The sequence below is a fragment of the Populus trichocarpa genome, chromosome 4 (genome assembly GCF_000002775.5).
Source record: "Populus trichocarpa isolate Nisqually-1 chromosome 4, P.trichocarpa_v4.1, whole genome shotgun sequence".
NCBI classification, from domain to species: domain Eukaryota; kingdom Viridiplantae; phylum Streptophyta; class Magnoliopsida; order Malpighiales; family Salicaceae; genus Populus; species Populus trichocarpa.
Window position 1 is genome coordinate 4104294 of NC_037288.2, and position 64684 is coordinate 4168977.

At 33.3% G+C, this 64684-nt stretch overlaps 5 protein-coding genes, 1 long non-coding RNA gene, 1 other non-coding gene and 1 pseudogene across 13 annotated transcripts; 6 read left to right on the forward strand and 2 right to left on the reverse strand.

Moving 5' to 3' along the window:
* The first annotated feature begins 5407 nt into the window (after nt 1-5407).
* LOC7476368 (syntaxin-61) lies at nt 5408-8396 on the forward strand. The gene is made up of 8 exons (XM_002305737.4): nt 5408-5566; nt 6008-6077; nt 6197-6310; nt 6634-6747; nt 7023-7213; nt 7572-7662; nt 7828-7893; nt 7985-8396. Exons 2-8 carry the CDS (start codon nt 6024-6026, stop codon nt 8093-8095), a joined length of 741 nt encoding a protein of 246 aa, XP_002305773.3. The 5' UTR covers nt 5408-5566; nt 6008-6023; the 3' UTR covers nt 8096-8396.
* An 8321-nt stretch (nt 8397-16717) lies between these two features.
* LOC7476367 (transcription factor VOZ1) lies at nt 16718-21458 on the forward strand. 5 transcript variants are annotated; one of them, XM_024599942.2, is made up of 5 exons: nt 16718-16843; nt 17710-17970; nt 18138-18287; nt 19727-20252; nt 20396-21458. In XM_024599942.2, exons 2-5 carry the CDS (start codon nt 17743-17745, stop codon nt 20965-20967), a joined length of 1476 nt encoding a protein of 491 aa, XP_024455710.1. In that variant the 5' UTR covers nt 16718-16843; nt 17710-17742; the 3' UTR covers nt 20968-21458. The 5 variants fall into 5 exon arrangements, with proteins under 5 accessions (XP_024455710.1, XP_024455709.1, XP_002305772.1 ...); XM_024599941.2 differs by lacking the exon at nt 16718-16843 and adding an exon at nt 16851-17010; XM_002305736.4 differs by lacking the exon at nt 16718-16843 and adding an exon at nt 16857-16983.
* A 3864-nt stretch (nt 21459-25322) lies between these two features.
* LOC7476365 (uncharacterized) lies at nt 25323-30003 on the forward strand. 2 transcript variants are annotated; one of them, XM_002305734.4, is made up of 8 exons: nt 25323-25960; nt 26181-26384; nt 26545-27036; nt 27405-27515; nt 27860-28048; nt 28318-28548; nt 29211-29331; nt 29424-30003. In XM_002305734.4, exons 1-8 carry the CDS (start codon nt 25526-25528, stop codon nt 29534-29536), a joined length of 1896 nt encoding a protein of 631 aa, XP_002305770.2. In that variant the 5' UTR covers nt 25323-25525; the 3' UTR covers nt 29537-30003. The 2 variants fall into 2 exon arrangements, with proteins under 2 accessions (XP_002305770.2, XP_024454493.1); XM_024598725.2 differs by having other exon boundaries at nt 25486-25960; nt 26542-27036.
* A 1628-nt stretch (nt 30004-31631) lies between these two features.
* On the forward strand, nt 31632-33940 carry LOC7470241 (uncharacterized). Its single transcript, XM_002305733.4, has 8 exons — nt 31632-31982; nt 32445-32482; nt 32582-32650; nt 32755-32841; nt 32925-32959; nt 33151-33236; nt 33485-33550; nt 33642-33940. The coding sequence occupies exons 1-8, from the start codon at nt 31916-31918 to the stop codon at nt 33674-33676; spliced, it is 483 nt and encodes a 160-aa protein (XP_002305769.1). The 5' UTR covers nt 31632-31915; the 3' UTR covers nt 33677-33940.
* A 1853-nt stretch (nt 33941-35793) lies between these two features.
* Nucleotides 35794-36893, reverse strand: LOC112327175 (uncharacterized). The gene is made up of 2 exons (XR_002981245.2): nt 36763-36893; nt 35794-36602 (listed from the first exon to the last, which is right to left on the reverse strand). It is a non-coding gene; the product is annotated as an uncharacterized LOC112327175 (long non-coding RNA).
* A 16-nt stretch (nt 36894-36909) lies between these two features.
* LOC7470213 (uncharacterized) lies at nt 36910-38654 on the forward strand. 2 transcript variants are annotated; one of them, XR_008058927.1, is made up of 3 exons: nt 36910-37416; nt 38360-38413; nt 38507-38654. XR_008058927.1 is itself a non-coding variant. In XM_024598861.2 (2 exons), the coding sequence occupies exon 1, from the start codon at nt 37051-37053 to the stop codon at nt 37411-37413; it is 363 nt and encodes a 120-aa protein (XP_024454629.1). In that variant the 5' UTR covers nt 36910-37050; the 3' UTR covers nt 37414-37416; nt 38360-38654. The 2 variants fall into 2 exon arrangements, 1 of the variants encoding a protein (XP_024454629.1); XM_024598861.2 differs by having other exon boundaries at nt 38360-38654.
* Nucleotides 38655-39174: 520 nt separating this feature from the next.
* LOC18097495 (ras-related protein RABA1f-like) lies at nt 39175-41705 on the reverse strand (annotated as a pseudogene).
* Nucleotides 41706-41849: 144 nt separating this feature from the next.
* Nucleotides 41850-42864, forward strand: LOC7470239 (uncharacterized). The gene is made up of 2 exons (XR_008058954.1): nt 41850-42120; nt 42291-42864. It is a non-coding gene; the product is annotated as an uncharacterized LOC7470239 (transcript).
* Nucleotides 42865-64684: the final 21820 nt, after the last annotated feature.

A 64684-nucleotide genomic window follows, 5' to 3' on the forward strand; every position in this document is an offset into this window, starting at 1 on the left:
CTTCCCCTTCTTCTTCGCCGTCTCTGTTCACTGAGTGAACAGTGGACGTGAATTATAATTCACGTCCTACTGTTCACGCATGAACAGTGGACGTGAATTATAATTCATGTCTACTGTTCATGCAGTGTATTATATCTTTTTCTTTATCTTTTTTTTTCAGAAAAAAAACAATTTCAAAAATATAAAAAAAAATCAAAAAAATTCAAAAAATCATTTAAAAAAAACTTGTGACTGTCTTAAATATTTTTCTGCCAAGTTTGCTTAATATTGGATTGTATACTTACATTGTAAGATACAAGTCCGGTATTAAAATACCCGGTTTTCTCCGAAATATTTAAAAAAAAATCAAAAAAAGAAAAAATATTTTATTGCATACGGCCAAGTCCTAAAGAATTTTCCAAGCATGTTTTCAGAAAAAATTGCATCTTTTTCACGTTTTAAAAATCCAAAAAATGGATATCATAACTAGTTTATGATCATTCGTTAGGGTTTGGCCAAAATATCAAAAACCTTTTTTTTAACTCTTTTTTTTCAGGATCCAGGTGTAGACTTTAATATTTGTGGGGTGTAAAATTACACGATAAAGTACACCCTCGGGTATTAAAGATACAAGGGGTAAATAAATGCAATCCTAAAATTTAGACTTTAGAACGGTTATGATTTAACCCAATAAGGTAGAGACTCCTTCACGAAGGGAGATCTGCCTTGAACCTTAGAAAAGACCAACGAATAGAAACTCGACCTAGAAAAAAATAATCAAACAACAATGCAGCTTACCTTAGGTAGGGTGCACTGGGGGTGATGCGTCTTCCCCTTGCACAACCAGTCCCTTACTCAGATTCTCGCAGACCATAGGTTCCTAGTGACCATAATACTAGGTGGCGACTCCAAAGAACCAAGCAAAACACAAATAATAAATAATCGCCAGCGGACGCCGCGCGGATTTTGACGTGCGACATATAAATTGATAAAATATCAATTTCCCCTTAAATAATATCCATATATTAATTTAGAATAATTTTAGAAATTAACTCAATCAAGTCCTTACTTGATTTTTCTAGGTTTAGAAATATAATCTCTGTATTAATTATATTATAGTCCTTAATTTCTAAAATATATTTTAATCAATTTATACTTAATTAAATCATCTCAGTTTAACTTCTGACTAATGGTTCTTGATGTATGTGACCCATTAGGTTCTTAAGATGTTGGCCCAAATATAAATTATAATTCTAATTAAATAGAATTAAATAAATTAAATAATTTAATTTATTATCAATTCAATATTTGATTAATTTATATTTGAAAATCAGGTGTATCGTCTAGTAACGTGTCATGATCACCTAAATATTACAAAAGTTATTAGTGGTTTGACTTAACCTTTCAATGATCGGTTTCTTAGTATAATTAATATCATTTCATCAATAATGTTCTGATTTAACATTAAAAAATAAAGTATGTTTGTCATGTTAAATCATGTTTGTTCTTTACATAATAGTCATTGATCGTTTGAATAAGATTTTAAACTTTTTTCAAATCTCATTCCACCTTGACCAAGGATTTTTCGGTCAATACTATTTGCGAACAAATTGAATATTTTATCTAATTCACCTAGGGTGATTAATCTCTCTTGATCACTCAAGTATCTTCGTATAATTCATGTTATACCCAATGTTTGCTCCTTTATTACCTCGATTAAGATAACATATAACATGATCAAAGCATAACATTCTCTATATAAAATAACTTAGTAATCTCATATCTAAAGATCACTTAAACAGCCGTCACAAGAGTTTTTCCATAGATATAGGTGATCTCTCCATATGGCATTGTCATGTGTATCCGTTTAGTATACATATCTTATGACAAACACCTACATATTAGTTTTAAGTATTCCTTATACCTCAACTTATAAGAACAATTGCTTCCTTTCATAAAAGAAAGAACATAATATGTATCAATCTCTAAAACTTTAATAAATGTCTAGTATTTAAGAAAGCATCGACCAAGAACATTTTAGGAACAATGTTTTGATGTAGTAGAATCTCATAATTATAACAACTTTATAATTTCATTTGCAAAACATTTTTATCCTATGAACTTTATCTTTACTCTAGATTCGTAAATCAAATATTAGATTCAATAATATAATATTATATAATTTAAAGATAAATTAAACCTTTATTAATATTAAATATGTATTTACATAAATATAATAATACCACGTGTAATCAACCGATTGATTATAGAACATATTAAACTAACAAATAATATACGGGTGTGTTTCCATCAATGAAACAAAGACACCCAGATGTGTATGTTTGTAATCATAATTCATGATAAAGCATCTTTTTTGCTCTTGAAGTTTGATATCTACTCTATAGTATCCTAATTGTAATAAATAACTATATGTGTATGTTATCATCATTGTTTATATGGTTTAAAATATTTTCCCATTTGATGGAAAACTCTTATGGAAACAAAAAAAAAAAAACATTTGTTTGTTTACTGAAAAATATTTTTTTTAAAACTTATTTTCATGGAAAGTAGGTTATTTTTTATATTTTATAATATCATGAAAAATGAGTTGGAAAATACTTTTCAGTATTTAGTTATGTCATGAAAAATGAGTTAGAAACTAACTTATTGATGTTTTACTTTTTAAAAAGTTTATTAAAAAAATGTAAACCAAAACTAACAAATGAAATAATTTTAATTTCATAAATTATGTTAAATAAAATAAATAGCAATCAAAAGAATGGGGATCAAATCTGATAGATGAAAAAGTTAGAGGATGAAATTAAAAAATAAATTATTTCAAATAAAACAAATAGTAATAAAAAAATAAAGACCAAATTTGATAAATAAATAAAAAACTTCAATTAAGAAAATGATAAGAGAAAAAAAATAACAATAAAAAAAATAAAAACTAAAATTGATAAAAAAAATCAAATAAAATCAAGTTCTAAAGGGTGAAATTGAAAACAAAATATATAGCAATATAAGATTGACGATCAAATTTGATATAATCAAAAAATAATAAAATATATTTTTTATTTTTTTGTAATTTGTAAAAAGTATATTCTATTTAAAATAAAGAAAAATACATTTTTTTAAAAAAAAATTTATTAATTAATATTTTTTAATAATAAACAAGCATAAAAAAATTTAGATGAAATAAATATGATAGAACTTTTTCTTTGTTCACTCATTAATGATGTGCTATGTCATGCTATCAATGAAATTTAAGAACTCAGAGCCCAACCCAAAACAAAGTACTTTTTTTTTTTTTTCATCACAACTAAACTCAAAAATCCATACAAAATCTGTGTATTCAGGATTGTGGTGTGGGTGAGATGAGATGATGTTAAATTAATTTCTTTAAAACAAAAATTATATTTTTTTAAATTTAAAAATATATGTTTTTTGTTATTTTTTATGGGTTCCAAGAAAAAAACTCAACCATGTCTCTTCATACCTTAAATCCCAAACGTACCTTAAAAAAAAAAAAAAAAGACCCAAAAGGACCAAAACCAATAAATGCAAACCAAAATGAAATTTAAAAATATAGAATTTTATATTTGATGAACTGTATATTTCAGGAATAAAGATATATTCATGTGATGACACGAGGAGAACTGTATTTTAAGGCAACAATAGCGTTCCAAGGAAACTTATTACCTGTCGCTTTGCTATTTTTATTTTACCATTTTTCTCCAAATAAAAAACAATATGAACATATCTTTCAGTTTTTTTTCTTGAGTTGTAAAAATATTCTGAAATTTTAAAAAATAATATGTATTTTGATTTTCTATTGAAAAAAAACTAGAAAAAAATATATTTATAAAAGAAAAAAAACTACATATAAAAATAATATGTATTTTGATTTTAAAATTACATTCTAGATGTTGGAATAACACACTACATCTTAAGTAAAAGAAAAAAAAACAACATATATATAAAAAAACTAAATTTATACCAGCGAAACCACTATCGTTTTGCTTTACGTTTCTTCCTTGAAAAAAAAAAAGGATTTCAATATTTTATCATAACTTTTTTTTTTTGTAAATTCGGGGTGTCCGGGTCAGTTTACGTGCACCACAACTAATCCCCGGACCCACTGAACACCCTGCAAGCCCAGTAAACAGATAAGACACCACGGGGATGACAGACATGCACGCTGAGACTCGAACCCAAATAACAGAGATAAAAAAACCTTGTCTTTACTGCTTGCCACAAGCCTCGGTGTCATAACTTTATGTTTTACTTGCTCATATCCTTGAGCCTTATTGCCGTTATTTTCACTCCTTTCAATGCAAGACATTCTTACCTTCTTTTTTTCATATTTCTTCACAAATCATTTAAATAAGTGTATCGTCTACTATAAATTTTATAGTGATTTAAAAAATAATTAATAAGATATTATTAATTATTTCATGAAAACCATAGAATTTCTTGGTAGCCAACACTCAAGTTCATTCATCATTTTAGTTATTATAAATTAAGCATAGTTACAAAACTTCAATGTCCTACAGCCTCATTTGAGTATGGTTTTTTTTTAAAACAAATTATTTTTATCAAAAAAATATTATTTTAATTTTTTTAGAAAAATTTTAAAAAACTAAAACTAAAATAATGTTGTTTGAATTTTAAAAAAATTAATATTTATTTTAAATTTTAAAAAAATTAATATTTATTTTAAATTTTAAAAAATAAAAATAATATTATTTTAATAAAAAATTAAATTGACTTGTCAACCCCACAGGTTGACCCAAAAAAACACACTATCTAGGTTTTAAGCTGGGGCTGGATCCCAAACCGAGTGACTTTAACTCCATGGGGTGTGTGTGTATGTGTGAATTTTACACCTAAAATAGTTGGAATAGTGTGTGAACGAACATGTTTGGGTCCTAAAAAATTTAATTTTTTTTATTCAAATTTAATATGATTTGTACGTTTTAGATCGTTTTGATGTGCTGATATCAAAAATAATTTTAAAAAAATAAAAAAAATATCATTGGCATGTATTTCGGCACAAAAAGTTATTTGAAAAGCAACCGCTATCACACTGTCAAGCACCTTCAACATCCAGATGGTTGTGTTTTGCTTTGAAATTGTAGGAGAAGTAAAATCACACAATCCATCAAAATCGTAGAATCGCAATCTCAACATCTATGTATATAAATAAAACTTTTACTTCGCAACATGAAAATTATTAATACTTGTAAATATATTAAAATAATATTTTTAGTTTTTAAAATGTATTTTTAATATTAACATATTAAAACATCAAAAATATTAATTTAAATAAAAAATAAAATTAATTGTTTTTTTATAAAAATACTTTCCAACCATGGGTGTTACACACAGTGTGAGAGAGAAATGGTAGTGAAACCAGGCCCATTGAGCCATTTTAACATGGGTCCTCAATCTTCACAGCTACAGCCCAAAAAATACAAAAACCAAAATAGAGAACTTTCCTTAATTAACGCCGGTACGTCCCTTACCTTCCATCGTCGAAACTCGCTCCAAACTCAGCTCCTGGGAAACCGCTTCGATCTCTCAGGTTGGATGTTAATTCCTTTGAATTATCTTTTAATTCAATTAAATCGAATCGTACGCTTGGTGGGTTTTTATTTTTTTGTTGGATTATTGTTTAAGTTTTTAGATTTCGCAGTTTTATAAATAAATATTTTTCTGGGTCTCAATTTTTTCTATTGTCGATTCCTTTCTTTGCTGACTATATTCGTTTGAAACGGTTAGAAGTACTTAGATCTGTATTTATCAATTCAAACTTATGAATTGGAGTGTGCCATTTGAGTCTGTTTAAGATTTAAATTTAAATTGCCTTCAATTTTTTTTAGTTCTAGGTTTTTACCGATTTATTCATTTATGCTGATCCTGGTTTTTGAAATTAATGACATAATTTGATCTGAAGCTCCTTGTAAAGAAAGTGAAGCTTAGTTTAGTATACCATTTGCTGATTTGAATTTGTTATATAATGCAGGTCGAGTTATTCTAAGATGTCGTCAGCACAAGACCCGTTTTATATTGTGAAAGAGGAGATTCAAGAATCTGTAAGCTCGCTCTTTTTTTTTCTTTTTTTTTCAGATGAGTGTATGAATTTGATCTTCTTTATGTTGTTGCAATTATTAATATGTAGTTGTAATGATTTTTGGGGCTCTCTGTTTGTTAGATTGACAAGTTGCAATCTTCATTTCACCAATGGGAACGGATTTCTTCTGACTCGGGAGAGCAAGTGCGTCTTACAAAGGAGCTGCTTGCTGCTTGTGAGAGCATTGAGTGGCAGGTATTAAAATTTATCATTATGTGCTTGGGGCTGTTTTTGTTGAAAATCAGTGTCCTTTTTTATGGTTTGATCTGTGGTGTAGAGACTTTGCAACTACATGAGTTTGGGTAGAATCATGAGCTGAGATGCTGATCTCTTTGATTGTTCCTTTTACCTGGTGAAGAACTTCATTAACAATAAAATAAATTCCCAATTAAAAAAATTGATAATTATTCTTCCAGGCAACTAAGCTAGCAACATGTGTTTTTTGCATGAGCTTTTGAATTTAATTGAACAATATGATTCCTGTGTGCAACTGCTGAAGCTTTCTTCTTGATAGGAAGGTGGATGAATTGGACAAAGCAATTTCTGTAGCAGCTAGAGACCCTTCTTGGTATGGCATTGATGAAGCAGAACTTGAAAAACGGAGGAGATGGACCAGCACTGCTCGCACTCAGGTACTATGTGAATGGCTGTTTTCCTTTTCAGGGTAATAACTGTATTATAATTGAAAGGTTTCTGCAATGTGAATGTATTCCCCATTTTTATTTGCAAGAAATGCTATGACAAACTTCCTCCAGTGCTGTGATTATCTAAACAACTGGATTGTTTATGTAATACACATGCTTTATGTTTTATAGTGAATATTTGGAAGTGTAATTGATAATAAGCTATAAGATGTAGTTTCCCTTTTCATTTATGAGTTCCCTAACAAATTGCATTGCTTTATTAGGTGGGCAATGTGAAGAAAGCAGTAGTAGCTGGAAAAGAGTTGAATCTCAGTGGAACTGCTAGTGTGAATGGGATGCGCAGAGAATTAATGAGGATGCCTGATGCACAACAGACTGACAAATCCAATCAGTACACTCAAGATAACGATGATTTTATACAATCAGAATCAGATAGACAAATGCTTCTTATAAAGTAAAGTGTTTGAACTCCCCACCTCTTTCCATGTTCTTATTCTTCAAGATGAATTTGTTATAAGTGCATTGAAGGCTTCAATAGATGTTTGCTTGTATGAGTTATTTTTTTATATTTGTGTATTCTGATATAATGGCAAGTAGTGTTAGTTTTCTTAATGTAATCCTTTACTTCATTAAGTCAGGGGGTGCTTCCACAGCTAGAGCCTAGAGTAGACAACTTATGTAGTTAGTTGAGCATGGTTGAAAACAGTAGGATTGGTTTGATGTAGATTGACATCAGGATAGGTCTTTGTGATTTTCATGTATTTCTTAATTACTTCATACCCAGTTTGCCTTTTGATTGCTGGTGGATGCAGGCAACAGGATGACGAGTTGGATGAGCTTAGTGCAAGTGTGGAGAGAATTGGAGGTGTTGGCCTAACCATACACGAAGAACTACTTGCACAGGTTAGGATTCTGTAGGTTGATGCTCTTTGTAGTTCATTTTCCCTAGCTCCTCTGCCAGAAGCTTGTACAAGGATTGTAACTTTGGAATCAACTATGAATCTCTCTAATCTAGTTGAGGCTGATATTTGCTTACTTTTGGGACTTAAATTGTTCTTGGTGCTTCAGGAAAGGATCATAGGTGATTTGGATACGGAAATGGACACTACATCAAATCGACTTGATTTTGTTCAGGTGATTTTCTTTCAGTGGCAATGTATCAAATAGCACTTTTCCACTCTTTTAGATGATAAACAGAACCTATTATTTATTTATTTGCTTGCAGAAAAAAGTGGCTATGGTCATGAAGAAGGCCAGCGCAAAGGGGCAACTTATGATGATAGTGTTCTTGGTAGTTTTGTTCATCATCCTATTTGTTCTGGTCTTCTTGACCTAATCCATAGAAAATCCGGTCTGAGATGTTCGTACATAAGAGATACAGATGTCATGGGAGGAAGCATACGGGTGCAAAAGGAAAAAGGAATACATAAGAATTGATGGTGGCTTGAAATGCTTTCTCAAAGTAAGAATCTGAAGTGCTGGGAGTTTTTAACAGCTTTTTACATGCTGGGATTTGCTTTTGAACAATTCTGAGTTATGAATACCATGTATGGCAGGTTTTTATAACTCTTTCCTTCATTACATGTGATTTTTGTTCTTATAGTCTATTTGTTACACGATGAACTTATATTGCTTTAGTATCTACTAGCCAACGTGCCCATGCTATGTCATGGGTAGGATTCAAGTTAATTTCTTACATAAGAGAAAAGGATGTCAGTATTGTGCACGAAAAAAAATTATTCGCATGCATTTCAGCATGAAAAGTTATTTGAAAAACAAATCCAATTATATTGCCAGAAATTTATTAACGGATGAATAGAAAGATGATGTGTAAGCACTGAATTAAAAAAATAATGCTAATTGAAGACGAAAACAAAAGTAATTTGATCTTCAAAACGAAAGGAGAGAGACAAATAAAAATTTAAATATTTTATTTCGGTTGTTATTTTTATTTTATATAATTTTCAATAGTTATCTCGTAGGTTAAGTATATATGATTCTTGGTGTTATGCATAATAAAACAACTATTCGAGTTTTAATTACTATTACCATGTAAAAAAGGGTGGATTACGCGGACAACGATTTTAATTATTATTGGTGGAGGCTGGAAAAGCAAAATTCAAGTTTAAAAACTCTAAAAATTCAATTTTTAACCTGTTATTACCTTAAAACACCCTAACAGTATCTTAGAAATTTAAATAAATTCATTTTCAATCTTAAAACTATCTTTAATCACTCAAACAATGAAAAACAATTTGTAATTAAAAAAACAAAAAAACCTTTACGGGTCTCAATTTACTCTCTACCTTTTCAAGTATGGTTGAGAAGCAACATAACCTTCATTGAACTCATATAGTTGGTGGAACATTTTCTCTTTTTTTCTTTTTTAAACGATGTTTTTTTTTTATATAATATTTAGAAACTGAAACATAATAAAAATAAAATTTCAGACTAAAACAAAAAGGAAAAACTAAAATAATTGAGACCAAATATGCATAAACCGAACCATTAAGGACTAGAATGAACTTTTCTGTTATTTATAAATAATGAAAATGAAAAAAACTACATGATTTTTTTGTGTTAATTTTGGCCATTATTCTTTGGAAAAAACTACATTATTCAATTGTATCCTAATTGAATCAATTTAGTCCTTTAGATTTAACAACATATTATAAATTTATTCTTAGTTCCCAAAATTATGCAATTTTGATCAATCTAACTCATAATTTTAATTTTCCTCTTTAAATAGATCCTTAAATTGACTTCTTAATTTAGTCAAGTGTGTCAAATCCATCCTTCGCTCTTCAATTTTTATAATCTTATCCAAATTAAGGTCAAAATAAGTTCCTTTTCTTCTATTTTTCTTCAATAGAATTCTCAATTGTGACCCAAAAATTCCTAAACTTCATTTTTTATCATAATACTTGATTATCGATCCAATTTCAACCCCGGTTATATTATTATATTTTTGTATTTTAAATTTTTAGTATTTTTGCATTTTGTATGGTTTTCAAGATTTTTTGACACAAAAATTAAATAAAAACGAAGGAAATAACAAAATGGTTAAAATTAACTAAAATTATTGAAAAGATATATTTATCGAATTCCTTTTTAAAGGCAAGCTGATTTCCCTCGGTGAGTGTAAAATATACATGAAACACTTGTGCATCACTTAAATCTGGAGAGATTGGGAGGGTGATTGTATGTAAATGTGTATGTACTCAATTTTGCATGCGGAGAGGCCTTTGTTAGTCATCAGTAGTGGAAGAGCATCTTGGGCTTGATCTGCAATCTTCCAGAATATGGCCCTACACAGATCGGCTGTTCCAATCCAATTAGGAAGGCATTGTATGTCCCATGATAGGTTATTTTTGGTTGTTACTTGTGGTTTTGGTGCTATCATTTCCTTGAAGATAAGAGCCAGTGAGTACACATGGTGGCCAGATGACAGCAGGGGACACCTGTGAACCACTTTCCAGAGAAGAGCTGAAATGGTCTTTTGATCAATTAATATAAAAGTTGTGAAATAATAGTGTTTGAATAATCAAGAATGGAACTGTGCGACTCCTTCAATTTTTCTGGTTCCTGGCAGAATCGATTCCCATGATGCTCATTCTCTGATTCATTTTTTTATTACACAGGAAGGGCATGAGGATTGAAAATAGCAGAAGGTAATAAATATTTCCGCAGCTTCACATGCTCAAAACAATGATCTGTTGCATGAAAAACTGTATCGAACAACAGCCTGTAATGAGTAAATCCTAGATATCTCGATGAATGTCTGCTGATGATAACGTTTAGTTGAAAGCAGACTTTTCACTGGCTGATAAAAAGTTGAGGGACACTTGATGGCTTTAAGGGTTGTCTGTTTCTGTTGCGTCGCTGTGTTTTTTCAAAAAAAAAGAAAATTAAATATTTTATTTTTTTAAAATTAATTTTTTTAGATTGTTTTAATTTATTAATATTGAAAATAAATTTTAAAAAATAAAAAAAATATTATTTAAAAAAAAAACAGTTTAAAATACCTTGCCGTACTATAAACTGCATTAAAGTGTTTGCTTTTCACTTGTTATGATGACATTGACATTTTAATGATAACGCTTGGTAATCAGGAACGCACCATAGGATAGCTAATACTTTACAGCAGCCACATCTCATATAGCATCTTATGAAATTGATAGTTGGCATTTATTTTAATTATTCCCAATTCATGGACGCTGTTTTTCACGTTGTTTTATGCAATGAGGCAAAGAGATGGAAGACTTGGCAACACGAACTAGAAGAAATTGAGATTAAGCTTGCCAGGGGACGAGGATTTGGTGGCATTTTCCACTTCAAACATTCAACCATAGAAGATGGAAATGCAGCAAAATCATAGTAGTCTAATTGTCCAGTGGATTGAAATCTGTTTTAAAAACTTCTATTTCATTGAAGGTCTCCCTATCAGTGAGAAGCCTTCCTCTTGTTTTTTTCTTTTCACATTGCATCGTATTTTCAGATTGGTTCTGGCTTAGAATGCTTCACTTATAAACAATTTCCATATATTGAGGTTCTCTTTATAGGAATAAAATCAAATAGGGAGTGTGTATATTAAGGATGATTGATCTCTGTATCCAGAACCTGGAAGAGAAAGGTTTGCCAATTAACAATAATTGTTGAAGGTTTCATCATATTAGATGTACAAAATTTCAATTGCATTTTTAGCAGCCAACCAAGTCAAATTTTGCATGGCAAAAAAATCCTGCAAAAAATCACACGCAGTCACAGCAGGTTTAGGCACCCACGCATGCCCAGAGAGGAGAACGAGGATCTCATTGCTTCCCACTCCCTTTCTCTCTGCGACGTCATAACTCCTCTGATTGAAAAGGGGAGTTCGAAACCTTTGGCAGAAAATGGATGTTATCTTGTCTGGAGCTTTGAGAATAAATACCATGCCTTGTCGGTACAAGTTGGCTTATGTCATTGATCATTTTTCCATGATTTACTGTGAAAGGAAGAAATTTGTCCAGCTTCCTGAATCTGAAGAGGGCTGCCCCTTCCAGCAAACAAATCCAACAGCTTTTTATTGTCTGGAAAACTGTTTGCCCATCACTTCTCTTTTTCCTAGTGAAATGCACGTCCACTAGAATCTGTAAAGAAACACGGAGATATACTCATCTTAACCATGAAATATTATCAGAAGGCAATTTTCTTACGTTTCGTTTATCTGATGAATTACTGGGATCTGATGTATCGGGAGGCGTGCTAGAGAAAATCAAGAAACTCTCATCAACATAATCATTACAGATTATTTCCCTTTTGATCTTTTTTCCTAGTAAATTTTGAAATTACTAGTGTCTTATTTCAGATAGTGATCAGAGAGACCGACCAGAATAATTGACATAAGATGCTAATTTGTACTGTTTATCAGTGTTACTGTGATGAGGCACCTTTTAAAGTTTTATAGCCATGAAGATAAGAATATGGTGGATGGTAGTGGACGTGCCCTTTATGCCTTTCTTACCCTGCTCATCTCTCTCTTTATTACCCTCCTCGAAAAGAAACTTGGTTGGCCTTTATTTCCCCCCCTCCATGGCACAGTAAAGGGAGAGTCGTCGGTTGGTTTCTTCCATAATTGACCAATAAAGTGTCTTGTCAACGTTGAAATGTGCGCATGCATCCCAAGATATTGATAGTCATTTGTAAGAAATTGCCAGTACCCCTTCTTGCTCAAGGGGAGGTGTTCATGAGAAGAACAATCCAAATTGATTTTCTTTAGAAAGTTGTATACACGCATGCATACATACATGCATACATACATACATACATACATACATACATACATACATACATACATACATATATATATATATATATATATATATATATATATATAGAGAGAGAGAGAGAGAGAGAGAGAGAGACTCTAATTAATTAGAAAGACTTGGAGCTGCTAGACTAAAGAACAGTGAAAAAAATGAAACATGCAACTCAAACAAAACCATGATCATGTCACGCTAATTGAATGTAACTTGGGGTGGAGGGTTACTTAGATAGCATGATCTTATTGGTTTTCAGAAAATGGAACTCAAAACTTTTATTGCATAAAAAAGGGGACAGATTACAGAAAGAATATTAGCAACATTAACAGATTCCTGAAGGAGATTAGACGGTGACTTGTGATGAGAAATATTGTTTATTGGAAAAGTTTTCTTTTTCTTTTAGTTCTTTGGATTGTTTATGCTTTGGTTCTTTATTTTATTTTTATTTTTATTCGGTTCTTTAATTACATGGCCTTGATTTGTGATTAATTTTGGTGATTTATTTGGTTCGTGAGGAAATGTGTTTTCGCTCGAGTAATGCTTATTAATTTGATAAAAAAAAAATCAAGTTTTTTATTTTTAAAGTAGCATGTTATTTTTTTATTTAAAAATAAATTAAAGTCTATTTTCATACAAGAATAAGTGTTGTATTCTTATACAAACTCTGCAAGTAAAAAGAGTTATACTTTTGGTGTAAAATTAAAGGAGTTTGACATAAAATATTATTAAAACTGTTTTGAAATGAGAAAAAATTACATGTTTTTTTCATAATTAAGATAAAATCATATGTATCTATCTTTCTAATGAAAAAAGTATTTATCAATAATTAATAAAAATAGTTTTTATAATTAAAACCTGTAATTTTTTCTCCTTTCAAGATAGTTTTAATCATATCTTATGTTAAAACTCTTTTAATTTTACACCAAAAAACATAACTTTACAAGTGGAGTTTGTATAAAAATATAGACTTACTTTTTTATTGTAGAATTTGTATAAAAATAGAGTACTTATTCTTATATAAAAATAGAGTTTGACTTATTTTTAAATTCAGATTTTAAAATAAATTTTAAAATTATAATTTTTTAAAGAGAATTGGATATTTTATCTGCGGCTCACTAAACTGTACTATTTTCCTAAATAAATTTTGAGCTGTGTTATTCACCCCTTCTTCTTTTTTTCTGCTATGCTACTTTGAAAAACAAAATCTCAACAAAATTCAATTTCATTAGTTTGAAATAATTAGAGCTTTAGGGGTCAAATTTGAACATTAAATAAATGTTCGGTTCTTTTTTCCATAGCAACATCAAAGATTGATTTGCATGGTTAAGAGGAAGTTCATGTAACTTTTTTAATTTCAATCCCTCAACTTTTTTTTTTGTTCATTTTGATCCATTCACATTGATTTTATTTGGGATTTTACTTGCTAGTTTGTTTCGGTTGTGTTGTGTGGGGATCTCACAATATCAAGGAAATTTTGCGGTGCTTGTTTTACAAAATAAAACACAAATCAATTGATTTAGAACAATTAAGTGTTAAGGAAATAAAATTAAAGCTAAAACAAATATAAAAACTTAAAGTTACGAGAAAATCAAGATAGGTTGGTGTGTGTAGTGCATATCCCAGCAAGTAAGGGAAGCCATAGGGCTTTGACAACATGTGCAGCTTCCTCTAGTTTCCAAACACCATATTTCATCTTTGCATTAAAAGTACCACAACATCCTCTTTCATTTGAGACGGCACGTGTATCATAAAGAGTGACGGTGTGGCTTTAATGACTGTTTGTTTCTTCTTTCCTCTTTTCTCTCCTATCTTCTTGAAATTCATGTTAGTCTATCCAAAATTGTTAGTTGTCCTCTTATTTTGTTTTGATTTTAAATTTGGTTCTTATTCTTCTTTCTTTCTTTTTTGTTAATTTTTGTGTTGGATCTTTTTGTAGATTTTCTTTAATTTAATCTTACAATCCAAAATTGTAAGTTGTCCTCTCATGTTTTTTTTTAGATTTGTTCCTTGTTTTTTTCATCATTTTATATTTTTTTTTCAATTTCAACTTTTAATAAAAAAAAATTATAAGTCATCCTTTCAATTTTTTTAAATTATAAGTCATCCTTTCAATTTTTTTATTTCAAATTTACTCATCATTCTTTTAAATCCAATTTTTTGTATGTCCTTTTATCAAAAGGTTTTTTTTTTCAATTTCATAATTATTCATTGGGTTGTTTGGGAATTAGACGTCTTGGTTTTTTCAATGTTGTGATTTCAGTCTCATGACTCGAGTCATAAGTTTAAAAAGTTAACTCAGGTTGATATTGATTTTTTTTTTACGCTGATTTTGTTTTTGAAATCCGATCTCATTACTCCTTTTTTTTCAAAAAAAAAATTAGGCATCGTAATTTTCTCTAATTTAATTTCTATGGGGTTATCCTGATAACATAACTTTAATTACATGTTTGGTATGTCAGCTTGAGTTGACTCGAGTTTTTTTTTTGGAGTCGTTTCTTTTTAAATTTTTTTTTTTTTTATTTTGACCTTCAATATTTGATTGGTTTTACAGTTGAGTTTCGTTGTTTTTCTTATTTTTTCTTCTATTAAGTTATCTCATTCACATTGTTTAGGTTGTAACTTGTAAGGTGTGGTAGGCTTATCCAAGTTTGCTGGGTTTTTTTTTATCCTTTTTGTTAATGAATTTTGTTTTTATTTTCATCATTATACATTGAATTTGTTGGAGATTGTGCTTTGTTATTTTTTTTATTTGCTTTTTATTGAATTATCCCAACTTCCTGACCTAGGTTGAGGATTTAACATGCTAACTTGGATTGTCTCGAGTCATTTTTTTTTTTTCATTTTCTTCCTTCTATGTTGGGTTGGCTAGGAACTCAGCTCTATAGTTTTTTTTCTTTTGGAAAATATTCTTTTTTGTTCATGCTATATATCATGATAACTTTTTTGTTGTTGTTTAATTCAATCCATTTACTGTTGTTTTTTTTATCATCTAATTAAATAATATTAGCTCAATAAACTTAATGGAGTTTATAACCTAAGTCGTGACTTTTTTTTACTTTTTTTTAATATATTTACTGTGCTTCAAAATCTTGCTGATTGCCTTGTTTCATTGCAATCAATCATATAGTATATGGCAAAATTAACTTAATTAACAATATAATGGCTAAATTGACATATTGGATATATATAATATAAGGCTAACTTGCATAAAAAAAAAACCTTGTTGGTTTTCTTTTTCATTCCATGTAAGGGGTATTCTTGACTAACGTGCGTGTTGACCATGAATTAGTCTTTTTATCCATATAGAGATAGTGCATTTGGAGAAATTTCATAAATTCTCAGAGGCACTAACTTCAATACTTGAACTGAAAAGGCCAATAAAGGTAGTGTATTTCGTTAACCAATAAATATGAATAATGTAAATAAATTACAATTTGAAATAAATTCTCATAGACATTAACTTCAGCACTTCACTTTTTATTTAAATAAATAACAATTTGAACAACATTCATTGATCAATAAATATGAATGTAAGAATTCAATTGAGAAAAATCTGAAATATTAGAAACTTAAGTGGAAAAAAAGTTATTTAGAGAATCAAATGAATAATCTTCATACATTAAAAAGATTTTTTTAAGGTTTGCTATTAAAATAATAATGCTGAAAAAATCAGGTCGAGTTTATAATTTATGTTCTTAATCTTAAAACTTGTAATAGAATATTATTATATTGTGTTTAATTTTATAATTTAATTACATTAACTGAAGATGATTAGTTGTAATTATATATAGGATGAATAAAGATAACGGAGAATATCCAAATAAGAAAGTATTTATCAGTTGTAATTACTTTGAGTTCGTGAGATTAGTCGAAATGTGCGCAAACTAATTTAGATATCCATGATAATAATAAAAAAAAATTGTAATTTCTTCGAAGCAATAAGATAAACCAAAATATTCAAATTAGAGAGTGTTTATTATTGTGGTTTGCCGTGTTTTTAATTATTATTATTATTTTTTTATTATTATAATATATTATATTAAAAATAAATTTTAATAAAATATATTATTTTAATTTATTTATAAATAAAAAATACTTTTAAAATTAACTATTATTTGGATACCAAAAACAACCACCAAGTATAAACCGCCACCTAGTTAACTTTTTCCGCGTACACGTACATTCTAGAGTGAGACACCCACACACACTCTCTCTCTCTCTAGAAAAAGGAAAGAAAAGAAAGAAAATGGGAAAATAATAAATTTAGTACCAAAAACATTGAGGTAAAATAACAACAAGAATCTCAGCTACTTTTTGTTTATGGAATATATCTACTTATATAGAGCTTTCTCTTTCTTTATTTTTCATTTCTTTGACATCTAGCATAGCATAAGAGCACTTCTCTTTCTTTTCATCTCTCTTGGTGAGAACTGAAAGAAGATTTTTCTTAGTGAGTTTGTGATGATCAGTTTTTAAAGTTTAGGTGTTTTATTTCTCTCTTGGATTTAATGTTATCTTGATGCTAATATTTACAACTATATCGATTGTTATGGTTTTATGTCAGTGATTTTGTGTTACTTTTTCTGATTTGCTAATTTAATGTTAGTAGAAGTCTGCATGTTGTTTAGAATTGAAGTGCAAAAACTAATGATAAAAAAGATGTGGACATGTGGGATTTTCTTGAATCGCTGATTTAGTTGTGATTTTGTGCTACTTTTTCAGCTGCTTTGATTGGATAAAGAAAAATTGAAGTATATTACCGCTCATGCTTTTGAAAGTTTTTATGGACAATTGGGTTTTCTTTTTCAAGGTTTAATATTGACATTTGAAAAAAAAAATTAATTCTTTTTTGGTAGAGAACAATAATTTTTTGAAAAATTGATCAGTCATAAGTTTGTGAGTTTTTTGACCTAATATGTTTTGTCTTTCATACTTGTAGGGTTTTTTTGGGTGTCTTTTGATGTTGTAATGGTTGACCTTTAAACTGATTTTTTTTTATGGTGATTATTGTTATTATCTAATTGGGATTTTCTTGAATGGCTCTTATGGTATTCCTTTGGTTTAAGCTAAGTCTACTTGAGAATGTGCTTTATGTTCATTGTTTATTAGAAGCTATTGTGCCTAGTATTAAATGGAGTTTTGGTTGTAGGGTTTTGTGGAGAGTAAAGGGAGTGCTACTGTGATGGGGAAGGGTTCAAAGATCAATTGCAAGTCAGCATCTCATAAGCTTTTCAAGGACAAGGCAAAGAACCGTGTTGATGATCTTCAAGGGATGTTCTTGGATCTGCAGTTTGCTAGGAAAGAAAGCCGCACGGTTGATGTGGCTGTCCTCGAAGAGCAAGTTCATCAGATGCTTCGTGAATGGAAATCCGAGCTCAATGAGCCCTCTCCAGCATCTTCTTTGCAACAAGTTAGGATTGAAATTTTTATCCCGTTTTGAGTACATGTATATCTTTACATACCATGTATGTTTTTGAGAACTTGACATATATCAATACATGTAATGAGAATGCATAATACTTTGTTTGTAATGGGTGATTATCATAATTGTGAATTGCAATTTTTGTGGGATTATAGGGTGGTAGTCTTGGGTCATTCTCGACAGACATATGTAGGCTGCTGCAGCTCTGTGAGGAGGAAGATGATGCCACTAGTGCACTAGCAGCACCAAAGCTGGAACCTAATGATCAGAGCATGCAAGGTGGAGATAATGTGGTCTTTCAAGAGGTAGGGTTTTTTATTTATTATTATTATTTTGTGATTTTTATGTTGGCTTTGCTAACAAAAACTAGTTTTGAATTCTAGAATATGATTGCTGTTTGTTGTCACATGTTAATTGGAATAAGGACGTGCTAGAGACTCTCTTCTCTCTTTTATTGCATACAGTTGTTTGCATATATCTCTTCCATATTTGCAGCTTTGGTTTGTGTTCCATGGTTGTCAAGCAAATCACTAAACATGGTTGAAAGCCAGACTCGAGTGTGTGAGCAGCTTAATTGGGAATATGCAGAATTAAGATTTGACTCTTGCTTGTTAGGATGGATTTCATGGCAATTTCTGTTCAGTTATGTTATTAAGTTGCCACTCTTGTGGTGGAAGGCTTGATTTAGTAATGAACTTAATTTTATAGCTTGATTCCAAAAATATCATATCCGATCCAGATTTTGGGTTTTACGTAGAATTGGTCATTGCATGGTAGGATTCATGCAATGTTCACGTCATCTTTTTAACAGAGGATTTTGTTTTTCATATTTACCTGCATGTCCACCATGCCTACCACTAAATGATAAAAGGAAGAATAATTATAAGATTTACACTCTAGGGCTGGAATTCAATAGAATAGTATGGTCGAGAGTGGAGAATATTGTTGTTGGTGCTCTGCTTATTGTTTTGTGGTTACTGAGTCAAAGCTTGCCCATGCTGACAATGTTCAACACTTGAAATCTAAACAGAGTGCAAGTTAAAACAACAAATTGTTTAGGAAAGTGTTTAATGGGTGTTGGCGCTGGACAAGGTTGGGAGATGCAATAATGCTCCGTTATAGGTCATAATGCAAAATTTGGTTATTACTGGCTCCACTTGGGATATTGATGACGGCAGTTAATATCGTTCTAAATTCTTGGGTGTTGAATATTTGTGGTTCTTGCTGTCTTATTCTTTCTGCATTTCATCTCAATTTTTAGTCTGAGTCTACCAGATGCTTCTTCTCTCTGAATTAAACACATTTGTGCTATGTTCTTGAAATAAATCGTCATTTCAAGTAACTGCTCTATAGTTTATAAGTTGAAACCTTAGGACATTTATTATCTCAGCATTAAGTTGATATATTTCTGGTGTATTCAGATTATAAAATCCCTTTGCTTCTGTACATCCGTGCAGTTGTCTTGCTTAAGAGTAAACAAACATGAAAAGATGTAAAAACTGTGGTTTTTCTGTCAACTTATCCTCTTTGCTTGGTGACTGCATGGTGATTTAGTTCTTAATTGTTTGTAGTCCTTGTGTCTATTTGTGTTTGAGACTTGAAATACTTTTACTAGGAGCTTAAAATGGCTAAGTTTTATCTTATTGTTTGATAATGTTGCATGTTTAATAGCTTTATTTTCATAATTTCTTTCACTTTGATGTGTGGCTAAAACTGAAAGGATGCTTTGGTTACTTTGTTTCAGGAATATGCTGTGAATCATGGTCAGCAAGAGCATGCCTTTCCATTTGTTGATCAATGCAAAGACTCCCCTTCGGGAGTTCGTAGCCTGGCGATTAATAACATAGAAGGGGCTGCTCAGTTGGATTACCATCAGTTTGATTTGCCTCAGAGTTTTGAGCAAAACTTCTACACTAGTTTTAATGGCACAGATTTGGGTGAAGAGGATGGTATGCATCATGTTTCTAGCTATCTGCCAAGCATGTGTCCTCCGCCCTCTGCATTCTTGGGCCCAAAATGTGCCCTTTGGGATTGTCCAAGGCCTGCTCAAGGAGGGTTGGAATGGTGTCAGGACTATTGTAGCAGCTTTCATCATTCTCTAGCATTGAATGAAGGGCCACCTGGAATGAGCCCTGTTCTCAGACCTGGTGGAATTGGCCTGAAAGATGGTCTTCTATTTGCTGCCCTTAGTGCAAAGGCTGAAGGAAAAGATGTTGGTATCCCGGAATGTGAGGGAGCTGCAACTGCAAAGTCCCCATGGAATGCACCTGGTATGTTAATATGTGTTGCTTTATATCTTTGGCAAGCAGTAGCTATTTATTATGTCTATTTGAAGCAGAGCATATCTTCTAATCACTCAGAATATCCTTTGCAATTTTTTGCATATTCAATTAATTTTCTTCTGATATCACAGAGCTCTTTGATCTTTCTGTCCTTGAGGGTGAAACATTAAGGGAATGGCTCTTTTTTGATAAGCCTCGCAGAGCATTTGAAAGTGGGAACAGAAAGCAAAGGTCATTGCCTGATTACACTGGCCGTGGTTGGCATGAATCAAGGAAGCAAGTTATGAATGAATTTGGAGGGTTGAAGAGATCATATTACATGGATCCACAACCACTGAACAATTTTGAGTGGCATCTGTACGAATATGAAATCAATAAGTGTGATGCTTGTGCTTTATATAGATTGGAATTGAAGGCTGTTGATGGAAAGAAGACTGCCAAGGGGAAAATAGCAAATGAATCAGTTGCTGATCTGCAGAAGCAGATGGGAAGACTCACCGCCGAGTTCCCCCCTGACAACAAGCGTGCTGTTAAAGGAAGGACTAAAGTGAATGCCAAGGTCGGTGTTGGAAATGTTTATTCAGGCTCAACTCAGGTAGCACCAACCAATGAAGCATATGACTATGGGCCAGGTCCACATTATGATGATTATCTCGTTGAGAATCTAGAAGGCTACTATCTGACACAGTACAAGAAACCGTGATTGATGAGGAACAAGCACCATTTATCTTCTAGTTGCATTAGCTTAGGAATTTCGTCGTAGATTTTCATCCTAATAACATGAGTTGAAGCTCATTTTTCGACACAGAATTGTGCATAGTTCATTTCCACATGAGAGTTGCTTCCTGCACTGCTGTTGTGGAAGCTGGAGCATATTCTAACTTATGGAAGGTGAAACAAAATGGCTTTTTTCCCCCAGAACATTTCTATACAACTGATATGGTATGCTGATTCACTCTGGAGAGCAGAAGACCACTAGAATAGCAAGCGGTGGATGAAAACAATTGCTAATATGCTTTACAGACATTTTTTGGGGTTTTCAAGTCTTTATGTAACTATTTGCTGCTGGTATCTTGCTGTTGGAAAATATGTTTTTATTAAGACTGTCCTGTCCTCGAGGACCTCGACTATATGATATTTGTCTCTTTCGGGAATTTGTAAATATTATTTGAATACTACAAGCCTTGTTTGCAATTTCCTTTTTCCCAATGTGTTATTCATCCTCTGACAACCTAGTATGATAAGATATAATAGTGAATTTTCTGGAAGTATTCCAAGTCATTGTTCTTCGCATGGTGCAAATTGGTACAAGGTCTTCATGTGAAGAAATGATTTCGAGCACAATCATATCTTTTACATCGATCTATACATCATCCATGGAAATTCACTTTTTTACTTGTGAATGGTTAGGTCTGAGTAGTTGTTTCTAAAGATAGAATAAATTTGTCGGATTTATAGCAGTAATAAGTTTCTCACATTGTGATTAACCTGATGAAATTATATGTACATGCCAGGATGTCTTTGCTATTGGAAAGCATTTGTGGAGTTCATATATATATATATATATATATATATACACACACACACACTATTTTTTAATATTATTTTTAAAAAAATTATAATCATAAAAGTTACCATAATATCAAATACATACTTAAAAATAAAAGTAAAAAATCTAAATTTCTATACAATATTTGCATGGATTTCTTCTTATTGTTACTATCATGCACAAATTCTATGATAACATTTAGTTACTGTCTTGGAACAAAAAAGATAAAGCAATAAAAACAAGACAACAAAAAAATACAATGGAGATAAAATTGTATTTGGTAATAATGTATGAGACAGAGTGATTATCTCTGTATCATGTTTAGTTATGATGAATAATACATGATAAATTATAAAAAAAATTTATTTTATTTTTAATATTTATTATTGTCAAATTTACATATTTTTTTAAAAAATAATTAGATTTTTTTTCACTTTAGTTTATATCGAGTGTTGAAGTTAATAATATTATAATAATCCTAGTTATAAAACCCGGACTTGCCCGACAAGTTCATTTAGGGCCTAGACTAGTCTAAATTTAAAAACATTAGAAGAAGGATTGATATGACCTGACCTGATAAAAAACTTAAATTGACCCCAGATAAAACACAGTTTGACCCAAGATAAAAGAAAAGGGGGGGGGTCAAAAACTCATTGATTTTTTTTCTAAATTTGTTTTTGGCCAAATAAGGTTGCTTTGATTTTTTTTTTATATAAATAATTCAGTGAACTCAGGTTGATTTTCTCGACCAGTGACCTAGGTTTTGTTCCTGGTCAGCTCTTGAATTAGGTTTTAAAACTATAATAATAACTATTTTTATCCATACGTTGACCCTCTCAACTCGTTACCTAGACTTTTTTTCCTAATAGACTCTCGAGTTGGGTTTTAAAACTATAATAATAATAATTATTATTTTTATCCATACGTTGACCCGGATCAACTCGGATTGACCCTCCTGAACCATGACCCGGGCCTTGTATAGGGTTGACTCCTAAATTAAGTTTTAAAACTATGATAATATTTTTTTTTTATTTTTATATTGATTCAGGTCAATCCAAATTTACCCTTCTGATTTGTGACCTGAGCCTTGCACTGAATCAACCTCCAAGTTGTGTTTTAAAATTATAATAATAATTATTTTTATCCTTATTTATTTTAATTGGATAATTTTAAAATTTAGAGGTTTTTACAAAAACATTTTAGAAATAGAAAACAATAAATATTATCTATTTATTCTTTCTATACTTTCTATTTTAAAAGTGTATAAATTTACTCAAATACATTTATTTTTATATAAATCTTTTCAATTAAATATATTTTATCTCTACGGTTTCTTTTATTTTAGTACAGTATCTATCTATCTTTATATCCCTTTTATCTCAGGAACCAAACATTACAGCATTATTGGAATTTCATAACAGGTAAATAATGAGATAACACTGAACGGTGCCGGTTGATCATATTGTCAATCTTATATTGGCATCTGATTGTTTATTATATTGCAATGCTAAACTGAATAATATGGATCTCCGTCTACAATGGCCTCATTTCCATGCGCCCAATTATTGTCAAACTTCCATACAGACACTCTCTAGCAAGCTATTTATGGCTTCCCTGCAAATAAGATTACTAACTTCGATGCCTATACCCCAGCCCAGAGGGGGTATAGGAATGGTTACTGAAAATTGGACTTCCATGTCTACTGGTTCAGTTAAAGCTGTAAAACAAAAGAGAAAAGGAACTGAATTAGATTCTGTATATTTGTTAAAATCTCATTTCCGAATGCAAATTATTGTTTTAACATTGTGAAAATTGGGCCAGCGAACAGGAAGTACCATCTATCTCTATCTGGTTGCTATTAGAATTAGACAGTGTGGGATTGATTGTTGCATTGTTGTTTGGTTTATCATATTTGTTTTTTAGTTCTACCTTTATTTTTAATCCTTTTTCATCAAGTTATTTCTCTAGTCAATGTCTGATTTTGAGTCCGTCACCCATTGAATGCTTTTTATTTTTTATTTTTCGAATAGCTTGGTTAGGCTTCGTATTAATGGGTTCTTAATTTATATAGGACACATGTTTTTAAAGCCTCTTAAACTTAAAAAGCCTAATCAATCGATCATCTTCTTCCTTTTGTTGCATTCCTTGTACGTGTCCTCTCTCTTTTTTTTTCCAAAAAATCTATCTCTGATGAAAATCATCCGAAGCCAATGAAGAAGCAAAGGCAACGAGAACTTGTGTATTTTATAAAGAGAGCAGGAAAACCTTTACAATCGGTTGCTGAATCTTTAAATGAAGAACTGTTGATTTTAAATGATTCATACGACATACTTGGAGTGTCTGAATTAGGACAGAAGTTAAGCTAATGGAAAGATTTTTCCTGGTGGCAAGTTTTTTTTATCAGCATTGTTGTGCACATGTACGTTATAGACCTTATGGAACATAGTTGACGATATACGTGAAGGTGTTAGAGACATCTATGTTCATCAAAAGAACAATTCTTCGTAAGTTCAGCGAAATTGTCAAGCAATTGCAGTTGCCTTCAAGAAAATTGTTTCTAGATGTATACAGTCACAGAGCACAACATATTCCATGTTAACCTCTGCATGGAACTTTAAAGAAACAATCACAAGATACGGAAATCAAAACCATTGCTGGCTGCCTACTTCAGAGAAATGGGAAAGAGCAGGGGAGGTTTGTAAAAGCTCTTCATGGTGTCATGAGTGCATTTTCGGGACAAAGCATCCAACTGCAAACACATTCCTTACCAAGACTGTCGGGATATTGGACTTTCAGAATAAAAAGTGAAGGGATAATAATGCTTTTGTGCAAGCAATAGCTGTCAAAATGAAAGAAAAACTCGACAAGTATTGGGGTGAGTGTCACTTAGTGATGGCTGCAGCTGCAGTTTGGATCCCAGTTATAAAATGGATGTTCTGGAGTTTTCTTATCCAATGCAATATATCCGGAATCTGAAGTTATCAGTCATATTACCTCTGCTCGTGATGTCTTGTATGAGCTTTTCAGTTGCCATGTTGATATCAAGTATTCGAAGGATAGGGACAACAGTACACGCTGAGATGATCTAGTTTCTTCTGATGGCTATGATTCTGACGTATTAGAATAAGAGTTATATATAAAACTAGGCCCAGAAGATCTGAACTGTATGTGAGTCTGGAAGAATCAAAATAACCTTACAAGAGTGATGATATCCTATATGTAAGTATAGCCCTGTTCACAGCTCTATTTTGCAAACTTGCATAAGCTACCATTTTGGATCTGACCATCTTTTTTCTTGTACTTGTAGTTTGAAGAAGAAAGTGGAAAAGTGATATCGATCCCTTCCTTGGAGGCAATAATTGCCTGCCATTGTCAACCAGGTTTTATTACATGGATTTCCCTTTTTCCTTTCTGAACCTGTCATCATCAATAGCCTTTCTGATGTGCTAAATTATTTTCCATAATATGTATTTTTGATGCAAAAGAACCCATGTAGCCGACTCCAACTAGTTTGAGATTAAGGCTTTCTTCTTCTTCTTCTTCTTGGTAACTGGTACCTCTGTTTCTTTCGATCTTTACTTCAAGGCTAACAAACGACTAGTCTCTTAATGTTTTAAGAGTGACGAGTCGTTCGAGAGCATACCACCACTCAAAACAAAACCCTCTAAAAACCCAGAGGCAGAGGAGAGAAGCCATTCCGTTCATCAAAAAAATGCATCCTCCTCCACAAGCTCTCTCTCCCCGTTCCTTTCCTCTCCTCTCTCCGCTCCCTCCTTCCCTCTCCTCCAAGTCCAGACCAACTACAAAAATCCCTACGTTTTTCTTCCCCAAACTACCCCTAACCATTCCCAAATTTCCCCTCCACGTCCTCCATTGTACTCCAAAACCCACACAACAAGAACAACAAATACTCCAATTCGTAGCGGACTCTAATGACAATACTCTCCCTTGTGTCAGAACCTTCGAGAACGACTTGGCCCGGCTAAGCCTAGTCGGTTCCGTCCGTTTCGACCAAGCCCTTACCGCCGCCGCCGCCGATGGTGGCCGTGTCGCCTCTGAACACCTTGACTCCGGCGTCCCTGCAATGGTTGTTGAGACTGTCTTCCCTGGCCCCGCCGATGAGCACGCTACCGTCTCCACTCGATTGGTCAGGTTTTTTTAATAAAAAAATTCTAAAATGTTTTGAAGTCACTGCGTTTATGTTTATACTTGATTGCTGAATTTGAAGTAAAATTATGAAGTCTTAAACTATAATTACGGAATTGAGATGATACTACTTATTTTTTCAGTAACAAAATATTGGAACTTGAAGCTATACATACATGCATACAATAATGTCTAGTCTGATATGGGATTCTTTCTAACAGTTTTTGCCAGCAAAGAAAGTTAAGGAGAAAGCAATCAGACTGAAAAGGTCTTTCAAGGAAGATGTTCTGTCAGGCACTATGTCTCAGAACATTCTTTCAATGACATTTAGACAAGTAGTTTTGCAACAGATATGGAACTTTGAACTCGTTTTGTTCAGACCCGGAACAGAAAGAAACATGAAGGATCTTGAAAACCCGAGAGAGGTTGGAAATATAATTATTGTTCCCTTTTATTTTGTTTAAGGGTTTGAGTATTTTTGATATTTGTGTAACTTTGTTATGTGATGTGTTATTAATGGGTGTGTCGTGCAGGTGCCTCTTGATACTGATGGGTTCAGTTCTCTTATTCATTTCATATCAGCAGGTTCCTGCTTCCTTCTTTCTCGGTTCATCAGACGAACAAGTTATATCTCTGCTCGCAGAAACTGTTTGCATTGCTGCTCTTCAAAACACTGAAAGGGTTTTCCTTGATGATTTTATGGGGAAGGGTCCTGGTGGTTTTTTTAGCTGGCTCCGGAAGCCTCAAAGAATTGTATCAAGAGATTCCTCGGTTGTCATTTATAAGTTGTTTGAAGATGAGATCGTTGACAATGCTAAGAGTTTGCTTGAGAATTTTAATTCGAGTAAGGAAAGATTTCAGGGAATAAAAGTGAAGCGCAAGTATAAATGGTGGACTCCTTTAGCACACTCTAAGTTGGAAAAAATTGGTGGTCCTGAGTTCAGTGCTTGGACAAGCGAGCATGTACCTGCTTATAGGCTACAGATTGATGCTGATAAAGTGAAGGATGCAAAATTTGAAGGGTGGAGAGAATCTTCAGGGAATAGGTGGGAAGTACTTTTGACCCACTCCCAAATGGTATTCTATTCTCTCCTTCTGTCATGAGCCCTTGATTGTTAATGGTACCTTGTTCTTTCTTTTAGTCTTTGGCTTCTGGCTGTTGATGGAGCATATTCTGTTGTTGTTGAACCCTATCTGAAGATCCACTCTTAATGAAATTTCAAAAATAGGAGTCATTGCCTTCAAAGTGGATGATATGACGTCCATGTGATTTGCATTTTATCCAAGTTCTTTTCCCCTTCATGTTCTTGTCAATATGAATTTTGAGTGGCTTGAAGGATGCTGAGGGGTGGATGTGCTTTCTTATCATGTCTTGTTTATGTCATTGTTTGTTGAATTGAATTTATGTTATTTCTGTTCTGACACTAGTTTATGTAATTTTGTAGGTTGGTTTGGCTGAAATATTTGATATGTACTATGAAGATATATATACAATGCCCAAAGAAGAGTTATCATGTGGTGTTGTTTCAAATTTCACCAATTTGACCAGAAAAAAGGTGTGTAATGTAGACTGTTTGTCTTAGCGTTTTTTAATTCATTTTTTTGACAGTAATAAATCTTTTTCAAAGGTCGAGTCCTATTCTTTCTATTTGCAAACCAGACACATGAGAATATAGGTTCACAAGAGCAGAATCATCCATACCTAACAGAAAGCATATTTCACATTATCAAGAACACTTTTGTCCTGCTTTATCCATGTGCACAACTTAATACACTGTGGGGAGCTATGAAAGTGAATGACCTCCATTTCCAGCTTTCTATCAATTCATAATAGTGGAAGCCATTCTTAAATTGATTTTGAATCCATAGGCACCAGGCTAACAATTCTTTTTTCTTCCAGAGGAGCTCTTCTTTGATGAATGTCTTGTCAGTGACACTTGTAAGTGGAATTTTCCTCGTCAGCATCAGTGCTCTTAGTCAGTTTTGCCTTCCTCATCTCCGCAAAGGACGAATGTATGCTCAAGAAAATAGTTCTCTTCCATCATCAGAAATTCAGTTTGCAGTAAATGAATCTCTGGATGCTGCAAAGGTATGCATATGTTGGAAACATTATGCCGGTCTAGTGCTCCCATCAAATGTTCTTATGTCTGTGTGCCAAGTGTATGAGCACACTCACTCTTCCTGTCAAAAGTTTGTCACTGCTTGTGCCTATTACTGATGCCTTGAGATTGGCTGGGTGAAGTGGTTATTGTTTGGCTGGCTATTTGTCTTTTATAATTCTTAAATTTCGTTATGTTCTTTTTTTTATCTCCTGTCGATTTTTTTATATAAACTAATACTTAAACTTCATCTGGATAGTTACAAGAATTTTGCATCTTGATTTGCAAAAAGATGAAGGATTCTTTTGGCTGGCCTGGTGATATAGTGACAGATAAGAAGATTGGTGCCTGGATTGGTGAAATACCAGCTTACTTCAAATCGATGGATGAAGCTGATGCTGCTAGTGAAGAAAATTCAACCGATTCTACCCCCATACAGAAGATTGATGCAGATCTGAAATCATCTGCACAGGATATTGCTAGTTATCAGGTAATCCAATTTTTTCTATCTTCTTTGCTTTGTCTTCCATTTTCGGATGTATCTGGGTAGTGCTTTCTAATGTGAATCAGCTACGATGTTCTGCTTCTATTCCTTTATATTTAAGAAATGCAAAAGATAAAGTGACGGGGAAATGCATAAATTTTTGCCTTCTCTGGCCTAATTCGTATTCATGAATTTTGCCTTCTTTGTTGAATCAAATATGTGGTTTTTAAATGAAGAAACACACAAGTTATACTTTCATTCAAACAAGTACGAGCATAGGCATCAGGTTGGGATTTGTCATTCTAGAACCTGAGTTCATAATGTATGCTGGTCTTATCCCCATTTATCATTTCACACCTTGACTGATGGTTTCTCGTGGATGATGATTGAGTTGATCAAATGGATCAGACCACACTCTCCCTTGATTCTTACAATAAAATGAAAAGAAACGTGTTATCGTTGGCCCTTGAGGCTCCAGTGGCTTTAAATTCAATACAGTTTGATGGGGGGGGGGGGGGGGGGGGGTAAGTAATGGCAACTCTGAAATTATTTTTACTTTTGCGTTATTGGGTTAAAACATCATGGTTCATGTCTTCTTTCTTCATTGTCATGCTTGAACAACTATTCCACATTATTGATCTGCTGTTTTTGTGGTGGTTCAATTTTAGGTGGTTTTGTCAACTGATGGGAAAATTGTCGGTTTCCAACCTACAAGCGGGGTAGGTGTGAATCATTGGGCAGCCAATCCCCTAGCAAAGGAGCTTTATGGTGGACGAAATTTATCCCCTGGTAAGAATTCGTTATCTTTGTCTTCGTTTTTTTTTTATTTTTCTTTTTGGGGGGTGTTATTTGCTGCTTACATCCTGGTATTTTATGAGCAGGATTTATTGAACCTGGCCTCAAGATCCACTTCCCGAATGAGGTAATTTTGATAGAGCTGTTGGTGTCAGTTAATTCGGATGCCAATTTTGCGTTGGCTAGGCCAGTTCGATGAAGTATATTGCTCAATGGATGTATGATGTGTATAGTTCATGCAGCTTTTGGAAACAAATGTAGGCCTAGAGAGAAAAGGGAAGATAAGTAGATTAGATCATGCAAATTTTATTGCATATTTTGCACAGATGTGTGATCAACCTGACAGAATTATGCAAAATTTGGAGGGTTGTTCAAATTTTTGTTTTTTTATAACCCGGGATGTCCGGGTCAACTTACGCGCACTACGATTAATTCCTGGACCCATTGAACACCCTGCAAGCCCAGTAGGTAGGTAAGACACCGCGGTGATGATAGGCGTGCACGCTGAGGCTTGAACCCAGGATGCATAGGCAGGGAAATCCTGCCAAGACCGCTGGGCTACAAGCCTCAGTGCGGTGTTCAAACTTTTTAGTTTAGGTAATGGTGCTAAAATGAAATACATGAGAAAAACTTTTAATGAAGAACTTTGAATTGCAATTTCTTAGCATGTGTTTATTGTAAATTATTTTTATTTAAACTTGTATCATAATTTTTGATTTAAGATGTATTTTGAATATTTTCGGCACAATATAGAAACAAAAATAATAATAAGAAAACTATAATAATAATAATAATAATAATAATAATAATAGTATAGGAGTTAACATGCATTATTTGAATTTTTATTGCTTTTTTAATCAAGCATTTTTTTTAATAAAATTACAAAATCAAGTGATAGAATATTATTTCTTTCAAATCTATAGTAATTATGAATTCAAATAGGAAATGCATTATATATTATATAATTTCAAAATTTATATTATTTTTTAGTTTAGTTTTATGATAGAAATTTTTTAAATTCAATTTCAACGAATAAAATTTTTTTAAGTAACTACAATTACATTCTCAAACACACTTAAACTTAAGACACTCAAACACACTTACTAGTATATATTATTAGCTATAGACACCCAATACACTATAGGCTACACCTAGATTTTTTTTTGCACTGAAAAATATAGTTCAAGTAACAATAATGTTAATAGTCTCTTAGAATATTCTAAATAAAATAATTGTCAGAAAAAGAAATAAAAGATGGGTTAATCCTCATTAACCTCCAAAATAACAGCTTGCTTTAAGTTTACTATATCAAAGATCACAACTAACAAAACATATTTTTTAAAACAAAGAATATTTATTATTATTATTATTATTATTATTATTTTGGACGAAATGGGCACTAGACTCATGCAGATGATAAAATAAAAACAAATGGGCTTTGACCCAATAAAAAATCGAGAAAACGACAATAACATGATATATATATATAGATTTTTATGTTTTTGTTATTTTTTTATATGTAAAACACTCCTAAAATACATAAGTAAAATTCATCATGACAAAAATTAAGTGTACAATAAAAAAAAATGCATGCACACAAATTGTACAAAATATTCACACTAAAATTCCCAGTTTTAAAATAAAATAAAAAATCCACAATTTAAAAAATATCAACACATTAAAATTCAAAAATTAAAATATCTAACATATTAAAATTGACAGTTTAACAACAATGTTAACATATCAAAATATAAAAACCCAACATATTAAATCTCATAATTTAAAAACAATGTCAAGACATAAAATTCTCAATTTAACAAAACAACATCAACAAATTAAAATTCACAATTTATTGATATATAATAAAAACCTACACCGAGACCAAATCGTTATATCTATAATAAACCAAACAATCCTGATCCTCCCACCTCGTTGCAGGGTATTGAATTCCACCATTATTTCACCATAAACATAAAAACAAATCCCCGGAGGCTTCATACCACCGAGTTAGGTTTCTATATAGAAGAAGTGGATCAAGAATTGTTCAGTCTTTTTCTTTCTGTTGACTGTGATTTCAAGCTCCAACAGAAAATGGAACAAACAAATGACCTCTTGCAATCTTTCTTGAACATTTGGATAGCGGATTCCTCATAAATGGGTCGAGCTGTTTTGGGCTTGGCCCGACATTGTTGTTGTTGACATCTCTCTCCTCTCCCTGGCCTTGCCGTGCATCTATCATACATCTCTCCTCTACCGTCTGATCAATAAATCTACTACGTGTCCTCGGCGCAGTAATCGAAACCATTGTGGACAAAACAGACACAGAAGCTCCTTCAACACAACTACTACAAGCTGGTCCAAATTTGTTCCACTAGGGTTTTTGCTTTTGGAACCTATCCATTATTAAAGATATTCTTTTTTTCTAAAAAAAGAGAATATTCTTCCTTCCACTTTCAATCAAGCAGATCCGTCCTCCTGCTGATCATAATAAATAAAAAGGCCAACAATCCATCCCCCTTCTCTCAACTTTCCTTTCCTTTTCCTTTTTACTTAATATTTACTGTTTTGGTTTGTCAAGATGGGAAGAGGAAAGTTCAAGGGAAAGCCTACCGGTCACCGCCAGTTCTCTACCCCCGAACAGATGCGTAAGATTGGCCCTTTTTTTTTTAAAAAAAAAACGTTTAAATTGTGGGTTTCTTTTATTTTTTTCATTGGATCTATCTGGACTCACTTCACTGAGAACTTGATTATTCTGTTGCTTATTTCGATGTATTTATTATGCTTAAAAGATTTTTTTTTTTAAAAAAATTTGATTCCTGTTGTTTGAAAATACATCTTCTAATTATTTAGGTGTGTGTGTGTGTGTATACTTTTTATTTGAAAAACTAAGCATGTTGGCCTTCGATGATGGATTCTATTCTGCTTTTTTATATCAATGTCTGGTTTCAGCTACAATTATATATGGGTTTGGCTAATTTTTAGGTTGCAATAGTTTTTTCAATTTTCAGGAGAATTTTTTTTAGCATGTAATGTGATTGGTGAATTAAGAATTTCCTGACTTTTCTTTCTTTCTTTCTTTGTTTTTTTGGCTTTGTAATATATTGCAGTTGCTGGCACCTCAACACGTCCTCGAACGTTTAAACGAGTCTGTCTCTCAGCTCTGATTAGTAGTTATATTTTTAAATAATAGTCTTGTTAATTAAAGTCAGTACTGTGTGAGAGAGATTGTCTTTAAAATATATAGGAGGAAGCTGAGTATGAAGAGGAAAAACAGGAAGAGGAATCTGAAGAGGAATCCGAAGATGATTCTGATGTTAGTAAATAATCACGCGTCAATTGCATTTTATTTTAATTTATTATTTTGAATGGCTTGTTAATCAGAAACTACCTTTTGTTTTATTGTTGAATGATGTGTAGCAAAAGCGGAAAGGAACTCAAGGTATTATTCAGATTGAAAATCCTAATATGGTGAAAGCAAAGAATTTGAAAGCTAAAGATGTTGATGTAAGTTTCAGAAACATTGTTGTTTCTAAGTTTTCTGTGATCAAATTAAATTGAGAAGTAAAGTTGTTATTTGGTGTTTTCAGATGGGGAAAACAACAGAGCTTTCAAGGCGTGAAAGGTTAGTGAATGGGACTTTGCGTATCTTCTATTGAAGAAGGAACTCTTTAGTGAGATGTAGAAAAAACTATTACCCTGTTATGGCCCTGCCAAAACAGGATATAATATCTTGCTTTTAGGATTCGATCTTTGGAATCTAGATTGTACCTGAAGAAATTTTGTTTGACTCTGCTTGCTTCAATCTGTTTGCAGGGAGGAGATAGAGAAACAAAGGGCTCATGAGCGATATATGAGGCTGCAAGAACAAGGGAAAACAGATCAAGCTAGGAAAGACTTAGGTAAGATATTATATTTTCTTGGGGCTCTAATGTAGAATATTATGTTTTTGAACATGGGTTGAAGATAATTAAGGATACTTCAACCAATATTATTCTCTAACTATATTTACAGCTCAATCTCTTTAGATAGCAATACATGTTCGTGTGAGATGGGCATGGCATTGGTTGAAGGAAATTTCTTTCCTTCCCCTATTATTTCCAGCCGTCATTTTTCTCCATCTAAGTTTCACGATCCTTTCTTCATGCAGAACGTTTAAGTCTCATACGCCAGCAAAGGGTAGAAGCTGCTAGAAAGCGAGAAGAAGAAAAGGCTGGTAAGACTCAGTGACCCTTGGAGAAATTGCTTTTCCCTCCATTTTTTTTTTTTTTAATTTTCATGTAAATGATAAAAACTGTGTTTTTCAGCCAGGGAGCAGAAGAAAGCAGAAACTCGGAAATAACCTTTCGAGGAATTTATCAACAATTAGTGCCCCCCATAATATGGTAGAAAGAACTTGCTAGTCGGTTTATAATTTGTCCTTTGTGTGCCGACAAAAATTTCTTGTCTGAGTTTCTCAGTAGACCATGTTATAATGTCTTTGAGATGCTTTTTAGAAGGTTGAACTTAATTTGTACACGTAATATTTTGTATTGTATTTGAACACTTACGATGAGCATTCGATGCTATTCTATTTTGAACTCCAGTTTTTCAACCATAAATTAAACGATTTTGACTCCTAGTCTCTTAGTCGATCCTCTTTTTCAAACCTCCTAGTCAATCAGGATTCTTTTAACAAGGTTGATTTACAAGGTTATGAACAATCATTATTCTTATTACAATGTGAATATTTAATTTTTATGTAAATAATGCTCTTGAAAAAATAATGAAATATACCTCATTATTTAATACTGAAATTGATGGAACAAATCCATGTACATGGTTAATGAACATTATTACAAAAAAAGGTTGACGATGTCGAACCTGAAAGCCAATCAAATATTTCAAACAAGGTGTGTTTTGTCTTTTTTTCCGAACATCTTTCTGCACTACGTGTGCTTGTTCTTTAGTTATTTCTACAACAATGTTCAATTCTATAAACTAACTGTAAATAATAGCTTAAACTCATATTATAATAAGAGAAATATGAAATTGAAGCCAAAATAGGAAACAAAGCCTAACCATTCAGGCCAGATCATAATCAACTTAAATCTAGAGCAATTTTATGATTGTGATACCAATATTATGCTTCCAATTTTTTCAGGAGTGCCATCCTCTAGTATTTTCTTTATATAGGGATAATACTTCTTCAAATATTGACCGTTGATCGATAAAAAATGAAACTCTCCATTGGTCAATTGATCAAAAATGATAGGCACCTCATTTTGAGAACTTTGATAACAACACATGGACCTTATAGTTAGGAGACTATAAGCCATATTTTAAATTATGTAATTTTTTTGAGTGATTGTACTCTAAGCTCTATAGGTACATAACATCATAGCCATATGTTAGAATAAATGGTGAGGTTTATAAGGCAGTGTTCTATGAAGCCTTATATGCCTATAGAACTTCTAATAAAACATCAGGCCAAGGTTTATTATTGTTTCTAACCAATTTATATATGTTGAGGATTAGAGGCTTGTTAGTCAATTTACTTGCATATTGGCTTGGGCATATTAAATAATAGAGTAAAGTATTTTGAATCTATACTTCTATGCAAATCACTCATATTCTCTCTATTAAATACTGACCTTTAGTTAATAGTGATGATTTTTTACTGTCCAAATCTATAAATAATCTATTTTTTAATGGATTTTGATCATTATTTCTTGATTGATAGACCGACAAGAAATTACTTCAACTTACTTGGTAAAATAAATCTATAAATGCAAAAAGAATGGGGGTTTAAAAAGAAAGATTACAATAATCTAAATGTAATAGAAAACAATAAATAAAAAAAAACAACAAAAAAACAACAAAACCATCTAGGGGAAAATATTGATAAAAATATAGGAGTGAGTATAAAGGGTTACCACCATTTACAATAGTATCTAGTCTTATTTATTTTGTTATAGAAGTTTGAATACTACTTATATAAATAATTCTGGATATTGATAAAAATATTTATTAATTTATAATGTAAACTATTTTTTTTTTATTGATACACGTGAATCCTAGGTTAATCTAAGAATTTTAATTAGTTCTTATGTTGAAGAATACGACTTTGAATAGAAATTATATTTTCTAGTTATATATACTTGTTCAAACACTTTTGATTGATTGCTTTGTTTTGATCAATTATAACTTCTAGTTCATACCTACTATTTAATTAGAATTCTTTCATCGTGATTGATTCCATTGTACTCGATGAATTTTAACTCCCTTCCCCAACTTTGTTGTAAATAATTATTATTTTTATTTGGATGAGATATGAATGTTTATTTTTGGTGCAAATACAATGCTCCAAGTCATATTATCTAGAAAAAAAGTGGATTTAGATTTAGATTTAGATTTAGATTTAGATTTGACATGAATCATACCAACCACCGATCAAGATTGTAACCCAATCCAATGAACTAAAGAAACAGACAAGATTTTGATTGCGAAGTGTACGATCACATGCCCAGTAAACACAAACAAATCAGTAAATCATCAGTTCTAGCTATCGTAAAATTGAGAGACCTTGCCAAGCTTCTACTACATGGCTCCTCACTGCCTCAGAAGCATAAAAAATCAACCCTGATAAAATATCATCTACAAGCAAGGAATACAAAGAGAGAGAAGCAGGAAAGTCGAAAAACTTTCCTGCTCGGCAACATTCTTTAGGAACCAAACAAATCAAACCCAACAGCAGCAGCACTTTGAGTAATTAACTCTTTAACACAAAGCAATACTTCTCTGTAACTCAACCGTCGATCATCTTCCCAATCAGTACAAGAAAAAGAAATCTAAAATTTTGAAAATATACTTTTCATTTAGCAAACAAAAATTAACACAAAGCAGCATCGCCATGCTAACGACCCAGTAAAGAAAACTGCAAAAAGATTCTAACTTTCACTTCCTCTCACTTCTCCTTTCCTTTTCATCATTGAACCACCAATCCAAAACTGATATTAAAGCAACCCACATAGATATATGGTAGAGAGTCAAAAGAAAAGAAAACCAACCTCTGTTTATGAGGTACCAAGGGACACCAAAGACAAGAGTGATGAGGCCCATGCCAGCTATGACATGCTTTGTGTCCCCACTATGCAAGTACGATTTACTCTTGACTTGAATCCTTCGCTGTTGGCCTTGTTTTTTAGCCTCGCTTCCCATTTTCTTCACTTGCTAAAACGAAAAGACAAGCTTCCTCTGCCACACACCATGCCAAGCTTCTAATTTCTCTGCATTTTATCAACAAGTAGAAAGTGGGTATGCGTAAAATAATGATGGATTCTTGACAAGATTTTTTATTTCAAGGCGAAATAAGTTTTAATTATCATAAAAAGAAGAAATTGAAAGAGAACCAGGTAGGAAACGAGTGTACTAGATACTTCCTCTTACCTTCTCCACCCCTATTTGGTCTCCCAGGTACCCTGGAGCTAAGCCTTCTTTTTCCCGCGAACTGCGCTGTACAATCTTCTATCATGCGCCTAATGCCGAGTCCACCTCGTGTCCAATCATAGTTACAAGGCTACCTTACTAAAAAGAGTACATGGGCGGGAGTTCTCTATCTCCCACAAGGACAAGTGGCAAATCAATAAAGATAAGAACACCACCAGACAACCGACAAAAAGAGAAAGCACAAACATAAGTAGCCACTTGTTTGTAGCAGCCATCCATAGCTTTACCATGTCAGATCCCCAAAACCCTAATCCCCAAAACCTTCCTTCTTCTTCTGCTTCTTCTTCATCTAACAAAAACCCCACCGAAATTAAACCCGGCAACGGCAATTACTCGGGTCAAAAGGTCCATTTCTCGAACCCACCCGAGACAACAAATCCGGACCCTGCAACACTGAGGGAACAATGGAGGTTTGCTATTAGGCAGTACAGTAAATGGTATTCTCACGCTTGGGGCACTGCTATTCTGGCTGGTGTTTCGTTTTTCGCGCTTGGCTGGATCATCAAGGGATCCAATCCTTTACCCTCTTCCAGGACTGATGATTCCTCTTCTTCGCCTTCTAATGATGCTAAAGAAAAAGCAACTCGATAATTGGTGAGTTTTAATTTATTTTTAATATATTCATGTTTTATGGTTTGACTTTTGATGTGGGTTCTTGCTGGTTTTAATTTGTGAGCTAGGTTTTTGGTTTCAAGATTTTTTTTGGTGTTGGTGATGAATGTATCTTTAATGAATTCTGATTAATTCTAGGGAAATCAAGAATAATTAAGTAATCAATAGCTTCGAGTTATAGAAATGGAATGATCAATTTTGTGCTTAATCAAGATTTGATCGATTGTGATGAAATAATGTCTCTCATTGCTCAACAATTATATAGAGCAACAGCTGATTGCTTCAGAGAGTTATCTTAGAGGCTTGAATCATGGATGTGACCTGGTTTATAGGGTGGTGTTGAAAGCTGCTCTGTGAACTTTGATTAATTTGATGGAGTTTGGTTAGGGGATCAACTCCTGCCAAATAATTAATTACACTGTGTTCTATAGGCGTAATGTTATCATATATAGACTTCTTATTTATGTCTCTGTAACCTTTGGACTCAAATATGGCTTCAGTGGCGGATTGTGAAGCTTCCTATCCCATTTTTTTGGTTCTACAAGAGTTTTGTATTCCATGTGAACTGTGATTTGGTTTTTCCTTACAGACTACATTATGTTCCATTTTGAATTATCATTATGGAATCTTCTTTTCAAAGGTGGAATCATCATGTTATTGGTAACAATTGTGCTACCTGCTAAATATTTTTTATGCTGTTATGTGTAGTGGTAGTTCTTCACTCATAGAATTATATTCTTCCCATTGGTTTACATGGCACCTGGACTGTAATTGCTCCAGTCATCTATCGTTCATTCCTTCGTTATGTTTACTCTCAGATCTGGGTTTTACCAAAATCTGTAATAGGATAAAATTTATTCAAGTTATCTTGGTGTTCCTCCTCCCTCATTGGATTACTGATTCATGATTGAACTATGTTTTGCAGATGCACAAGAATAATGGAGATCAGCCTCTGTATTGGCAGGTTTTTACAACCGAGGTTCTAACTGGTTTTTATGTACAGTTCTTACAAGTTTTGTGACTTTTTGTGTTCAAGTATCAGCCATTGTATCGGCAGGTTCTTACAACCAAGGTTCTTACTGGTTTTTATGTACAGTTCTTATAAGTTTTGTGACTTACTTTGTGTTCAACTAACAATGGGATTTCCGGATTTGTAAGCTAATCATGTGGACGTCGCTGGGCTCTTTCATAATTTGGATCTTTGCCTACATTTTCTCTAATCCGTACAATTGACTTTGAATCCCCTTGTTGAATGTTTGATCAAGGAGAGAGAGAGAGGATCGAAGTTGAAAGTGTTCTCTCGGCTTCATTTGTTAATTTTTTTTTTATTTGCAAGGAAATTAAATGGAGTTCAGAGGATTATTGTGCTATGCTAGCATACAAGTGCCTGATATATAACTACATTCAATTTAATTATTTCATATACTAATATTTACAGAACAAAATCAACAGCTTGGAATGTACCGAAGTCTCGCATATTTTGTGTAGAATGCAGATACATATGACGCATCGAGTAGAGTCTCGAAACATGAAATTTCGGCTTTGGGCTTTATTATTTCCTGCTCCGTCCAAGCCAGTCTTCACTCGTTTAAGACCCAGACAACCGAACTTAGAATTCATAATTTAACTGATTAAGAGAACAACAAATAAACAACTGTTTGGTTTTGAAGATCCAAAATGGGCTAACAATTCATCTCTCGTTCTTGAGACATGGTAACATTTAAAGAGTTGAATATTTTTTGTCAACGTAGCACCTTGTCAAATGGTCAGCTAAACCTGTATGATATGAACAGGGCATGGAGTCCCAAAGACGATAATCTGTAGACCGGGTCTTCAATATTAATCTGAGAAAATCTTGAAACATTTCAAAACTTATCAATGCTCAAGAAGAGCAACATCCAGCCTTTTTCACAGCCGAGACATCATCTCTGCTGCCAACATTAATTGTCTGTCCTTTGGGCAAATATGTTTGGTCATCTCCAACGTCAAGAGCCTTCCTGCTTACAACACGGTAGATCTGGGTCAGCACCTCAGTGAAAGCATTTTCAACATTCATTTGATTCGAGAGCAGAAGTCTCAGTGAAAAATGTGCTCTCTCTTTCAGCAAAACCCTTTGCATCTTCAGTGGCAACTGCTCGGAGGTGACGCAGGTCTGCTTTGTTTCCTACGAGCATGATCACATTGTTGGCATCTGTGTGATCCCGAAGCTCCTTTAACCATCTCTCCACATTTTCAAATGTAACATGGCGGGTTACATCATAGACTAGTAAAGCTCCAACTGCCCCCCGATAGTATGCACCTGTGATAGCACGGTATCTTTTGACCAAAAAACAAAGAAAGAAAAGAAATAAGAGAGATGAATTTGAAGTGTCCTTTTGATTTCTAGCATAGTTAAAAAAAATATGATAAAATAATACAATGCAAAAAATATTTAAAAAAGTAATACATTTTAAAAAGTTATAAATAATATCTACGATTCACAAGTTGTGATTTGCAGGTGTTATTTGTGATTTTTTTAAATTGTTAAATTGCTTACACATGATTCAATAAAAAGCAATGGAAAAGAGGATAAAAAGGAAAAAAAATAAAGAAATAAAAAATATTTTAAAGGCTTATCAAAACAACGATGAAAACATTACTGGTACCATTCGAATGTAATAATGTCATAAAATTCCTATTTCCTTCGTTGCGATTATTTCAATCTTTATTATTATTATTATTATTATTATTATTATTAATTTTTTAAGCATATGAAAAGAATGCATAAATAAGTCCTAATTAATAATTAACTTAACATTCTTGACATTAACTGTCATTTCTCTCTTAATTTTTTTTTTGTCATTTTAACGATTTGTCTACTGTACTTAATGGATCTCTCTGTTTTTTTTTTTTCTTTTCTTTTTTCTACCTTTTCTGTTCCTTTCGGGTTGATCAGTCCAAGAATCTGATCATTTAAGATTAGGATTCTTTTTGCAATTCTGATGAGTTTTTTTGTACGGTAAAGAGTGTCTTTTTGTACAATTCTGCTCAACAAATGTGTCTCTTGTAAAAAAATGATGAAACCTAATTGATTTTTTTTTAAAAAAACTCTTAAAGATCAGATCAAAATATGGAACTTGTAGCATATTTTCTAACGAGTTGAATAGAATTCAATCTATTTCAGACGACAAAATAAGGATAGGATGTGTTTATGCCCAAGAACCAAAAAGTCAGTGATATTTGGAATTTTATGTCGTGTAGAAACATGAATGGATTCTTATTTTGAGCCCTTTTTTTTTTTTTTTTAAATAAAGTTTTGCGGTCCATTCCCACTATCAGCACCAGTTGTTTTATGTACAAAACATAAATATAGGAGACTAATATGTCCACTTTCAAAATTTATTTTCCATCGATATGGCAATGATCATATGATACACCTTGAAATTGAAGAATATTGTAATGATGATTTTATGTTTTTTTTTTTAGATTAACGTGGGTGTCCGGACCAGCTTGCGCGCACCACGACTAATCCCACGGGCCCTGAAGTTAACGACCATGTAAGCCTCCAGTGACCATTATATGAGCAACCAAGAGTTCGAACCTGAGACCACAGAGAGAATAAATTTCTTAGTCCAAAGTACTTATCAATGGCCACCTCCTAGATGGTTGATGATTTTATGTTTTGAACATTAACTAATGTTGATATTGCTTCAAATTAGGGTCCCAAATTAGGGTCCCAGATGATGAAGCAAAAGAAGTCCAAGAGTGGCACTCTGAAGGCAATAATAGAACATATTTATAATCACGTTAAAAAAAAAACATATTTATATTTATCTATGATGTTTAATTTGTAAGGATTTATGAGTTGTTTTTATTACATTAATTTTCTAACAATCTAATAAGATAATATCCTTAATTGTTATTTTAGATTAAATTAACAACATAACAATATACCAAAACAATTGATTAGTTTTTTTTTTTGAAAGACATCACAATTGCTCATCGATCGACAATTAATAAAACAATTAATTTAATATTTGGATTTTGAGAGTCTTCTTATATAGCTCCCTCGTTCTATTTTAACTATCATACATATCTTTCATCTTCATTCTTTTCACTTGACCTCAAATTTAATAACTCTGTGCAATCCTTAGGGAAGTCGATGGTGAGAAGGAAGAATCCAATTGAGCCACCATCCATGGTGCAAGTCTATTTCAATCTTATCATTAACTTGGAGGACCACCACAAGAATCTATCTATCGCATTTACCTGGCTGGCAAAAATAAGGCCATTATATTGCCAGACTAGATCGATATCACATCCAAATGAGAACCTGGAAATTAATCAATGAAGAATTTTTTATCCTTTTCGAGATATGTAGGTCCTACATTAGAGGCTAGGTGATTCTCTTCTGATCCTATATAACGCTAAGGCTTCCTCCACATTGCATCCATCCTCAGCTTCTGTACTTTGATTACAAGTCGTTAGTTTTCTTATAGCAAGCAAAAGATATGGCTCAAATTGGCAAGAAGGAGGTCAAGACACCAATTCAATGCTCTGCTGCTAAGTTTTATGAGGTCTACTGGAAAGAAGCGTACCTCTTGCCGACGATTTCTCCTCGTAATGTTAAGAAAATAGAACTCGTTGACGGTACTTCTAGTTGGGAGGATAAAGTAGGCTCCCGCAAGCGCGTTCACTTCGATGAAGGTTTGAACTCAGACTTCTTAAAGGAGGGGAGACTCTCATTGACATTTTCAATCTTTTTTCCTTAAGATAATTATCAATTAATTACTTTGTTCCACAATTTTTTGTATAGCATTTGTTTTCCTTAAGCATGCATATACTTTAACAAGCAGCGGCGTTGTTTTTTTAAATAGCTGGACTTGAGGATTTCAAGGATGAAGTGGTAGAGATTGACCCTAAAGCCAAGCAAATCACCTACAAGGTGTTGGAAGGAAACATGATGCTTTTCTATCACAGCTTCCAGGCAGCCCTTGAGGTCACTGAAGGCACCGCGAAATGGACTGTTGAATTTATAAAGAAACATGACTCATGCCCAAATCCTGATCATTACTTGCACCGTTTAGATTCCGTCAACAAGGATGTTAATGCTTCCCTTCCTCCTAAGGATGTTAATGCTTACCTTCTTCCTATTAACTAGGAACAGCACGACAGAACATGCCCTTTGTTTAAGTGAAGCTAGCTAGTACGTACGTGGTACTGTGAAACAAACGCTTCAAATTAAAGGTGCATGTAATTCCCAGGCCCTAATATATAGTATAGAGCACTTTAGACCTTTGGATTCCATCAGTTAGGCTGTTGATGCTTCCCTTCTACAAGGTGTGTGGCATGAAAAGATAAGCCTGGTACTTGTATAATAATTCAGGTGGCCATCCTCTGTGTAACTTTGTGTGATCTAGTAATTAATAATATGTGCTCAATTTCCTTAAATCCGTCGTTCGGAGTATTATTTTCGTTCTAAATCCATTTTTTAGTGAATCGTTTTCTATTTGTTGAAAGTTTTTTTCTTCCCCTTTTATCACAAATTTTCACAAACAAATTGAAAATTACAATATTTTTTACCTAATTAATTAATTTTCTCCATTGATAAGTAGAGAAAAAGAACCCAACTCGTGATTCCAAGATCAAATAACTTTGAATATTGTACGTCAACAGAACTTTTATCTCTAGCAATTAAATAAATCGCACGGATGTATTAACAACTTTATTATACTTATATTCGTACAAAGAAAAAAAAAACTTGATAGATTTTTTATGGTATCAACTTAATTACTTATGTGCGTGGTGGTTGTTATATAAATTTCTTAATTAATGTGAAATCATCCTGTTTAATTACTGCGCACGTAGAAACTAGCAGAATAATAGTTTTTTTAATAATTATATTGCAGGATGCTAATTTAATGAGTCAAATTGAACTGAATAAGTAGTTTTTTTAAAATAATTAACTTATATAAATAAATTATAAATATTATTAAATCTATCTCAAAACTTGATCTAAATCCAACCATATATACATACATTTGTATATAATAGAAAAGCAGATGACATGTGTTGCTAAGTAACTTCAAAATTATTATAAGAGAATATTATTCAATGCGGTGATTATTGCTTTGAGCGCATCTTTAAGAGAGAAAAGTTCCAATATAGAACTATCCTATTTAATTATGTTCTTTGTTATTTTTCATGATATTCTCAATAATCTCAACAGTCATAGTATCACGATATTTCAACTCTTTATTATAACATACAATTGTTAAACACCTTTATCATATGAGTGTTAATCCAAATTCTCTGCAGCCACATTATCCATATACCTAATTTTACAACATTAAAAAATTTTTATTGCATCTAAAATATTTATCTATTTTGGATTTGAGATCCCATTTTCATGACCCTCCAAAGGATTTTGATAAAATTATATGATGGTGGTGCATCTTAAAAGCTCCAGAGAGTTTTATGAATTTGTGTCGTTTGACATCATGTTTTTCAATATTGATAAAATTATACTTTATATTTTTACTTGACTCACTTGCAAGTTAAATATTTTTAACACCCATTGTCACAATTGTTTTAGGTGTAAGTTGTATTTTCTATATTGTACTCACATAATGCTTTATTTATTTCATTTGTCATTGTTGATTTTTTTTTTAACCTTTAAGATGAGAAGTCTTTGTGTTTAGTTTTATAGTTTGTGATATTATATATTCTTTTGATAGATGGTTTTGCTTGACTTAATGTTCATGAAATATATTAATTCACAAACATAGATTGTAATTTTAGTTTGTTACAAAAATAAATAGATACATGACTTCTATTTAATGCGACTAATTATGTTCATGAACTTGTTATGGTTAAACAAATATATATAAGAATTAATGACAATTCACAATTGTTTTATAACTCAATATTTTACCATCCTTTTTATATATTTTTTGAAAATTAAAAAATCCCAAAAAATATGTTTTTTTGTCATTTTTAATTAATTTTTATTTGTTAAAATAATAAAAAACATATATAAAAAATATAGTTGAGGTTGAAATTAGACCAATAATTTAGTATCCTAGACAAAGTTAAGTTTGGGGAATTTTTAGGCCATAATCGAGGTTTGAATTGAAGAGAATTAAGAAAAAAGCTTAATTTTATTTAATTTGGCTAAGATTGAAAGAAATTTAAAGTTCAAGGATGAGTTTGAAATAAATAGTAAAGTTAAAAATCAATTGAGAGCTTAATTAAAGAAGGAAATCAAAATTGGAAGTTAAATAGGTTATAATTGCATAATTTTGTGAACCAATGATGAATTTGCAACACATGATTAGATATAAAGGTCTAAATTGATTCAATTGAAAGAAAAAGATGATTTAGGGCAAACCGAATGAAATTGGAAAAATTCAAAAATCCAAAGACTACAAAGAAAATAAGGAAATGTTTGTCCAAATTTGTTTTTTTCAGTCCAATTCAATCCACATCATTTAATTTAGTCCAAATGATTCATTGATTTTAGTCATATTAGTTCCATTTGAGTTCAATTGAATTATTTTGATTCATTTAGGTTCCCAATTAATTATTCCAATTAAATCAGACATTTAATTCTTGAATCCAAAGATTTTAGTTGATTAAGCTGCAATTAAAAATCTAGAAATACACCCCAACTTTCGAGAACGGAATCCCAAAATTGCATGGTCATATTTCCCCATTTTGGAAAGATGTTTTGTCAATCTTGGATCCAAACAGTGTCATCGGCTTAGTATTGCGTGAAAACATTAAATTCAAGATTGGTGATGGATCCTCCATTCTCTTCTGGTCTGACGTGTGGATTGGATCAAATGCTTTACGTAGCATTTTCCCTAGGCTTTACCAAAATTCTACTTTTCGTAATGGTTTGGTTAATGAGATGGGTCAATGGGTGAATGATCAATGGCGATGGAATTTGGTTTGGCGTAGGAACCTCTTATCTTATGAAGAGCAACAATATCATCATTTGCTCTCAATGCTGGCGCCAACGAAAATTCAGCAAGGAAGAGATGACAAACTTATATGGCCATGCAATTCTGACGGAAGCTTCTCAGTTAAATCCTGTTGCACCCTAATTGATAATACATCCTCTGCGAATGATAGAGTTTCGAAGCCAATGTTTGGATTAAAGGGGCCCCTCCGAAAGTTCAGGTGTTTCTCTGGTTGGCAGTACAGGACAAAGTTAGTACAAGAGCTTTCCTTCATCAACGGACTGTTTTGTCTGCCACACAAGCTTCATGTGTCTTTTGCAGCTCAGATTTGGAAACCTCAGAGCATCTTTTCATACATTGTAACTTTTCTAGGAGTGTTTGGATGAAAGTTTTGGATTGGTGGGGTATCCAATGTTGTTTACCGAAAACACTTGACTCGTTGCTTCTGCAGTGGCCCGAAATGGTACATGGCAAATTCCAAAGATCAGCTTGGAGACTAATTTCAAGTAGTACTATTTGGGGTATTTGGTTGCTGAGGAACAAAATTGTTTTTGAGGAGGGAACTATAAACTTGTTTGATTGTTTCTCCATCATCCTTCATCGGGTTGCTATTTGGTTGCATACTCAGGATTCAAACTTCACTTATACAGGAAATGACCTCTTAAGATCTTCTGATGACATCAAATTGTGGTGTAATAAGAAATCTTAGGTAGTCTTTTTGTTGTTTGCTGTAGTAGATCGGTTTTTTTAGTTTTTTTTTCTCTCATATCCCTTGTATTTTTCTTTGGCTATTGGCTTTATGGCCTTCTTACTATACTCTCGATGATTATCAAAAAAAAAAAAAAATCTAGAAATTCAATCCAAAAACCTCAGCAAATCCAATCTTAAAATTCCTTAATCACATCCCAAATTTCAATTCAAATCTCTAGGAATCAAATCCCAAAAATCTTTCAAAACATCATTAATTTTAGATTTCTTTCTTAAAAAGAGACGAATAACATGCTTTGGAGGTGGGGAGGGGGTGCCGCTGTCTAAAAGAAAATCTCTCATTGTCAGCCTTTTTTCTCTGCTAAAAGAAACTATCTTCACCAAATAGCCAAGCCACATACTATAACACATACTATAACCCTTTCCTTTCACCACAATACAGAAACTCGGCCATTATGTTCTTTATTTCTCTCTCATAACTCCTTTACCAAATCAACTCCCTTCATCTCCAGCCCTCATTTTCTTCCCTAATTTCTTCGCCATAAAACAGATAGGAAACCAAAACAAGCACACGTAAAATATCTCTCTCCTCCACACCATTTGCACTTTCTCATGCTGCCCAAAACAAAGAGAACAAATCAACACTGCCCTCTAAAATAGTCTCTCATCTACCTTCTCATCCTTCAACAACATCCAACTAACATGGTCTCTTTCTGTTGCATGCCAAAGAATCACCATTCACGTTTGTCACTGGCTGAATAAACCATCCCCTCTCTCTCGGCCATCTACTCATTCCCCACCAACATAGTTGTCGTCATCAATAACAACCCACACATGCAATAACAATGATGATTGATACTTAGCAACATCATCATCCAACATAATCCAACCACACCACTAAATGACAACCAACAAAAAATAGAGAGAAAAAGACATAGAAACAAACCAATGGAGAGAGAATTAAGAGGAAGAAGGGAAAAGAGAACCAAAACTATTTTTTGTGTGATTTCTATTTTTATAGGTGAATTTGAATCTCACCACTAGCATAAACATGAAGAGCAAGAGAAGATCTACCTAATTCATCAGTCTCTTTATCCTTCAAGCGGTGGTAACATGTGCTCCCATACAATGGCAACGATGATAGGCATGGAACTCACGCGCTGCCACTGTCTAAGCAATTCCAGCAACTCCTTTAGACCATTTAGATCTTGCCCAACCTCTTCCAGAAGGTCCACTGTAAATTTTGAATGATTTAATATTTTGAGTTACATGTGATAATTGTATAAATATGCGTAATCGTAAGGTGTGTGCTAAATAGTGAAAGAGAATGTATGTAGGTGATACATGATTTTATTTTCTTTACATGTGTTAGAAAAAAATAAAAAAACAAAGAAGCAAAAAAAAAATACACATCTTTGTATATTTTGTTTTTTTTATACCATGTTTACATAAAAATTAAAAAAGAAACCATTTTTGCATGTTTTTAGCATTAAAAAAATGTGTTTTCGGTATTTGTTTAAAAAGAAACCCAAAGAGATTGGATTAGGGACTTCATTAAAGAAATTCAAAACCAAGGACCAAACTAGAAATGTGCGTAAATAAAGGGGCTGAAATTGACCAAATCAGGAGCTAAATTGAAAAAATTGAAAGTTTGTTGATCAATTGATGGTCAAAATGCACAAATTCAAAATCAAAGACCAAAGTGAAAAAAGCGGCCAACTTCATGTCTGGCATCTAAATTTGACAGGGATACAATTGAATTGATTCTTAAATCTCAATTGAGGACTGGATTAAACAAATTGAAAATTTAGGATGATTTGGATATTGAAACTTTTTAGCGCCCTTTTCTTTTAAATGAAACGACGCGTTTTGTTCAAAACAACATCGTTTCATTCACAATTTATTTTTTTAAAAAGAGAGAGAGCTGCAAATGGTGCCATTTTTATGGCACTGTTTTCCATCTTCTTCCCCTGGACGCGCAAAGGCGAGGGAAGAAGGTTTCCCCCCCTCATTTGCAATGCTTGTTTCTCCCTCTCTCTCCCTCCCACTTGCCCAAAAACCCTAACACAACCCACATCCTCTCATGGCCTACCACCATGATTAAAGGGGCAGAGGAGACAAGCCATGCGAGCGGCTACACAGAGGCACTCCAGCCACCCTACCCCTTCACGATAACTGGACAAGGGTAGGGTAGCCATCTCTTCCACCACCCCTTATAAGTATCCCGTCTCCAGAAGGTAAAGGGGATGAGAACAAGAGAACCAAATGAATGAAAAAAAAAAGAATAAGAGGGAAGGAAAAAAACAAAATAAAAAAAAGAAGAAAAACAGGGGAACACAAAGAAAGAAAGAAAAAAGGAAGGGAAGAAACAGAAGAGAAAGAGATAAGAAAGAAGAGAAAACAAAGAATGATAGGAAAGGGAAAGAAAAAGAACCACCGGCTAGCAAAGCCACCCTTCCCAGTGCACAACCTTCTCGGTGAGAAGAAGAACCAGCAGCTCCAGCTCCGACAAGGACCGATGCCGTCATGAGCCACCGCAAGTCAGCATCCACCTCATTTCTCCTTCTTCTCTTTCTTTGTGTGCCGCCTCCACTATTCTACAAGTGAACAATGGAGAGTGAATTAATTCACTCTCCACTGTTCGTTGTGTCAAACAGCGTCTGCCCCAACCAAAATGGCTGGGCCGGGTCCGGCCCAATACAAAAAAAACATTTACTGGACTGGTATTTTCCCAACACCTTTTTGGGCCGGTATCGACTTAACCCCTGTCTTGGGTTGATGTCGGCCTAGTCCCTTTTTGGTCGAACTCGAGCCAGTTTCCTTTTAGGTCGAACTCAGCCCAAATGTGGTAGGCTCAACCCACTTGATTAGGTTGGGCCCAACCTAATGTATTTAGTTATAATATAATAATATATAATATATGTTATATGTTAAAAAAAAAAAATTAAATCCTTTTAAAAAAATTTGAGGTTTTCTCGCTTATTTTTCTACCAATTTTGCTTAATATTGGTTTGTATTTTTAACCTTTAAAGATACAAATCCGGCATTAAAATACTTAGTGTTTTCCAAAATATTGCAAAAAAATTTTATATAAAAAAACAAAAAAAAAATATCTTATTTTCATGCATACGACCAAGTCTCTCAAGCTTATAAGAAATTTTCATATTGTATTTTCAAACAACAAAAAATCCAAAAACAATATGTAGTAGAATGCATTTTGAGCTTTAATAACCAGTTTATTAAAGTCATGAGAACTAGGTCAATATTTCAAAAATACTAAGAAAATTATTTTTTTTCTTTTAATATCTGGGATTACAAACTTATACTTAAGATGTATTCCTTATATTAAATAAGAGGTAGTTTTTTTGTTGTTGACATTAGAACGATTAAGTTTTACTTGATAAGATAAGGATCTTCTTGCTGAGGTTGACTTTTCTTTAACCTTAGACAGACTAATAATTAGAAAATACAACAATACCTTAGTTTATTATCAGATAATTAAACAATGCAGTTTACCTTAGGTAGAGCATATTAAGACTGATAATACCTTTCCTTTACACAATCAATCTCCGTGTCCGGTCTTTGAGACCAGTTAGGGTTTCTAGTGACTAAAATACTGGTTAACAACTCTCATTCCCTTTTTCAACTAATAAGACAAGAATTCTTTGTTTCTCTCATTTCCTGATACCATCCAAAAATGAATGATCGCCTCGATGTCGCACACGTGCGGCAACTGTAGAACTCATCATCATCATCATTAGAGTCTCTCATCACCTTATTAACAAATCTTTACCTTCTACAATCACTATAGTGACGTCTTAGTTTACCATATTTAAAACGAACTTACATATGGATTGGCTAGCTTAGCTACTTCATTATGCTTCCTCACCACTAACCTATCTAGCTTGACAACTTTTTGGCGAGCATTTAACTTGGTTACCATATTTAAAACGAACTTACATATGGATTGACTGCTCATATAGTAATATTTCTACTTTCAATGCTAGATTTCACGTGTTATTGAGTGCACATACGATCCATGTGCTTATTTTATATTTTGATAGTAAGTTTCAAACAATCCAAATACCTAGCAACTATCTAGCCTTCAATCTCTTACAACTAGTTATGCTTTGCTAGATTCATAAATTTAATGATGTATTAATGGATAGTCTTTTGATCCTGAGTACATTTATAATATTTATAAAACAAGCACTATTCAAGATCTAAAAATAAAAATTAATCTCTAAACAATTATCTTATTTAAAACCAGGATGTAATAGGTTGTATATCTTATGCGATCAGATCAATTTGAACCTTTCTCCACTAAGAGGAAGCTCCTCATTTCAACCTAATGACAATCATTTATGTCATCTCTTCTTCTAACAACTTGTCATACTCCATTACACTATCATAATTAGCAAGCTAGTTAATGAGATTCTTTATTCCCAAGTCTCTACTAAAGGTGACTATGTTAATGTCCAACCAAAACATGTTAGGGTCATGAATTAGCAAGCTAGTTAATGAGATTCTTTATTCCCAAGTCTCAACTAAAGGTGACTATGTTAATGTCCAACCAAAACATATTAGGGCCATGAATTTTCAACCAAAATATATTAGGGTTGTCGCGGGGGCGATGTCGTCTGGCGACGGCGGAGGCTCTCTGTCGTGCCTCCTGGTGTGAGGTGTGATGTGTTGGGAAGGTTTTCTGGATTTAATCATAAAATTATGATTAAGGTTCAAGAGTCGCCACCTAGTATTATGGTCACTAGGAACCTATGGTCTGCGAGAGTCTGAGTAAGGGACTGGTTGTGCAAGGGGAAGACGCATCACCCCCAGTGCACCTTACCTAAGGTAAGCTCCATTGTTGTTTGATTGTTTTTTTCTAAGTCGGGTTTTTATTCGTTGGTCTTTTCTAAGGATCAAGGCAGATCTCTCTTCATGAAAGAGTCTCTACCTTATCGGTTTAAATCCTAACCGTTCTAAAGTCTGAATTTTAGCATCACATTTTTACACCTTGTATCTTTAATACTTGAGGGTGTATTTTATCGTGTAATTTTACACCCCACAAACATTAAAGTCTACATCTGGATCCTAAAAAAAATATTGGAAAAAGATTTTTGACATGTTGGCCAAATCCTAATGGATAATCATAAACTGGTTATGATATCCATTTTTGGATTTTTTTAAAATGAAAAAGATGCAATTTTTGTTTTCGCTTTTTTTATATGAAAAATATGCTTGGAAAAATTTTAGGATTTGGCCGTATGCAAAAAAATATTTTTTCTTTTTGAGAATGTTTTAATTTTTTTTAAAAAAAATATTTCGGAGAAAACCGGGTATTTTAATACCGAAGTTGTATTTTACAGTGTAAATATATAACCTGATATAATGAAAAATTGGTAGAAAAATATTTGAGAAAACCACAATTTTTTGAAATGATTTTTTTTTGAAATTTTTTGATTTTTTTTTTAAATAGATATAGTCCATTGCATGAACAGTAGACGTGAATTATAATTCACGCCCACTGTTCACTCAATGAACAAAGACGGCGAAGAAGAAGAAGAAGAAGAGGAAGGGGAGAGAGGGCGGACAACCTGGCGCGGCGACCAAGGATGACAGTGTGCTGCCAGTGGTTGCAGCGGTGGAGCTGGTGGCTGGTGGCAGAGCAGGATGAAAGAAGGAGAAGAAAATCTGCAGGGGGAGAGGGGCCGGCGGTCGCGGTGGCTATTCTTCCACTGGTGTGGATTTGGGTTCGTAGGGAGGCTGCACCGCCGTCTGTTGGTGGAGGAGAAAGGTGTCTGCGGGGTCTTTAGAGGCTGAAGACACGGTGGAGAGAGAAGGAAGAAGGAACGTCTTGCAGAGGAGAGAAAGACATTCACGGTGGCTTATTACAGACGCAGTGGTGGCTGGCCGGTGGTCTTGGCAAAGCTTGGTGGTGTTGGTTGCTCAAGGCGGAGTTGGAGGAAGAAATGGTGACGGTGCTGGTTTCCTGTGGCGGAGGAAGAAAGAAGAAGAAACAGAAGAAGAAAATCTGCAGCGGGGAGAGGGAGGAAGGCTGGTTTTTTAGCTTCCTTTGGACCCAATTTTCTCCTCTATCAGGCCATAAACTCAGCCTCTATTTATAGGCGGTGTAAGAGGGTAATCTTGTCTGCACCGGGGTAAAATTTCAGCCTTTGATTCAGATGGGAAAGATCTCAACCGTTGGCTCAAAGTAGGCATGGTGCACTGTCAAATTGTCAAATCTGCAACTGTAGGCTGCCTGAGTTGGCCTCTTTGGGGTGGTGCCACGTCCGTTTATTTGCCAGTGAGCCGGCGAAGACCATACTCGGACGTAGAGGGATGTCTGGTGATCAGTTTCGTGCAAGTTTTGGCAAATTTGGTGGATGTTAGGTACATTAAATGCAGCTGCAAAATAGATAACCTGAACAGTTATTTAAGAGATTTAAAGAAGAATATGAATAGTACCAAAGTTCTGATTTTGGCTAAAGTTCATTTCAGTCCTCCCTCTTTAAATTTGATTTAATTGCACCTATAATTGACCCTAAAACTTCAATTTTCTTAAGCTTTTGCCCCTGATTTCAATATATTAACATGGTGAAAATTAAATTTGGTCTCTTAAAATTCCAATCTCCTCAATTAAGCCCAAATTAGGCTCCCAAACTTAATTTTTCATCAATTAAGTCCCAAATAAAATTAATTTGACCCATTTAAAGTATAATTAAGTCCTTGCACTTAATTAAATCCTTCAATTGGACCCAAATTAATTCTTAAACATAATTAAAATTCAATTTGGCCCATGATTAAATCAAATTGGCCTATTAAAAATTTAATTATATCATTGGACTTAATTTTTATTCAAATTCGTCCAATAATCATTTAATTTAATCGTGAATTTGCATTTTTTTTCTCCATTTTTGGGCGCAATGGGGTACAATTAGGCCTTGAATTTCCTTCAAAAATTACAGCTTAATTTTCCGGTCTGCTTTCTCCACGTTGCCAGCCTTTATTTTATTATTTTTATTTTTATTTTGAAAAAAAAAATTGATTTTTGAGAAATAACCTAGAATTGGGTTATGACAAAGGTCATGGCTAAATCTATCACGCTTCTCTTCATCTTCCCCATTATATCCAAGAACCTATCTCCCTCTTACTACTCCTTTATCTAAATTCTCTTTGGACCTAATAAACTTATGGATTTTGTTCTACAAGAATAGGTCTTGGGTGTATCACCAGGAAAATCTCAATCAAAACATTTTGATACCTCATTAAGTGTTCTGTTCATATGGATAAAAGTTTTCTGTAGACCTCTAATCATACCATCTAGGTTGTCTAAGCCTATTCAAGAGTCCTCACAATGTCCTTAATGATCTGCATACCTTGATCAACATCCCTAGGATGAGCGTTGTTACTATTCTTTAGTCAAGTCAATCCCACTCTGACGTAATTTAATATAGAATATAGCATAATGATACAAGGTTTTTTAATACTCAAAAACCCTAAAAGAAAACACAATAAACTATGAAACAAAACTTAAAGTCTGGTAAATCATGAATATTCAATAAACGATGGTTAAAAACCTATAAATAGCACAAATAATTTGTCCTAGTTGATCAATGGCTAAACTAGAAAAATAAAAATAAACTAGAAAACTGGAAATTAATTCTAGAAATATGAAAATTAGAAGAAAAAAAAAAAAAGGTCATTGGAGAGGGTTTTGACGTCGAGAATGGCCTCTGACAGCTTTTGTGGCCTTATGATTTGCATCAACTGGATACTCAGACCAAAAATTAACTATGAGTAGCATATGTTTTTACTCCAAAGTCTTTTCTTAGGCTTTTGTGTATCCGTGTGATCCATGAACTCATTAGCTAGATAGCCAACATCATTGTTTTTCATCTTCAAGAATAAACAGCACTTCAATTATCTATCCGAGAAAAATAAATATATTTTTCTTTCTTTTTTCTTTTTATTTTAAGAAAAGATTCATACATGATACACTTTGAAAAAGGGATATTAGTACATATAAATAGAAATTCAAATATTCAAAACTAAGATGCTATTTAGCTAAGATCGAAACAGTAATTGATAGGCTAAGTCACACACACATAACATAATCTTGAGATTAAAACTTTACTACCTAACATATTTTTTAGGTTGATAACCACTAGGCATCACGTGGGTCTGAACTACAAGCACAGTGTAAATTGTCCAATGCTTTCTAAAACCTCTAGATGGATTGACCACGGACATGTGGGTTTCTTGCTCAACACATGAATATGCACTAACTAGCTAGATAAGGTCACGGAACTTGGGCTAGAACAATCCCATCGAGCTATCTGTTCAGCTGTTCTCACACCTAATTCCCCCATCATGGAAGCATGTAGTGTTGACCATGAATCAAACCCCAACTTGCAACGCATGTAGCATCTAGTTTTCAAGAACCCAAAAGCACAGCCTATGAACATAAAACAGTCACCATGCTTTCCATGTCTTGTTTCTTTCTCCAATCACTTTAGATACCCAAACACCTGTAATCCACCGAAATATTCCAGCCTATGGACAGAAAGATTGGTTTTGTCATGCGCATTAGTAGTCATTGTCATCATACGTGATGGTTCATGAAAACCACAGTGTTTTATGTGTTGTAAATGACGTAGATGAAGAATTTTGTGACAGAAGAGTGTTAATTGATACATCCAAGCCGCTTAGTCAAATCGAAGTAGTGATCGTATTAACACTGTTATCACCAGTGTGCACGTAAATAATCTGCTCTCCTCAACAAAAATATTGACCTTCCCGTCAACAACTACTTCTATCTCTCTTCTCTATGTCCATATTTTCACGCTTCAAACGTTCAAATTCAACTGGATATTAATCATCGACGACAACGATAGCTTTCCGATTTCGGGTCAGTTTCCCTGACTCCTACAAGCAAGCTGTACTTCTAATCAGGGCTATATATAGGTATAGTCATATTTAAACCATTGGGATAAATGTGAATTGGGTACATGAACCCTAAAAACCTAGATTGGAGATGCAACATACATCTTGAACTTGAAAGAATGAATAAACAAATTTTATAAATAGTAATATAAAACCGCTTCAAATCCCAAGAGATTCCCTAATAGTTTAAGATTTTTCAGTGAATATTCTTTAAAATACCATCCTCAACAAAAGACGGATGCAATTATTAAAGAATCTATCTCTTATCAAATACATATAAGAAAATAAAGTAATATACAAGATAGTAAAATTATCGGTTTCTCAAAATATAGTGAAAATGATAAATTTAGATTTTTTCGAGAGTCACACGAATTCTATTAGATAGATTTAGGATTGTTTAAGGTTTATACAAAGATTACCTAAATATCAAATGTTATTTTCAGCTTTGAATATTTGCTTCAAGGTTAGGTTGTCGCAAACCACAAGTCGTCCAAGTATCCGACCTCTAACAGTAATTCAGATAAATCACCAGTGAGAAATCTCCTAGACCCTTTAGAAGAGAGGGATTGGTATACCTTAGAATGCTAGTTTTTTTTGTTTTGTGTTTTAGACATTTACATGTTGTACTTTTCTCACCCTTCTCTTTCTTAGAAAATAAGACGTATAACATTCTATTCATTGAAAAACCTAAAAACCCTATAAATAAAAAAAATATCAATTTGTCCTTTAAGTCCTTACTTGAGTATTTCTTGGTCTAGAATTATAATCTCTTATATTAATTACTTTCTAGTCCTCAATTTCTAAAATTTATTTACAATGAAGTCACACTTGATTAATCATCTCATTTTAATTTCTAACAAATGATTCTTATATGTGTGACCTTTTAGGTTCCCTAATAAGTTGGCTCAAATATAAATCATAGTTCTAAATAAATTAAGATTAAATAAATTAAATAATTTCATTTATTATCAATTTAATACCTAATTGATTTATATTTGAAGATCAAGTACAGTGTCTAGCAACCTGTCATGATCCCCCAAATATTAGAAAAGTCATACTTGATTTGACTTAACTTTTCAGTGACTAGTTTCTCAGGCTAATTATTATCACTTCATCAAGAATGTTCTGATTTAGACATTATAGCATGGAGTATGCATGCATTGTCAACATTATAGTCATTGATTATTTGAATAAGATTTTGAAACTCTTTTCAAAACTCATTCCACCTTGGCCAAGGATTTCACAATCAATATTGTGTGAGAACAAATTGAGCTTTTTCCCTAATTCACAAGGGTGATGAATCTTCTTTTGATAACTCAAATACCTTCAAATAGTTTATGCTATAACAAATATTTGCCCATTTGTTACCCTTGATTAGGACAACATGTGATCAATATCAAAACATAACACTTCCTATATAAGATAACATAGTGATCTCAAGTTTAATAGTCACTTACATAACTATCACATGAGCCTTTCCATAAACATAGGTGATCTCTCCATATGAAATTGTCTCGCGGGTTACTTTAGTGTACATGTCATTTGACAAACACCTATATATTAGTTAAAAGTATCTCTCATACCTCAGTTTATGAGAGCAACTACTTCTTTTTATAAATAAATGAGTGTAATATGTACTGGTCTCAACAAATCTATTTACCATTCAGTCTTAATATAGCATTGACCATAAACAATTAGAAATAATGATTTGATGCAACATGAATCTCATAATTATAACAACTTTATAATTTATTTTGCATAAAAGAAAATTATCCTATGGACTTTATATCTACTTTACATTCATTAATTAAATATTAGATTCATCAATCAAATAGAAATGAATATTAAAGATATAGAAAGCTATTATTAATAATAAATATATTTTTCATGAATAAAATCAGTGTTACGTGTAACCAACCGATTCATTACAAGACATATTCACTAACAGAAATAATCATCACTTGGAGGTTTAAGTGAGTGTTTACTAATGTGGTACGAGGTGCTTTTCAAAAGTATTTTTAAATTGAAAATGCATTAAAATAATTTTTTTTATTTTTGATGTCATGGATTGCAACAATAAAAAATTAATTTGTTGTTTTTTCAGGCAAAACAAAATTGAAAAGGAAGTCCAACCACAAAATAAACATTTTTTTATGTTTGTTGGATGGAAACTAAACTCAACTATTTAAATTTAATATATCAGATACCAAATCATTTGACATATATTAAAATATGGGCTACAAGTTAAGAGAAGTGTTAGGAAACTCATCCTATATCAAGTATATATAAGCAGACAAAGTAATTTAAAGACTAAGAAAGGTTCATTGAATGTAAAATTTAAATATTTTAAATACAAGTTAATCTCAATTATGAAATTTAATTACATGTTAGGAATAATACAGAATAAGTAAAAGGATACTAAGTATATAAGTATATAAAGTTGATAATGAACCATTCACCCCACCATAATTTCTTTATCTTTTGGATGAATTCAGATTAAACTATCATATTCAATAACACTAACAATAAGCATAAAAACAGTGTTCCTAAATTTTTTTAATTTGTCTTCTTCTAAATCTTTTGTGGTTGCTGATATGGGTAATTGGATTAATGGTATCTGGATGAGGTCTCTACAATAACATCGCTCTTTGTTTCAATTTGAACTAGAGCAGCTATCTCTCTTGTCATCCTTATTGGAATCAAAGACTATGCTCTGCTTTAGGTTGGACAGGAAGATTTGGACGCTCAAACAGATGGTCTTTTTACATTGAAATCATTTTCCCATCTGTTCAATCATTTGCTTTATGGTGGTGACTAACCTTTTCAGTCTTTAGTTTGGATAAAATACGCCCTACCAAAGGTCCAATTATTTCTCTAGCTCCTTTTCCAAGACAAGTCTCCACTAGAGATTTCTTGTTTCAGCATGACTTCCTCACCCTTCAACATGCAAGATGTGTGCTTTGTAAAAGAATTCTTGAATCTTCTATGAAGATAGCAGTTTTGAATGAAAGAATTCTAGAGATTTAAAAAGAGAAATGAAGAAGGCAGAGAGAGCAGTTGACAGTTGAAGGAAGAAGATGAATATATTCACTGTTTTTCATTAACACATTTTACATTATTGAAGATGTATTTATAGCAGAAGCTGCAGACGTAAATCAGCTTTAAAAAGAGAAATGAAGAAGGCAGAGAGAGCAGTTGACAGTTGAAGGAAGAAGATGAATATATTCACTGTTTTTCATTAACACATTTTACATTATTGAAGATGTATTTATAGCAGAAGCTGCAGACGTAAATCAGCTTTCTTCTTCAATGTTTAACAACTTTAACAACTTTAACAGCTTTTCTATCTGCCTAACAGTATTAACTACTTTAACTGCCTAACAGTATTTTAACTGCCTCATCCTGTAATCACTTGACATATGGCATGATTCTGATCATTGATATCTTTACATTCCCTCGCAATCGTATGCATGGAGGAACCAAGCATAAGATTGGAACAATGGTGACGAAACAATGGAGAAGAAAGACCCTTAGTGAGAATGTCAGCAAACTGATCTGCAGAGGAAACATGTTGAACAAGCAAGTCACCTTTGATAACATGTTCTCTAACAAAGTGATAATCAATCTGAAGATGCTTCATCCTGGAATGAAACACTGGATTGGAAGTGAGAGAAATAGCAGAGATATTATCACAATGAATTAAAGGAGGAATAAGCAATGGAACATGCATATCATAGAACAATTAACGAATCCATGTGAGCTCAGCAGCAGCAATAGCAAGAGCTCTATATTCGGCCTCAGCAGACGAGCGTGAAACAGTATGTTGCTTCTTAGAAGCCCACAAAATAGGACTGGATCCCAAGTAAACAACAAAACCAGAAACAGAACGACGATCATTGGGATCACCAGCCCAATCAGCATCACTGTAAGCTTGCAAATTAAGGGTGCCAGGCTGAAAGTGAATACCATAGTCAAGAGTACCCTTGAGATATCACAAGATTCGTTTCACTGCAACAACATAAGACTCCATGGGATTATGCATGAATTGGCAAGCTTGATTGACAGAGAAGGCAATGTCAGGACGTGTGAAGGTTAGACACTGCAGAGCTCCAATAATACTCCTATATTGTTGTGGATGAGAATAAGGTTTACCATCATCCTTGAGCAGATGATTATAGGGAAGACAAGGAGTGGCACATGACTTTGAATTTTGTAAATCAACCCAATCAAGCAATTCCTTGATATATTTAGATTGAGATACAAACAAGCCAGAGGAAGAATAAGAAACCTGCAGTCCCAAAAAATATGTCAACGGGCCTAAATCCTTCATATCAAATTCCTGAGTTAAGGCATCAATAACTGATGTAAGGAGAGATGAATGACTGCTTGTGAGAAGAATATCGTCTACATAAAGAAGCAATATCACAGTGCCATAAAAGGAGTGTTGGACAAATAAAGAAGGATCAGCAAGAGAAGCCTGAAATCCCAAGCTGGGTAGGAAACCTGTAAACCTGTCATTCCAGGCACGAGGAGCCTGTTTTAACCCGTATAAGGACTTGCGAAGTCTGCAAACAAAGTCAGGATAAATCTTGCTGTTAAAACCTTGTGGTTGAGTCATATACACCTCTTGAAGAACACCATACAGAAATGCATTTTTAACATCAAGTTGCCTTAAAGGCCAATGGAACTGAGCTGCAAGGGCCAGCACCAATCGAACAGTGGTGGGTTTCATTACAGGACTGAATGTTTCATTATAATCAATGCCCTCTTCCTGACTAAAACCCTTTGCAACAAGGCGTGCCTTATGCCTAGCAATAGAGCCATCTGCATTTTTCTTGATGCGATACACCCATTTACATCCTACAAGATTCTTGGCATACGGTAGGGGAACCAAATCCCAAGTACCCTGGGCATGAAGAGCATCAATTTCTTCTTGCATAACAGACTGCCATGCAGCAATTTTAGAGGCAATCTTGAATGAACTTGGTTCAGCTGAAGAAAAGTCAATAGACTGAACAGTAGTAGAATAAGCCTTTTTTTTGGAGATACCATTCTTAGACCTGGTTGTCATGGGATGAAGATTCATAGGGGACAGAGGCAAGACTACACAAAGATTCTCAGGATGAAAATCAGGATCCTCAGGGGGAGAAAGCTGCGGAGTAGAATCCAAACCTGACCGAATTGAAGAAATGAGGGGTGAAGGCAATGTATCTAAAGAGACAGCAGGGCTCATAGTGGATGATGAAGTAGAGCATGCAAGTAAGACCGCATTGTGCAATGAGATAGAAGGTGGAACAAGAGGAGACGAATGAGAAGGAGAAGAGGAAGCTGTAGACACAAAAATGTATGGAAATACAGATTCATCAAATATGACATGACGAGTCACAAAGCACTTATTAGTAGGAAGAGAAAAACAGATATATCCCTTGTATTGACCTGCATATCCTAAAAAAATACAGGTGGAAGTTTTAGGCTGAAGTTTGTGAGTGTTGTAGGGTTTGAGTAGAGGAAAACATGCACAGCCAAAGATCTTTAAATGAGTAAGGACAGGTATAGAACCATACAGTAAAAGATACGGAGATTTAAGTTGAAGAATTGGACAAGGCATCCGGTTTATCAAATAGATGGAAGTAGCACAAGCATGAAACCAAAATTTAGAAGGTAGATGAGCAGTTTGCAATAAGGTGATTGATGTTTCTAGAATGTGGCGATGCTTCCTCTCAGCAAGACCATTCTATTCAGGGGTGTATGGACAAGATATGTGATGAATAATGCCTTTAGCAAGGAGATACTGCTTGAAGGAATGATTGAGGTACTCACTACCACCATCACTCTGAAAAATACGTAGATTGGCAGAAAACTAAGTGACCAAGAAAGCATGAAATGAAACAAAGATGGAATAAACCTCTCCTTTATTTCTCATTGGAAAGATCCAAGTGAACCGAGTACATTCATCTATGAAGCTAACATAGTATCAAAAACCATCAATCGAAATAGTAGGAGAAGGACCCTACACATCACTATGAATGACCTCTAAAGGTGTTGCAGACTTGATTGCTGGATAAGGGAAAGGAAGTTTTGCAAATTGTCCTTCTAAACAGGCAGTGCAGACGGATTTGGAATGGTCTAAAGTAAAAGGAATCTTAGATTGATGTAAAAGAGCTGAAGTGATTTTGTTAGAAGGATGGCCAAAACGCTTGTACCAAAGACTTGTTTCTACTTGGTGACCAAGATAGCATAATTGATTCTTTGAAAGGGAGAAGGATTGTCATAGTCGAGACTGTGGGATGGATAAAGGGATAGGATATAAACCATCTCTACTCAGTCCCTAGAGAAGAACCCTTCCTGTAAGCTTGTCCTGAATGCAAAAACCAAAGGCATCACAAATGAATCTGCAATTGTTATCTTTACATAACCTATGAACTGATAGCAAGTGTTGTGATAGCTTAGGCACATGCAGAACTTGTGGTAATTTGAATGAGCACTGTGGAACATCCAGAATAGAAGAACCAACATTAGAAATGCTCAAACCTGAACCATCTGCAGTAGCAATAGTATCTGATCCTGAGAAGGGAGTGGCTAAGTTGAGTTGAGCTATAGCAGAAGTCATATGAGTGGTTGCTCCAGTATCAGCAACCCAAAATTGCTCAGTAGAAGTAGAAGAAAGAAAACTGACATGCATTGCACTGAGGTTAGTGGAAGGTGGTCTGCCTTGATAGGAAAAATTGCCTCTGTGATAGCACTGGATAGCAGAATGGCCAAATTTCCAACAAATCTAACATTGGACTGAAGAGGTAGAAGAAGGTGATTGATTATGTCGCTGATAGCAATCTGCAGCTACATGGCCTTTCTTGCTACAAATTTGACAGTTAGGAATGTCAATACCAGGACCAAGAATACCAGGACTAGAAGAAAAAACTTGATAAGGGCGTGGACTAGATTGATAATGGCCACGGCTTCTTTCACGTCCTTTAAAATAAGAGCCTCTATTGTTAGAGTGGCCACTGTTGATAAACATGGCATTAGGACCATTAAAACCACCCATGGGACCATGGAAACCCCCATGATGACTGTTAAAACCCCTACTAAATCCAGATGAAAGGTGAGAAGATGGGAAGGTCTTCGAGCTTGAAGAATATCCCTGAGATTGAAGATGAGAATGAAAAGGAGAAGATCCTTCATAAAAAACAAGAGCCTTGCCTTGAAATGTCTGATTTTGAGCCAACATTGTAGAAACAAAGGGAGATGCAGACTGAGTGTGTTCAAGAGTAGCTTCTTCAGCAAGTAACTGAGATCGAAAATCTTTAAGAGACAATGTATTATCTCTGCCTCTAATCATACATCTAAAAGTATTGTAGTCAGAAGGCAGGCCATTGAGAGCCAATATCACAATGTCATCATCCTCAAAAGAAACTCCTGCTGCAGAAAGATCTCTTGCATCTTTAATTTTTTGCAGATAATGAGAAACTGGTTCTGATCCCTTCTTAATATTCTGAAGCTCACTTTTCATCTGAAAAATGCATGCTTTGGTGACTGTAGAGAATCGTTCCTTCAGCTGAATCCACATATCATGAGCACTGATACATCCAATAACATAAGAAATTGCAGTAGAGGAAAGAGTGGCAATGAGCAACTGCATTAATGCTCGATCATGCATTTTCCACACCTGATAGTCATCAGTTTCAGTTCCCTCAAGGTCAGAGTCTGCATTAAATCGGCTGGGACACTGCCTTGAACCATCAACAAAACCTAAAATACCATGACTTTCAAGAAGGATTTTCATCTGAAAATGCCATGTGAGGTAATTGGTATCATCAAGTTTGACTGTCACAACAGTAGCAATTGTAGAAAGTAAAGAAGTTATAGGAGATTGGACGATCTGGAGTTGAGAAGATGTCACCATTTTTTGTTTTTGGAATGCAGAAATAGAGAATCAATTGGAAAGAGTTGCTCGTTGATGAGAGAAGAAGCAGAGACAGAGCAGGACGTGCGGAAGCAGAGGATTAGGAAGATAGCTCTGATACCATATGAAGATAGCAGTTTTGAATGAAAGAATTCTAGAGATTTAAGAAGAGAAATGAAGAAGGTAGAGAGAGCAGTTGACAGTTGAAGGAAGAAGATGAATATATTCATTGTTTTTTATTAACACATTTTACATTATTGAAGATGTATATATAGCAGAAGCTGCAGATGTAAATCAACTTCCTTCTTCAATGTTTAACAGCTTTAACAACTTTAACAGCTTTTCTAACTACCTAACAGTATTAACGACTTTAACTGCCTAACAGTATTTTAACTGCCTCAACCTGTAATCACTTGACATGTGGCATGATTCTGATCATTGATATCTTTACATCTTCAAGCCATCTCTTCATCCGTTGCGATTTTTCCTAGAATCATAAGATGAAATTCCTTTCTCGGTGGGGTATTAGTGGTTGTTTCCCAAATTTTGTTGATGTATGTGCTACCAATGGTCTTCTATGGTGCAAGGTAGATTTCAAAATCTTTCATGGCAGCTTCTCTAATTGTGTGGAATATGTGGCTTCATCGGAATGATGTTACTTCAATGAAGTTGCTCCAAACCTTCAAAGTTGTTTTTCCTTGATCCTCCACAAGTTCGCCTTTTGGTTAAAGCTTAATAACATATCGTAAGACTCTACTGGTGTGGATATAGGTATCAGCAATGGTGTCATCTTTTATGGAGAAAACAGAAGCTGACTCCCTTATATTTTTTTCTTTTGTCTGGTTGTCTTCTCCCCTTATTACAATCTCTTTGCCTATTTGTTTTTCTATTCTTTCTCCTTTCTTTTTCTACTCTAACTGTGGTCTCCTAGGCTATTCTCTTTTTAGCCATGATCTTAATATATTCTCAATTATTATCTAAAAAAACAAGGAGCATGAAAGTTGAGATTATTTTAAGGTAAAAATAATAATGTGTGTGTCTTTAACACAAAGCATGGTCTCCTAGGCTTGGATTGGAGTAATTAAAAATTAGTGTGTGTCTTTAACACAAAGCAGTGCAAAGTGAACAACAAATTAAACTCTTTACGAATGGTGAAGTCATTATATATGTTCGTGGGTGTGTGTGTGTGTGTATGAATTCTACTACCTTAGGTTGCTAAAAGGTAACACAGTTTGGATAATTTGATAAAAATATATCGGTGCATATGTTAATGATGCCAATATCTTTTAATACTTTTTATATATGTTTAAAATAAGTAGACAATGGATGGTAACTTAACTTTTATTAGTATAATCTTATTATTAAAAACATTTGAGTCTGAGCATTACCTTTGTAAGAAAATTTTAAATATGTAACCAATATATATTAAATATTTATCGGCTAGATCTAGTCTATGATATACTCCATTCATAATAAAATAAATAGCACTGTTAATTACAAGATTCATAATATCTTTAATATGGTTTATGATGAGAATCCACCAAGTATCACCAAAATATCTATTAGATATACCAATTGAGCCTCCCATAAGGTCTAAAACTAAAAAGTTCTGAGATGAATTGATTGGATTGATTTAGAATTTTTGGCTTAAAAAGTTGTAAATTTCCCATACTAAACCTATGTGTATTGTTTGGTTTATATCTAGAGCTACAGGTGAAATTTTATCACGACTCTAGTTACTTGGAAACTAGGT

Excerpts from the sequence above, each read along its gene's own strand:
- LOC7476368 (XM_002305737.4), top strand. The coding sequence starts at position 6,024 with ATGTCGTCAGCACAAGACCCGTTTTATATTGTGAAAGAGGAGATTCAA. Across the intron at positions 6,078-6,196 it reads AAGAGGAGATTCAAGAATCT|ATTGACAAGTTGCAATCTTC; the intron begins GTAAGCTCGCTC and ends TCTGTTTGTTAG. Across the intron at positions 7,894-7,984 it reads ATCGACTTGATTTTGTTCAG|AAAAAAGTGGCTATGGTCAT; the intron begins GTGATTTTCTTT and ends ATTTGCTTGCAG.
- LOC7476367 (XM_024599942.2), top strand. The coding sequence starts at position 17,743 with ATGGGGAAGGGTTCAAAGATCAATTGCAAGTCAGCATCTCATAAGCTT. Across the intron at positions 17,971-18,137 it reads CAGCATCTTCTTTGCAACAA|GGTGGTAGTCTTGGGTCATT; the intron begins GTTAGGATTGAA and ends GTGGGATTATAG. Across the intron at positions 20,253-20,395 it reads GTCCCCATGGAATGCACCTG|AGCTCTTTGATCTTTCTGTC; the intron begins GTATGTTAATAT and ends CTGATATCACAG.
- LOC7476365 (XM_024598725.2), top strand. The coding sequence starts at position 25,526 with ATGCATCCTCCTCCACAAGCTCTCTCTCCCCGTTCCTTTCCTCTCCTC. Across the intron at positions 28,049-28,317 it reads AATCTCTGGATGCTGCAAAG|TTACAAGAATTTTGCATCTT; the intron begins GTATGCATATGT and ends TCATCTGGATAG. Across the intron at positions 28,549-29,210 it reads AGGATATTGCTAGTTATCAG|GTGGTTTTGTCAACTGATGG; the intron begins GTAATCCAATTT and ends GTTCAATTTTAG.
- LOC7470241 (XM_002305733.4), top strand. The coding sequence starts at position 31,916 with ATGGGAAGAGGAAAGTTCAAGGGAAAGCCTACCGGTCACCGCCAGTTC. Across the intron at positions 32,483-32,581 it reads GTCCTCGAACGTTTAAACGA|GAGGAAGCTGAGTATGAAGA; the intron begins GTCTGTCTCTCA and ends TAAAATATATAG. Across the intron at positions 33,551-33,641 it reads GCGAGAAGAAGAAAAGGCTG|CCAGGGAGCAGAAGAAAGCA; the intron begins GTAAGACTCAGT and ends TGTGTTTTTCAG.
- LOC7470213 (XM_024598861.2), top strand. The coding sequence starts at position 37,051 with ATGTCAGATCCCCAAAACCCTAATCCCCAAAACCTTCCTTCTTCTTCT.